General features: G+C 37.8%; 1 protein-coding gene across 1 annotated transcript; it reads right to left on the bottom strand.

Annotated features, from left to right (window-relative positions):
- Window positions 1-611: 611 nt before the first annotated feature.
- LOC106136985 (zinc finger protein 395) lies at window positions 612-57666 on the bottom strand. Its single transcript, XM_013337705.2, has 8 exons — window positions 56902-57666; window positions 38244-38410; window positions 30976-31103; window positions 28984-29135; window positions 9013-9110; window positions 7482-7640; window positions 6937-7024; window positions 612-6845 (listed from the first exon to the last, which is right to left on the bottom strand). The coding sequence occupies exons 1-8, from the start codon at window positions 57274-57276 to the stop codon at window positions 6687-6689; spliced, it is 1326 nt and encodes a 441-aa protein (XP_013193159.1). The 5' UTR covers window positions 57277-57666; the 3' UTR covers window positions 612-6686.
- Between the last annotated feature and the right edge of the window lie 3056 nt (window positions 57667-60722).

Raw genomic sequence — 60722 nt, 5'->3', positions numbered from 1 at the left:
TTCTCAAATTAAATTTGTAAAATAATTATATATATACAACAAAATAAAAGAAAATAATTTAGATCTTTACCAGCAGCGGAGTGGAACTCAAGCTTCCAGTAGTCTAACGATGAGTGCCGTGCCCATCGCAACCGTTGCACGGGAACCAAACTCGTACGGCATTGATCATGGTTAGATATTATGCATCTGCATCCGAATTTGAGGTGGGATTTCATCCCAAAAACTAAATAGAGATACTATTTTCAACCTGTGCCTTCTATGCGCATTTTAACCGGGAACCTTACTGATTCGACCACCGGCGCTCTCTCTCTGCCAAACGGGGTCACTAATTATACGTAAAATAGAATATAAAATACTAATTTAAGTACATGAATTAAAATGCATATCGATACACGGTTGCCATATCAAGTTAGTAATGTCTCTGTCTAGTCTAGCCTTGGGATAAAATCTTAAAATATGTTTTTGTTCTTGTGGGAATTTGTAAGGGGACAGGCACCCTTAAATCTAGATTAAATACATACTACTCTTCAGTAGGTAGGCAAGGATTTAAAATTAGGTAATATGTGGGAAATTTGGTTATGCATTAAAACGAAACAAGTTGTAAAATCTAAAGTTTATATTTGTAAATATATATGTATGTATCAATTAATAACACGATCTGAAATAAATTAATTTAGGTCTAGAGTTGTTCCATAACTTAACACTTCTGAATCTTTTTTACAGATGTACTGCTATTGTATTTACTTTAGTTCCACAATAAACAAAACATTCCTACTACATTAGAATAACAGGGAACAAGAAATATATGAAGACAATAGCAATGTTTTACTAAGTAAGAGTTTAAGTCGGACATGGAATCTTTTGGAGGAGTGGTAAAATAATGCCACGATGATTCTAATAAATTCAAATATATTTTAAAACACACAAAATCCGTACTAAACTTATTGAGGTAAATACATCAGGCAAAAAGTCTACTCGAAGTAGCACGTAATAAAATAATAACATTTTCTCTTAAAAATTTCACATGGTATAACATTTAAGTACCTATTACTTTATAGGTACGTACATAGGTTTCACAGTCAAATTTCGTTCACTATGAAATGCAATAATTATTTAAAATATTATGTACCTATAGAGAGCTTAGATTTCGAAATAAGGCTGTAAAATTTTGTGATGTTTTAAATTTTATGTTGTTTGATTCAATATTTTTTTATTTTACATTCTCAAACATTTCCTTGGCAACATATTAACATAAACATTTAAATATGTAATATATTTGTAATATCTATCTCATAAAATCAATAATTTGGAACACATTCTGGACCTACACATTAGGTACAATATAAAATAACATCGCCTATTCTAAACACGATATCAGTAAAATATAACACGCGCACATTCAACATTTAATTTATAAATAATAATAACCTAGATAAATAAAAATACAATTATGAATATCACAGTAGAATAACTGCCAGCTAGTTCATGACACGGGAAGTTGTTAGGGAAACACCGCTTTCATCTTTAAATAAGTATAGGTAGATACAAAGTTTAAAGATAAATATGTGATGAAAATAAGCTGCTTTATAATTTTAGCTGACAGTTTAAATAAAACTGCTGTGATATTGACAACTAAACAAGAAACCGAACGATTAGCAACATGTCCAAGAACATTTTAGACCGCAATGTTGCTTGCAAACTTACAGCTAGTGGTAACTATTGTATCCGTATCTACGCGTCCAACTCCCGGATAACTGCACGCTATGACACGACATCGTCTATTCGATACTAATGTCCCTTTTATAGAATACAATACACGATGTGAGATTAAAACTTGTGATTATAACACCGTTCCTTTAAGCCTATTGATGGTCACAAAACTGCTTTAAGTTTTTCATCTATTTACGTATTAAATCTTCAGCATTTTCTGAAGATGACAAAAATTGTGATATCACTAAAAATAACTTGATAAATATGGTCTAATTATACCACACAGCGAGTTAGAGCACATCGAGCGATTACTTGATCATGTCATGAAAATCTAAAAAAATATTTCACCATAATAAGATTTTACATAATTGAATAGCAAATATTTATACATATGTTGTAATTGTGACGTGCTCCAAAGCGACGTGAGATGAAGATCTACATAATAAAGCAGGAGACATATTTTCATGAATTAATATTGCCCACTTACATGTTAACGATAGCGATAGGTTCTTTTCAGAATAGTAATAATAACAAAATTTATCTACAGCAGATAACAACTATTATAAGTTAATAAAATAAAATGGACCAAATAGAAACACATGGGTTATTTAATCCTTGCTTTAATTTTCAATTACCATGAAGAATCATCAATATTGATTAATGAACAAATGTAAGTTTAGCCATAAATACCTACTAAATACATACATACATATAGTCACGTCTATATGCCTTGCTGGGTTGACAGAGCCAATAGTCTTGAAAAACAGAAAGGCCACGTTCAGCTACTAACATAGCAAAAAACAGAATACGTACAAAGTGAATAACTTCGAAATCCTTTTTAACATAACATATTGAAGAAAACTTATTACAAACGGTAATGAAATTAATGAAATTATATTATTAGAACAATCTATGTACACGTTTAAGTAAATAGATACGCTAAATAACCTACAACGTCTGATCACCTAAAACTTCTTGTAAATGATCGATCATTAGGTTCTGATTCAAATGTAGGTATTGCTCGAATATCTTAGGTAAAACAAGCAGTACATATTTCCAACTTCGGAAATACCTTATCAATCTATTGTGAATTTACATATTTACACTTATTGTTATTATTTCATAAAAATATATAATAGTGAAGTAGGCACAATTTACATACATTGAAAATATGTCATCTCGACTTTAAGCCAAAGGGCACAAGAAGAAATAGTACTCAAGACGTCTCCATTCATGACAATAATGGGTGTACCAAATTTGGTCCATTGTAATGAGAAGGCATGGCGAACAAAATTTGATAGACTAAAAGAAATAAAAGAAGAGAACATATTATTATACTCTATCTTATGTAATTACTTCTAAGTACAAATTATGGCCTTTGGGCCAGCAATATTTTCAAATTTATAAAGTGTGTTGTCGGCTTTGATTTCGGGTTCAAAGTTCATTTAAGTATAATGCAAAATTATTCCTAGATAAGATTATTAACAGTGTACAGACATTTGGTGCACAGGTGCAGCCGACGAACTTACACGTTATTACGAAAAGTTTCCTTAGTAAAAAATCTAAATAAACATTTAAATGGATCAATACATACACCAGTATGATTATAGTAGATATAACAAACCACATAATGACAAAAGACTTAGAGCTTAGACTAGCGCCCACAGAATCAGATCGGTCCAACTCCCGGTTGTATTGTGGATGTCTGATGTCGCCATCACGATTGCTCAATATAAAGATTCACTATTATATGAGGCAAGCCAAACAGGTCACGTAGAGTTACTATAGAAATGTTTGTACATCTTGAAGAAAATCTTTCAAGTTTGCAAACCATACCTGAACATGCAGAAATTATGCTCCTTTGTACTGATATGTTATATTTTATATTATGACTTTGGTGTTGAGTACATATAAAATTGAGCAAAATTTTGGCTAAATGAATACGTAAATAATATTTACAATTTCTTAATAAAAATAAATTGTCTTTATTCAAATAAAAATTTAACTACGAGTTAACATAAATAACTTAGGTACCTAAATATCGAAGTAAGAAAATATCTATGAATAATTATTTGTAGATAAACAAAAATCTAATAGCTTCGAATAAAATTGAGATCGGTGTATATTTAGCAACTAGCATGCCATTTGCGACGCAGCTTATCTTTTTCTGTAGCTGGTGAGTTATACAGCGATATGTAGCAGTAGCTTATACTTAACTATATATTTATTTGATTAATCACATACAATAGATAAATAATCAAAAACTTAAAACACTGTTTATGTCGAAATAGTGAGTATTGAGGTGACGCAAAATGAAACGTTCTTATCTGATCAAATGTTTATAACAGTTTATAAAAAAAATATTGCTCTAAATGTTATTAGGGTTTAACAAAATATGCTGAATTTGTTGCGTAGCACAAGTTATTTACCTCATTTAATAATAAGTCACTAATCACAATACAATTTGATTGTATTGTACCTATTATTTAAATACTATTATTATGACTCCATCTTAAAATATATCTATTCTTATCTACGTTATAATATAAATTTATAACCTACGCCGCAGTATATCTAGACCTTACAGTATGGCAGTTGTCAAATCGCTAGCTGAGTTGTCGTCGCCTACAACTAACTTGATAATTTGGTTTAAGAGCGTGGTGTTTCGTTGCTTCCAAGAAATCTCGATTGATTTTGTTTAAAAGACAACAATGTTTTATCACAACCATTATTGCAATGAGAAATGTATATTTGGTAATAATCGCAGGTACGTGGCGTAAATTAAATCATACTATAATTTATTGAATGCCAACAAAATCTGTGGTAAATTTGAACACCCTGTTTTAAATAAAATATTTTTGGCAAGACTAAATATATAAATAGATTCTCTTTCAAAATCAACAATCTGAGCTATTTTTCCTTTTACGAAAATTTATTTATTAGGATGTATGAGATTAAAATATATAAAAACTGGAACAGCTAACAGCGAGAATTAACACCTAGCGCGCAGGCATATCGGTGTGCGTTCAGTTAGCCTGTGTCAGCACCATAGTACATTAGTGATAAAGCATACGCACAGTAATCTTAATTAATCTTCCCACAATTGGCACAGGTTAATCTCCAACTTTTTTACGAAACATTGTGTAGGTAGTTGGTGGTTATTAAAGTACTCTATTTATTTTAGTTGATTTATAAACAAATGTTGGTAACTATAGCGGATCAGCAATACCGCGCCACGTGCTTAAACTTTTTCATGTGAAAAGGTGATTCTTGTTTATCACCGTACAAAATCGGATTTAGTAACATTAATTAAGTAACAATACTATATTATATTTTATGTACACATCCATTGCTTTCATGCATAATAGTATAGAATTCAATTAATAATAATATTAGTTAATATTTACAATTTAATTTTTATATAATAATACTTAAAATAATATTGCAGCTCGTATCGCCTCCACTCGTTTTTTTCCGTTTTTCTTCCGATTTCCCTCGTTCCGAATTTCCAACTTTCCATGTAGGTAGTCAGAGTCTAGAAGCAATTTTTTGGGCTACATAAGTACTTCTACTTTTGGTTGCCCATCTTCCAAGCAGTCATTTAAGGAGATGTAAGTAAAGTAGCCCAGTTTGCTGATTATTTGTCCAGCTATAATACATATCATGTACTCATTGTCATACCGATGTATTCCATACTATTCTGAGTTGTAAGCTTTTCTTCTACCTACGTCTGTCAAATCATATCGTTTCTCCACCTCGCAGGCGGCACTCGCGCGGGCCCCGTGCTATGTCGCGCATGCGCAGAGCACTGGCGATGCTGAGTATTGTCTTCTTGTTCCGATAGAACCACCGTTGTATACGACACAGATATGTTCATAAAAATTTTAAGTCTAAACATGTTTTGTAGTCTTTTCGTCGAATCTGAGATAACTTACGAGACTAAATCATATATTATTATTTGTTTCATTATTATCTAGTAATTCAGTCAGAGTTCATATTCCGCAAAATATCACGGAAGAATATTCGACTGGAGTTCCGAGTCGAAGTGATTATTGTATGCCAGTGTGTCAGCATACACTCTCAATTGCTAGTGTGAAAACATTGTTCGTCATAACTTTATAAAGCACATTCGAAAATGTGGACGGAATTTACTGACACTACGGATGTACTTTTTCTGTGAAGCAGTGATCCAAAGGAGTAGAAATATGCCAATATTTAAAAAAATACTATTCGACTCTGTAAAAATATGAATAAGTTAGAAATAATTCATGTCCTGATTATTTTATAGAAAATAAAATACCAGTTTGTACCTACGTCAGATATAATTAGACAAAAGGCTCATGCGTCATAATTGAGAGATTATATGGAGGAAAACTTACTTAAGTCATTATTATAATTATATTTTTTGTGTATACTATGTACATCATGCTCTTAGACTGTAAAGAGTTAAAGCAGAATTAGTATGCAATCCAGTACCTAAATAAAACTCACATAAGTATTATTTACATTCAAAATAACTTTTCAAATCTCTCAATTACGTATCCCGCAGTCTGATATTATTTTTTGACTTCACGACAATAGTTTTCACACTGCGTGATGTCAGTCTAATCTTAAACTAAACTTAAGGCTAATATTCACAGTCTGAGACCGAGAGCGACATACAACACTGCATGCATGTCACAGTAAAGGCGAATCTACTGCTATAAAAATACGTGGGCAATGTCCATATACCTACAGTCAAAATACGAGCCACTTCAAAGAGCAAAAATATGTCTCCTTTGTTTTCATATCGAATATATTAATATTACATCTTTGCTTATATTAAATAAAAACTCTCATAATATAATTTCTTAAGATAATCCGCACACGGAATAAGTTCTCGTCCATCACGAACGGTCAAACCGATATCAGCGAATTCTGAATGTTCATTTGAGAAAGATGAGCGCTCGGGTGGCGGCGAGCGATCGGCGCACGCGCTAGTCGCCGAACCTGGTGCAGGCCTTCTTCCACTTGCACTGAGTGCACCAGAGGTCGCGCTGCTCCATGCCGTACACCTTGCGGCACTTCTTGTTGTCGGAGCGCGGCCGCCGCCCGGGGCTGCTCGGCGACCCGCTCACCGTCAGCCTCATGTGCTTCTGTACGACAAAAGATCCAATTCAACAAAACATTCTTATTTACATCCAAATTTAATGATATTCATGAGTATTAAAAAGAAGAGCAACTTACCGGTGAATGTGAATTCGACAAGGAATGCGTGATAGGAATGCTTATAGGCCTCGCAGACCCATTTTGCATGGTCGACAGAAGCCCTTGCCTGAAAAGATCATAGCCTTATTTAAATAAAAGCTATTAAAAAATAGTGAAATTATTGACGGTAAAACTGTGTGCCTATTCTTCAAATAGAATAAGTGTGGGATAGTTTAGATGAACCTCTTAACTTTTCGTGGGTAAATATATCTGTACCCTTCTAAATTAATCCTTTAAAATTGAGAAAGTGATTAAAGGAACAAACCCAAAACCTTTGCTATACGAAGTGAATCACTGCTCTATCTTTAATAGCGCTCTTTCTCTCTACAGTTTCCTTTTGGTGTTGTAGTTGATTTCTTCTATATCCTGGCGTTAATCCCGATTACATCCTTACCTCCTTGGAGACGAGCTCAGGGTGCTAGTTGACCTGACTTCCCAAGGCTTAAAGGGGAACTAAACCCATCATCATGGTTGGTTTCCTAGTTGATTACTTCATTCTAGAGGAAGAGAAAAGGTGCAAGTACCTGTAAGAGCCAACGAATTGCCGCTGGTACTCCGGGTCTTCATGAGGCGGCCGGCACATGTCGCGATGGGAGAGCGTCGGCGGAGGCGCAGGCGTCGAAATTTCGCGCTCTGTATAGTAGAATTCTTCCTCGTGGTCGCTGTCGCTCTCTTTGTTTTTACTGTAGAATAAAATAACTTTTATTGTAATATAGTTTGACTGGAAGAGATCTCTTCACGGGATAAGTCTAGCTATGCAATATTTTATTTTTCTATGTGTCCTTTTATATTTTGTTTTATGCATTGAAGTTACAACTACAAAAGACATAGAGCCAGGGCGTCTTTAGAGAGGTGAGGCAAGCGGGATTATCGGGTGATTATTTTACAGATCGCGATATGAGCATGGATTTCGACAATTGTAAACAGAATACTGAAAGCTGTTACAGCTGGATTTGTAATTCCGCTAAATCATGCACGTCGTAATAAGAGATGAAGTAATATAGTACTTCATATAATATCAGTAATATAGTAGCGTAGGGTTGGGTTACGTAAGCGACCTTGTGGCGCGGGCGGGACCTACCATGCAACCTTGTCGCGAGGCTTCCGGGTCGGCAAGGGCCGGCCTTTCAATCTCTATGTGCTATGCAAAAATATACCTATGGGCAAAGGTCGATACAGCGGGCTGATTTAAACGTCTAATCGTCTAATTAACATGAATTTCTACATCCAAATAATGCTTGTTAAGGATATTTTCCAGAGCTAGAGGTCGTTATTACAACGATATACATATAATATGCGGATGACAAGGCATGCCTTATTTTCTCTCTCTTTCTATAACTCGGTTTATCTCAAATACAGAGGAGAGTGAGCAGATAAGACAAAGCAAGTTATAAGTTAATCGAAAAATGTCTCCTTTGCATTTCGTTTTTCTTTCTCCAAAATCCAATCGAGATATTTATGTAGGTATGTTAGGATTAGAATCGGGAAGATCTTCTTTTTGTTAGAAAACAAGATGTTGGTTATTTGAGTATTGGAAATTCATAGTTAGAATTGTTCGTAGTACATTTTTGCCAGCTGGCGAGTTGCGCAATACATCACAGTTGCACGTGCCAACAAGGGACACGTGAGTCACGTGCCTGCATTATGATAATTGTATCTTCATCCCGCGGCGACTGCGTCAACATCACTTTGATTATCTCGTGCATTATATGAAAATTCTTTTAAATCTCACTTCTAAGTATACATTTCAGGGCAGTTCATTGAAACTGTTAGCACAGATTTAGTATGTATTATAAAAGTACCTATAGATAGGTACAATTATATTTAATTAACAGTTTATTTAATTGTTTTAAAAATTGTAGAAAACTGTATCTTTGAGGATTGGTAAAAATAATGAATGGATTTTGATATCGCGATACGAAAATTGGAAGATCTTAAACAACGGTTGGTATCTAGATTTTCTTTGGTTTTTGGAGTGGTTGTTTGTAAATTGTACAATCTTGATATTTCCTCGCAAAACATTCTTGATGTCTTTTTTATAAATCTCTGGCTTACCCCAAGTGTGTATTTCTGATGTGAGCTTCAATAGAGGGGCAGGAGTTGGTGCGGTACCCGCAGCCCCGCCAGGTGCACTCGTACACCACACTGTTAATCTGCAACAACGAATATATATTTATATATTTAAATTTATACTTACATTATGGAATTCGGAAGCGGCCCCGGTCCCGAAACCGGTCCGGTTATGATAAGAATGTGAAGGAGTAGGGAGCGAGTGTGATTAGAGTTAAAGAATACTTTATTTTACATCACAAATATTTAGTAGTACATAATAAGACATTAAGACAAGATTGCTCAATTTCCATGATATTATTTATATAATTAAATTTTTATTAAATTAAAGAAAGAGTAAAAGAACAATTAAATTTACAGCAGTTATGTCTAAAAGTTTTGATTTTAATTTGAAAGGTTGCAGCGCTTTCATGCCTTGACCATATCATATTTTTCAGCTTATCACGTTTTAAGCACCAATTCAAATTTTCGTTGTAATGGAAGAACAAGATGTACCTAAAGTTGCATAAAGATGTTTTATGAAACCTAACAATGTTATAAAGACGGAAGCTATTGTAGGTCGCGGCCTTGCCGACGCCGCACCGCCGCGCCGCACGCCACACCCGCATACCGTGCGTGACCATCGTTGCATTTATTGCAATATTCTAATTGCTTACAATGCCGCGATGACATTGCACAGAATAAACTATCTAAACAATACGGTTTGAACTACCTTGAGGTGAAAAGAAGGCGCCTACGCTACGTCACGTTGTGTATATTGATTCATATAAATTATGTACACTATATTTTCGGATAAGTAAAGAAATCAAGGGTAGTTTCTAGGTACTTATACCTAGTGTAAGTATATCGTTCAATGTCCCATTATGAAAAATGTTTTGATTCTTATAAGTATCAATTTTTTTCATTCAACTCATAGTCGATTCCGATTATTGGAGTTCAGAAACATCTTCCACTGACATAATGTGTAGGTAATAGATAAAATATAAGTCGAGGACAGAGCGCGGGGCCGGCGTGGTGGTTGCCAACGATTCTGCATCGACCTTCTGGCCAATGCCACATAATTTTGGCCAGTCCGCCTGGTCGATACAGACAGTTTTGTTGCTACGTCAGTTCTTTTTAATTTTAACACTGTCACCGAAGTGATAGATGACACTAGTCACCGTATATTTTGAAAATAAATAGGTATATTTTATATAACCCTTTAGGGGAAAATTATTCCGCATATAATCGGAGCTATTTCTGGCTTTGAATATAACTACAACATTGGCCGATAGACGTGCTCGTTGCCTGGAAACGGTGGCTATATCAAGTGCATTCAGAAATAGGTCAGGTCACGGGGAAACGAGGCTGCGGGCCAGGGCAGGGCGGGGGATGGCATCTAGGCCGGAGCACCACGGCCAAGGGTGGCTAGCGAAGGTTGCGCGCTCTTTGTCTTCAGGGAATAATACTTTTATAGTAGATGACGTTCTATAATTAAACTGTGATTGCTCAGGGAGTTTTACCGAACAATTTCGTCACAGGAATTTTGCTCTGACGTCATGAAGAATAAACAATAGCGTGCCATATCGCATACTCAAAGTATGCTGATGATATTGCATGATTCATGATGACACAGGCACAATTTTCAGGGTAATACGAGGGCGTTTTGTAGTGACGTCATACAAACAAAATTAATTACAAGAATCGATTGTAACCATACCATAAATTATGATGAAACCTTCATGAGGTTTATTTTTTAATCATCATCACAAGGGCATTAATTCACTGGAACTCTCAAGAAGCTGTGTCCTTCAGATACACCGTGAATATGGATCAATACCGCGCCGAGCCATCATCGCTGTGCCCATGGCCGTGACGCAGCTTACTGTTTTTGGCTTCCTCGTAACTTATCACTTGAAAACTAACTCTCTTTAGTTTCGTGGCTTATTCTCGAGTTCAATTTAATTAAAGTCATTTAGCCTTTTCATCAGTAACTCATAGATTGTTCATGATATTTTTTCAGAAAGTTGAATTTGTGAGTATTGTTAGTGAACAATACTGTTAGTGAACAATTGTTAATGAATAAAATAAAAAAAAATTACACTGTATTTTTACATTGTATCAATACTTAGGTAGGTACTTTAATAATTACATTGAAGTTTAGTTTTAAGAAAATGGCTCTTTGCCACCTTTTTTTTAATTTATTTATTTACGCCAATAATACAACGGTAGTAGTAGGTACCTACGCCTTTTAAGTATTTGGCAAAGAATTCTTATATAACAAAATATAATCTTGATAGTCTTCATTTCAAATACAAAGGACAAAAAACAAGTATAATATGACAAGTATTGCATGAAATGGGGTTCGATGCAATATCAAGGGATTAATTCATTTTGATGTCGGCGGCTATTTCAATATTAGATATTTTCACCTTCCCCTTGTAAACAGGGCGGGGGTCAGGGGGAGCGGGGGACGGGAGAGCCGCCATTTTGCTTCAGGAGGGAGCCTCCCTTTACTGCACCACTGACCTAGTTTCAGCTTTCGATAACTTTCAGCAAAATATAGGTTTGCATCGCACACAACAGCACAGGAAAAGTACAATATTTGAAATAATTTTCTAGCCTACTGCAGTATTTAATATCCAATCCTATTATTTATTGCATTATTTTATACAAGTCAAAGATAGGAGACTTATCTTTGACGTCAAAACGTATAACTCTTTGTTTGATAGTATAATTAGGTTTCTGGGAATATGAGTGCGTTTTGATCGTAAAATGAACAGAAGCGATCCCTATCAGTGTAATAGCTACATACCTACATTCTCTACTCCACACACATTACCCATGAAGACTCACAATTGCGGTTTTGAAGTACTTACTAATGTAAGTACTAAATTAAATAAAATTAATTCAATAGATAAGTTAATATCAAATGTTTTACTACAGTTAATCTAGATAGATAGGTCAAACACTTTATTGCACCATAAGAGTAAAACATACAAAACGGCACAAAACAGACAGAGATGGTACAAAGACTGTGGACTTATCGCTAATGCATTCTCTTCCAGTCAACCTTTGGGTGGAAGAAAACCAAACAGGAGATCAAGATAAATAAATGTTTAAACATGACACCATAATCTAGCTTTAAGCTCCTGTAAAACAACAGTTCATCCCTTTCCCATTTATTACTTTCTAATTTGAAGAAATTGTTTTATAACAGAGCGTTTGAATAATAAAATAGATGAGCATAAACGGAATCAGAATAACAGATCAGTGAATGAAAATAGAACAAAAGAATTTAGTAAGAGCACAGAAGCCAAAGCCGCGTGCATCCACTCGGAATGAAAACGACGTAGTTTCGGTGTCCTGAATAGCTTCATGGACGCGTTTGTTTGTGTGCTGTATGTACAAGTTACACGTGGCGGTTTATATCTATGTGTGTGTGTGCACTCGATTGCAATGTGTGTGTCTGTGTGCAGTTGCATTACTGTGGGATGCGATGGATCTGTTTGTTTGTGAACCAAATCTCCGCCTTGTAGATTTATCGAAATGGTGGGTTTTGACATTATTGCCTTTATTTTAGGCACTTCTTGGGCCAGAAGTTTGTTTTAATTAATACTATTGAGAATTGAAATAATGGTAATATTTTATTTAACCATGAAGCTAAAAGATTAAATTAAATTATGATGGGCATTGTTCTGCCAGCCAGCTATCATGTTATTCAAATTGACAAATATATTATTGCCACAGTATTACAAGCGACCCAACCATTTAGTAAAGATAAATGTAAAATAAAAAACTGTTTTTAATTACATAATTTGAAATGTTTGGTGCAAAAACTTAGATTAAAACAAGGAAGCCGAAGGTTCTCGTTGTTACTACGGTAAACGCGTTAGAGGTGGCCTTATAAATTTTTACAACGGGACCGCCAAGCCAAGAAATTATGATTACGTTCTAGCTCTATGCCGGTAAACAACTGGCTGCCATATAAAACTTGACTCTAGCGCATTGCGGTAAGGCAGATACTGCTGTAACCGTATATAGTATGAATAACGAACCGGCATAAAATGCCGGTTTGTTGTTGTGCTGTCTCACTCTACTGCGAAACGCCGAGATGATATTGATTTGTTTTCATTGCGTCTCTCTTTTACCCACGAGCGCGCATAAGTCGCTCTCATCCGCGTGACCTTCCTTATTTATACTCAAGTACGCGGTCAGATAAGTTGTTTTCGTGTCATCTCATTCTAGCACAAGAAACGAATGAGGAAGACGCCATTTAAAGCCCTATGTGTTGCGTTGGTGCGTTGTGCCGGCCGGTAATTTCCTAGCCCTGTGTGTGTTGGTGAGATTACCACAAAGTTCCGTTGATTCTTTGCTTCAAAAGAACGAGGATAAAATTTTACCAATATGCAAAAGCAATAAAGTAGATAGTGATTAGTCAAACGAACTCTTTGAAATATCTTGGAAACTACCATAAATGAAAATAATAAACTACCAAGGTTTGTCGCATTTAAATAAATACAACATTTACCTAATGCTTTATTTGTTATTGCGATATGTAAATCAGCATTAGAATAGCTATATACTAGCGATATCATACTGTTATACTAGTTGAATCCTGCTATACGCATGTAACCTACATCCGGCCATAAAGTCAACGACTGAGAGCTACGAACGCGGCATCAGCTACGACGCGCGAATGTTTGTAGCCACAAGAACATTAGGTATTTATTTTTGCGCAAATTAAATACTTACATAAAGATGTGTTTAAACGTTATTTACAATTTCATCGACACGTCTTTTTCGTGTAAATGGAGATTTTAACAGCGCCAGATCTTTTGTGAACCAAAGTTTAATTTGGGTTTGTTTTTGTTATACTTAATGTTTACTTTGATTGTACTTATAATACTTATTAGGCACCAACTGCACGTGCCGGTCTAAGAATGACGAAGTAAGTCGCATTTCAAAACATGCTTTGTCTCGATCCATGTTTACAAATAACCTTTCACAACGCACGCGATCAAAGTGCACAAAATCCATGAGTGTTTCCGTAAAAAATAAACCATAACGTGCCCCGGATAACTGCATCCTATGTGTGTATAAATTGACGAAATATACGGATGTGGTTGACTTGTCGCACAAAGGAACTAGATGAGATAGCGTTATAGTCAGGAGTGAGAGGGCGCAAAATGTACCATGCACTACCACGACACCCCATGAAGCAAGGGACTAAAAGCATTGCAGGTCACTGAACTGACGATGGCTTTACCCCTACTCTTTGCCTTTCTTTGTGTGACCCCCTGGTGGGATCATTGTGACATTGCTCAACTAGTTCTAATAAGATTTTTGTTAGATTAAGAAACATTTATTTATATGCGTTTATAAGCCAAATTACAAATAACTATTATCCTAAAGTAGGTATTTAGTAATTACTATCTCATGCAAAAACTACTTAATTAGGTAAGTATGTAAATTTTTCACGAATTAATTAATTTATACAACAAATATTAAGCTCGAATACGGACAATGAATGTTCTACAGGTGGCGTCGGGTTGCATTGAACTCAGGTCCGGAGCACCCCCGCGGCCCGGCGGGTGGCGTACCCTCGTCGCTTCATGTTTTTCACTTCACTCAGCCTACACACATACACAACATGCACGAAACACATGAAAACTGTGATGGCAAGAAACTGCGCCGCGTTCGTTCGCCTCCTATCCGTGTGAGAATAACCAGCGATCATTGTTTGCTCTGTGCATGTATAGGGACCGGGATTAACTGGAACATCTACGTTGTTCAATAATAAGAAAAAGCCCGTTTAACCGGCTCTCTTCATAGACTTGTTAAGTAAACTTCGAGAGAATATTGTGTACTTAATTCGATTAGTATTTAATACAAACGTACTCTATACACGTGCCAGAGTCAAAGGTGAGCATTGACACTTGATACCTACTCGTACGTATGTGTTGGGAGTTGATGCGTGAATATGCGTCATTTTACGTCACGCGAAAGTACGCTCTAGCTCAGCACGGTAGTCATTGCCCGTTAGAGAAATTATTGAGGCGATCCGCCATTAGAACAACCGCAAAGTGTGTACTTACTTGTGGCTATACCAAGGAATCGTGTTATTACGAAGTTGTTGGTTTATTACCGTTTTACAGAGCTCGTCTTTATTTCTTTATTATTCTATAAATTCTTGCACGGGTCTACAACTGCGAATGTTTATAATGGCGATTAATGGAATGCCTATTTTAATAATTAGTTTTGTTATTCAAGAATACACTTTTTTTAAAATATTAATAACGTATTGATGAAGAAATTTAATTAATGAATCTCACTCAATCTCAAATTAACACCAAATCAATCAAAAATTTGATAATACAGCGCTAACTTATGCTTTCGTTCAAACAATATCGAAGTCAATGACAATCATCAGATAATAAGTGCAGCGCATTAATATGATATGAGTCATAGTTCCCAAGTGAGGAATGATGAATCCGAACGACGAGCTCTCGCCAATCGCTCCTAAGCCTCTGGTCACCGACCCCGGCAGGTTCTGACTTGTTACAATTTCACTTTTTCTTCTCAACCTGATGCGCTCTCCAGTTATGTGAAGTAACGGCGTTCACAAGGTTCGCACACGCGTTTTATGATATTTTCCTTTTGGCTATTTTGTCTTCTTCTTCCTGGCTTTAATCCTGGTTACATAACCTAACCCCTCTGGAGCGCAGCCCGATATATTGCCTATTCAGAACAAATTATCTCCCAATGCTAGTCTTTGTAACGTGATAAACTTGAAATTTGAAAAAGCCTTCTGACGACAACAAATTCTATATTTATTCACGATTCAATAATTAACTATGTTCTAGACATTAATGGGTTCGAGGAATAAGTACTCTACAGAAACTGCGACGCGAATTACATTTTATGACATCACGATTGTCGTAGTTTGGCAGCCACTCAACCGTTTAAATGAACATTTTAATGGAGAGCTTGAATTTGTGTTACAGATTTGACAAAGCAATAAACACGATTTTACTTGTAAAATGGGAAGTTTGTTGAACCCGCGGGACTACACATTATCGCGTCTGATGAACTCGGCGTTGCCATTGTTCAACCCGCCGATGCTCGCCGCCGGCCACATACACGGAAAGGCATGTCATTTAGTCATTACGCACCCACTTGCATGCATAGGTAGACAATGCTTTTAAATTTTGGTTGTAAATTAAAACCAAAATTAGAACCGAATAATAAAAATCCAACGGCATATTATGATGGTAGTTGTCGTAGCTCCATTGTTCAGGTTCGGTATTATTACGTCATAAAGTGAAGTGTTTTCTAATTTGGAGTGGTGTGAAGTGATGAGTAAGTGATCCTTCGAGACGTACTATATTGTAAACATTTGAACTGTCAAGAACGGGCAGTGCCCCGGCCGCGGTGTCATTGCCCTGTCGATGCCGGTTAAAAAAACACATAGCTTCCATCATTCTAGATGCCGACGCAGTTGCGAAGCGCGCACTGGATAGATCCAATTATAATTTTTCAGATGTGCAAGGAAATAATTAAAATTACAGTTTAATTATCTTAATTGTTACCAACTAGAAGGTTTTAAATTCTTCTTCAGGAATAACATCGATGATTCAAATGAATTTAAGGACTATTGTTTCATTGTGACATCATTGACTGTGATACAATAGCCGAAGATTGACAAGCCCAAGATTAACGGCCACCCATTGTGTGTCGTGTAACACGCGAGCTGTAACTGTAGCTCTTCCTTTGTTTTAATTAATTGTGCAAGGTAGCAGAAGTAATTGCCTACATGTTTACACCCATAATGGCCGTAACCGCAGTTGGTAAGGCAACCGGACGAAAGGCCGGACTCTGGTCAATGTCTCCTCGAAAGAGGTTTTTGACCGTACCAAGGTCGCCAGGACAGGGTACACGAACCAAATAGAACCTTCATGCTTTTATTCGCGAAATAGAGCGTTTTGAGTGAATACTGAGTTTGTATTAATCAGGCCATGTTGATATTACGCGAAAAGATAAAGTGGTGTATGTACAGGGTTATTAGAACGAGGGGAACCGTGGTGTGGGGCGATGACCCTCAGAGCGAGATGGAACGACAACAACGTTGAAGTTCGCGCGATCCGAACCCGTGTTCTTTGTATGCAGTAGTAACAGATTTTAAATGATTCATTAATATATTGATGAATTGATTTAGTTTTAAGTCAAAATTAAATTTTTAACAACAGAAAATAATCAACTATATTTCTAATTGAAATTATATTGTGAATAGTTAAGTAACTTGGCAACCACAAAACAATGTTCAAAGTTATCAATCACACTTCGTTGTAATACTACCTATCTCTGACTGTACTCGTATTGTTGCTAAAAATAAACCGCTTTTCAGTAAAGAAATTTTATCTTATGAATACTACGTTCTTTGTTGTAAGTTCGTAGTCGCTCTACGCAGCGTCCAAAATGCCCGGATTTTAATGGGCGCGACTACGCCGTAGCCGTAGACCCTCTACGACATGAACTGCGTATTGCGTGATTTATATTCGCCATTAGATTTTACATTTCCCAAGTTGTGATACTGTGTCTCATTTTATCGTGTATTTTTTTAAAGTATTTAACAATATTTTGGTCTTCCTAAATCTACCACTAATATTATAAAGAGGTAAAATTAGTAACTTGTTTTATTTTGTTTGTAAGGGCTTATCTTTATTTTACCGCTTAAAAGATTTATAATATGCTGGTGTTATAGACCACAGGTGAATCGTGGTGGGCCGCTAGTATAATAAAGAAAATAGCGTAGCAGAGAATTCGATAAAGGGCAATAACAAAGAAGAAAATACAAGGAGCTAACGCAATATTGAAATACAAAACGTTTTTATCTGTATTATCTCACAACAAAGGAGCTAGGTACTTAGTGTACTTATCGCTGCAACTAGGTCGTCCGTGGACTATAGGTGTGACCTATTTCGCTCTTGCACAACGATCTCGCACTGTATAAGCCACTACAGCCGTTCTACTTATTCAATCGATTGATAAATTTATTGAATATGTTGACTATTAACTGTTCTGAGAATCGGTAAATTGCATCGGGGGAAAGGGGGTGGTATATGGACTGTTACGTAAATGGTATAAAACATTTATAAAAAAATTTTTCGTAATTGGAATTTTTCAGGATTTCTACATTAAATATTGTTGCCAATTTGTATTTCATTCTGATATTAATTGATGCAGGTAAGTACAAAGTTAAAAAGATACATTGTGACTGACATGTAAATTATGTAATTCTTTGAAATTACAGGTAGAGGATCACTTTAAGTAACTAATTACTCTTGAAATTTTTGTAGAGTTATTGTTTACTGAAAATTTTAATTCACTAATCTGATGCAAAAATATTGCTTATTATGACAAAGAATGTTTTGACACATCGAATTATCAGTAATTCATGTTTTAAAGGATATGATTTAATATTATTGACTTAACAAGTAGTGACAAGTATTATTTCTGAAATAATGCATAAGAAATCTATAACAACTACAGAACATGATAAATGATAATACTATCTTGAATGTATTAAGTAAAAAACCTATTGCGTCATTGTCATTGTTGTGACTTACATTATGGTTATGCGCCTCTGTTTACATTAAGATAAGTAATTATAACAAATTATAAACACATGAGACATATTATCATTAATTTTAATTGACCACTCTTACGTTACTTGACAGTGCAGACACGCAAATGTGCTGACAATTTAAATGATTAATTAACGAAACGAAGCACATTATGGAACAATCGAATGCAAGTGTGTGCTCGGCCTACATTCGCGACCCACTTTGATACTGTAATCGCTGTCAGTGCGCAGCACGAGCCCCAGTTGGGCTCATTTCACTGCCAGATATCTGCTACAAAATATGTTGTAAAAAACGTAAGTGAAACGGTTCTTATCTTTCAGAATACGCGGAAACGATTCTCATTTTCATCAGTTACGCAATCACGCCGTTTGCTGTCAATGTCATAGCAGAGTAAAATGTAACAGTTAATCGCGTGCAGGCACGTTTTGATATCAGATAACGCGCTTGATTATGTAATAGGCCCTGAATGGTTGGGTAATTGGTTGACAAAGGCGAAGTTATGCGTCGTGCGTGCGCGCAGGGCCGGTAGCGGGGCCGAGGGGTCGCCGGGCCACGCCGCCCCCCCGATACGCCGGATGCCCTATACTGGGAATTATCATGTTTTACCGCAGGTTACGCTAGTATTGTATTTAATTTTATGCTGATTATGTGGCTATTGTTACGACACGATGAACTATCGTTTTTGTGTGGTGTTGGGGTGTTACACCTATAAATATTTAACTAAACGTACCGATACGGTCTACTATCTATTTGATTTTTGAACTTTATTATTTTAATTTAGTTAAATATCTCTACCAAACACAACTGGGAATAACTATTTGGTGAACCTACTCTATTTGCAATTTAATAAGTAGATTTTATTATTGCAAAATATTCAAAAATATTAATCTAATTAACGGAAAACATCCTTCACGATAGAACATGGCCAGTGTGTGGAATGGAGGTCACAATACAATATGTAATCAGGCGAATGTTCATGCGAGCGATGCGTGGCTGGCGGACAGCAGCAGTGAACCAACAGTCAACATTGCTATTCAGGGTCGCAGTTAGGGATCTTCATATATAAAAACTAGATCTCGTTAATTTGTGTTCGTTTGGTGATTTTGGGAAATTCTCTCTTAGTACACTTAGACTAGAGAAAGAACATATATTGCCAAATCTTAAATTTAAAGACACTTCGGTTTAGGGTGTGCGTTCAATCTGTCAGTGTCCTCTAACTCAAACTTAACCCTATGTATCTTATTTCAACAGTAACTTATAACAGCAGTAACAGTACAGCTTCTAGTAGCAAAGGGCATCCACAATTTTCGCTCCTATCCCTACATCCATATTGCCATTTAAACTTCTGTAACTGTTAATGGTGTAGAAATGATCAGAGCGGCTGGTGCGGTTTGCTTCCGCGTTGTATATTTAGCGCGCGAAGGCCGAGCCATTATTCGCTCGTGGCAACACCGGTGCTGCGTGTACTACTTGAACCTTGAATGGTTACGTCAAAACTAGTATCTATCTATTCAGTTCGATGTTTAAGTAGATAGCTAACAGTACTTATTCCATGCCTATCTGACGTTTTTTGTGCCGGCTTATATAGGGAAATATATGGTCAAGTTACATTGATATAAGTAAGCACTAACTTTCGGACTGACAGAGTAAAACGATTCCGAAACGAACAATTTAGTGTAAAATGGTGTCGAAAAAGAAAACCAGGCCCGAAGCATAGGAACGTTGGGTGCAATTAGGAACACGTGAATATGAGAGTGAGGTGTTGAAGAGGTTTATTCTTACGTATTTAACGTAAACAAATCAAATTTTTACACTGATTATAGGAAAGAACAATTAATGTTGCACAATTTATCGATTTGTTATAGATACGATCGTTAAACATTTGCTTTGGATACTAATGTATTTCTGCTTATAACTTAAAACCAAAGTGTTTTAGATGTGTGGCTTGAAACCATTCATGCTGTGAAACGCAATATTTAAGAGTTTTAAACTGCAGTTGAAAATATATTTTACACCAAAAGTTTCGACGAGATTGTCGTAAAAATTGTAAAATATAAAAAAGTGGGGAGAGAAAACGTTGTAATACATTTCAGCCTCGCCTCATAATTTGCCAATATCATCATAAACACCTAATTGCCAAGGTCTAGCGGAGGCTACACAAACAGGGTGTTTGTGTTGTGGTCACGTTGTGCACGCGCGCAGCTCCTCCTCTCACGTGACTGTGAAACTTGCGCGTTTTGACACATCGATAGTATTGATACCTTATCGATTGGCCACATCACTAGATACCGCAAGATTCTTCAAACAAAGATAACAACAGTTCAGCAGCTGTAATTATTGCAAAAGCTCAAATCTATGATAAGAGCTTTTTTCGGAGAAGTTTGTGAACTAAATTATAAAATTCAAAATCAATAAAAAATTTACCTATGTTTTTAATAAATTATGGACTGGACTTTATTTCGCTGCTTGGACCTCCGTAATAATTTGGAATATCGCTCTAATGTATTATCTTTTCAACAACTAAGTCAACTTTGACTCCTTAGATCGTCTAGGTAGGATCTACGGAGTAGTACCATAAATATTGTAAAAAATAAACATACTTTTTAGATTACAGCCAATCACGTGTTATTCTTATCGATTTGAGATAAAAGTATGTCACAAAAGATGTAATTTATCATTTTATAAGAAGATCTGAGTGAGTTCACTAACTAATATGAAGTAATTATTGGTACAATTAGAGAAGTTAGAGCGGCCATGAGGAGCACGCGGAAGTCACCTCGTCTCAGCAGATAACAATTGGCGTGTTTTATCAGCCCGATAAAACGACCTTCGCCGTATCTACTATATAACTTACAAAATAATGAAGTTACAGAGAAAGTAAGTACTTGTGCTTTGTAAGTATTTTTATACAGCTTCTAAGTTGAGAACGCCTGCCGCCGAACGTATAAAAGAAAAAATTGCATTAATTTCCTTTTCTGCGGAAATGTCAAGCCAAATTTAAAATCTCTAGACCCAGTTTGGGCTGTATGTCGGTCAGTCAAATAGCGATAGGTCATTCGAGGGTCGTAATATATTCTCACCTTAATTCATCTTATTCTTATTTTTTATTCGAAGGTGAAAATTTATAGGGTAACTTCTATACAATCTTTAGTTTTGTAGTATGTTTGCGGCGTATTTGGAGACGGTGGTCACGTGTAAAATAATCACTACTACACTACCAAAGAGTATGAAATCACTACGTTTTACACTATTACTGGCAGAATACGCGCCATATTTATTTTATTACGCCTTCCTTGCTATTTGGTTTCATCAAGTGTAATTGCAGCTTACGAATTTTCGTTGAAATAAGGAAGATAAAAGGTTTTATTTCATTGGTTACATTAACAACTTGAACATATGTAAGCTTGTAATTTTTAAAGGCATATTTTATAAATTGTAGGTACTTATCAGTAAATTTTTAACAAACAATTTTTTAATCATGCTTCTATATTGGAGACATTAAAATATACGCAAACAGTAATTAACTAGAAGACGATCTGTTATCTAACCGGCCCACTAATTGAAGATACATCGAAATTCATTGTGTGCGTTGATAACCGCAACAAATGACGTTCAAAGATTAATAGGGAGCATATACACGGTACAGTGAAAAGAATATTAAGTTATCATAGTTAGTTAACACTTAGTAATAGATAAATTGCAATGCATTTAGGTAATATGTTGTGTAAATAGAGGCAGGAACGATCGTTCTATCAGCATTAAAGATATGGTAATGATAGAGTTTGCTTCGAGTACTTATTGGGAATATTTAATAAACCAGAGAACAGGCCAGGTGTTTGTTGTGTAGTGCATCAAGGTTATATTATTATGTAAGTTATACATTGGAACAATGGAGGTTAATCTAAGCATACATAATAAACCGATATTACCTGTTATACCTAATGCTCATAATAAAATACCTGCCTTGAATTTATTAAAGAAATTTAATGTGAGAAGCAGAATAACTAAACTCCGATTTTTCTATAAATTATGAAAGTTTTCCTGCTTCATAGAGTTCTGGGATCTTAAAATTTTATTTTCGTATAGTCAAGGGTATCTCATTCTTCCCTTAAAAATATGTGAAAACATTTTGCTCACTTTCTTTTATTACATATGCTTATATTATATATGCTCCGTATGGTGGCAACTGTAATCTTATTCCAAGTGACCTGATAAAGTAATCACAGCTACTTCACTACCGTTACCAATCACCGTGATGTGTTGCCAGCCTCGCGAAACTGGTTTTGACTTCGTATCAACAGCACCAAGACCAAGGGCTGTTTGATTTGGTAGTAATAGCAATTAAGGTTTTAAAATCCGGGTTCATAATATACTTATAATGTTGTTCGTAAGTTTTGATATTTAGATAGTATCAATCTTTTATCGATTGAAAATATTTAATTTGAAATGCTGCTTTTTAAATTTATAACTACATACCATTATTAGTATTTTTATTACTTTTTCTTGTGAAATAATAAACTTAAACAATCTTTGTTAAAAATAAAAAGTATCTAATAGCTTTATCTTGTTAACTCGTGACAAAACTAGCTGCCTAGCATTGGTTTTGTTAGCCACGGCGATTTATTGCACGTCCGAGGTTACACGTGCAGCGCGCGATAATGCCTGCTCGTGCCTCCGTCGTTGTTTCAAGAACATTTCACCACAATCTTTCCGTATCGCCTCGCTTTATTATTTTCCACGACGGCCCTATGCCACGCTCGTGACATTTCCACGTGTCAACTGGTTTACAAGCACAGAGCATAAACTCTTCGCCCGGCGATACTAAATGCTCTGTGTTTACAAGGCTTTGGCCGCGGATGTCAACGCGAGGATATTACCATATACGTAAAAGTTATAGCTATCTCAGACGACATTTCAATTCTGAAAATATCAGATAAGCATTTTAAATAAATTTAAAACTAAATATATAACTACAGGAAAGTAAAACGATATCTTTTAATTCCCGTTTACGTTATTATCGTTTGACAATAATAAAATGACATTATCGGCGTATCTATCTTGGCACGATTGAATGCCAGTGCAATATTTGTATAAGGAGAATAAATTTATCTTCACTTGTTTTAGTGTTCTCTTATATTATTACTATTAATTCAATTTTTTAAAATTGTTGTTTTTTATTTAGCTAATGCAAGAGGAATTCAAAAGATTTTATTCCGACGACTTCAATCTAAGTTTGATTCGTGTAACAAACGTAACCCACGGTATATTATGCAAGTGATTACGCTAGATACGCGATTGCGCGTGGATGGATGCAGCACGTCGGCGCGGCCGGTGCGACGTCAGCGGCGCAGAAATGCGGCGATAAGCGAATTATGCGTTACGAGATTATGCGAACGTGCCAACACCAACAGGTAGCTTTTAGGGATACGGCGAAATGCAATGGCACATGTCGAAGCCTATTTACACTTAAATTGGCACGACATGATGCTTAATACATTTATTTCGGACGCCGACAGCCAAGTGGATAAAGCATATTGCTGAAGCCATTGAAACTGTGAACGTTAATCAATTTCTACCCTTTAAAATCATATGGTTATTTAATAGGTAAACGTTCCAGTTTATTAAGAAGGTTTCCTAAATATCAGTAAGTAAAGTACAACTTTGTGTTGTTTATGTTATGTTGATAGCAACGTCACCTTTGTGGGCGGAAAGTTTTGATATCTATGTAGATAAATAAACAAGATATTAGAATCGCACGTTTTCCTCGGAATAATAATTATTTCATTTGTTCAATCGTAACCGCGCTGTACAAATCGTAGTTAGTACGGCGCGGTAGGCAAAAAAATTATATGAGCGTTATCTTCTAAAATTATGGAGTACTTACATTCCACCGCTGTCATGTGTATGTCTGTCAACATCAAACACACGCCAAACTTGATAGTTTATGTGATACAACAATTGCATTCGCTTAATAAAATGTTTAATTACTTGATATATTTTTACTGTTGTCCTACGTATGATGTCTAATGCATAATTAATTATACCCTGCACCGACCTGTTTGCTCATAGACTCAAGGACCTGGCTATTAGTATAACATTTGCACAAAATATTCCATGAAAGATAGATCCATCATTTAACTTTCTTAAACAGTACCTACATGACAAGGTATTGTGCAAAAAATAAATATATTTCGTCTCGTCACAGTGAACATTTGTTTGTCTTAGCTTTGCCTTTTTCTACTTGGCGTTAACCTCGTTTACATCTTCACCTCTTTGGAGAGTATCTTCGTATCCAATAAGAAATATGTAATTCAGATATTTATAGACTAGTTGCAGTCTATGTGTTGTGCAGTCAACGCAAGTAATAGTTGTTCGCTGCAGCAGTTTCGCAGGGTCTTTCTTGGAAAGGAATAATGAAGCGAGGAGCAAACGGCAGAGGGCGGTTCGCATCACGAACTACACTAACATTACTCGTACTACTGCGCACTTTCCTGCCGAACAAAGCCCCCATGGGAACAGTGGAACCGTACATACTCCACAGTCTATTGTCATTTAATTACTCATTATGCAACTTGTCTATTAAACACGTATGAATATAACGCACGCATATGCAAATTGCGATTATGGTTCGTATACAATGCGGATATAGTATGAGGAGTATGCCCACATTACGATTGAATGGCGTACAGAAAGCTGGGCAGGCCTTGCCTCGCTCTAATAGCTGTGTCCTTGCTCAAGGTCTGCAGGTTGACGTCAGACCTACACTCGGTAACACGAGATTTTGCATTACTAGCGATCGTTGATAACGAACAATGTAATGACAAAGTGCTGTTTCAAGATGCGACTCTTGAGCTAAAATATACTGATATCGACCGAGATTCCGATTTTACTTCGATAAGAATTCAAAGAGATTTAGTTCTTTTTACGTTTTGTGTTTTTCACCTTTTTTTTTGTGATTTGACTTGTTCTTTTAATGGAAGCAATAACAGGAAAGGCAATTCATTTGTCGCGGCGCCACCTTTGTTCTGATGGGGCAGATTGCGTCATGGCGGAAAGTTCTACTGTAGGTATACTATTAATGAGTTATGCTTTTTTTTTCATGGAGAACGTTGGCTACGGTGGGCAGTGGCCGAGTGGTCGCGGGAACAGGTTCCGCACGGATCACATGTGGCCAAGTCAATGACCCCGGCCAGTCCCGTCAACCCGCTCTGACACCACAACGGGAATCTTGTATTAGACGCGAAATAGAAATGGCATCATTTACTAAAATGCTATCAAACTTCTAAATTTATATAAATATATACAGCACAAGTCATATTTCACAGACGCACAATTTTTATCTAATCATCGATATGATGTTCAGTCAGTATCGTTGAGGTAGCTGATTAGTGTGTGTGAAGTAACAAGGCAGAGTTTAAATCTGTCACTTTCACTACTACCTATGCTGCAGCTGAAGCACTAGTCATTTTACAAATAGGAAGAGCGGTTCAATGTCATGATGATTGGATAGGTGATAATTATCATCAATACTTGCTAACTAACAGCAATAGCAACCAATAGGAGTGTTGCCAACATTGGCTGATGATTCAGATCGGCGTCGCTGCGTCTGGGCCGGCTTTTGTGCTGCATTGCATCAATAATAGCATCGAGTTTGCGTAGGACCAGCCTTTCAATGCAATCGCTGGACGCAAAGTTAATCAAATTAAATTATCCATTCAAATAAACAGCGCAATTCTAGAAGGTTCGCAATAGAAATACATAACGGTATTTCTACAGTTTACTTCCTGATTGTGTCAATTTTGACCATAAATGGACAAATCCCTATGAAGTGAGATTACAATATAATTCTATATAAGGACACCGTATCGACTGATGTCATTATCTAGTTTTACAGCAGCTGAGAAAAACAGGAGATTACGTAATTGAAGAATGTAATAGTAACGTCGCGTCTCCACCGCCCACCAGCGCTTGGCTTGCCCGCCAACAATCAGGCAAGGTTACGTGTGGGTCTGAAACGTTTATTTACAAAGTACGTACTTACATTGTAAACCATTGTTATTGGACGATGGACAATACAAATAAGCAGCTGTCCAATCGAATTTTAAATAAGGGAAATAAAACAAAAACTATTAATGTTGCAATGGAATATACTGAAAGGGAAAAATCGTGAAGAGAATGTGAAACTGTAGGCTGCCAAATCGACCTAGCAACTAATCAAAGATCATGGCAAAGTAACGAAGTGACAATGAGAATTAACAAGATTTAAACAATATAGGAACATAAACTTTGACCTCGTAAACGGTAGTTGTATTATTTCACTAAAAACAAGAGGCTATGAAAACAATAAGCATACATACGTTTCGGGGTTATAATTTAGATTTTAACTGCTCGTGACCTATTTTTATTAAAGTAATGAATGGTAGAACAAACGAGCATTAGAAACGTAATATAATAGTTGTGGTTGAGGTCTGCCTGATGCTGAATGTAGAATCAAGGACTCAATTGTTTTCTGCGTGTGGGTTCGCGTGGGCGCTCACGCACTACATGGTTTTCCACTGCGCAGCAACTTTATATACTTAATAGATTTCTGTGAACTGTTGTCCTTTCTGCTGTACCTACACTACAGCTCGTGTAGCTCATCGTAAACAAGTGACTCATGACATAAAACTGTTTACTGCCCAGTGATCTAAACACATAACATTATACTCTAAGAAACTCGGATTGTTCATGTCAAAATTTAATTTTATTGAACATTGTTCTTTTACAAATAATTTCTAGAATGTAAAATACAACATAACATGAATACTCATTGCCAGCTGCGTCTATCAGCGTGCTCATAAACGTATTTATGACAATTTTACAATGCGGTTGCATAACTGTCGACCGCAGAACTACGCCTTGACATTGTACGACACACTGAACCTGCGCACGTGGAGTGTAAATCATACATACATACCACACTACACACACACACGAATTCGATCGGAGCAGTGCAACAGAAAGCGACTCATGTATTGATAAGGACATTTCACCGTGAATCAATCCAATTATATAAACGTATTATGAAATATAGAGATATATTGAGGCCCTTAATATGTAGATTTATGCAAACATTAGTTAAAATCGTAAAAGGTTATTATTTTATTGGTTACTTTACAAGTGTATTAAATGATAGAATGAGGGAAACAGAAACAGTCGTTTCGTAGAAGGTCAGCAAGCTAGAAGTTGTTTTAACGATTTCCTAAAGCGATTTACGATTGGTATATTAAAATGCAGTTTGTGGTTAAGGAACATTTTCAGTGCAACACGACTCGAATTAATATTGTACCCAACGGAATATCAAATAAACAATAAAGGTTCATGTACACAGTTCGCTTTCTTTCACGGCCTTGTTTACTTTGTTATTACTTCAGGGCACGTGTTAACTGGCTTCGCATACATTGTAACGGGAGATAAACAAATGAAAACGCAATTATGTTACAGACTTCTTATCAAAGCGCAATTAAATAAGCAAGCGTCAAGTTACATTTGTGCAATAAAAGAAATCCCGAAATAATTATAAGAGTTCAAAACAGTAATAGTTGGATTAACATCCAACTGAATACACCAATTGTATTAGTATTATATTTATATGAAACTAGTAAGGTGACGGTATCTTTGTTACGTCATACCTCTGTATTCGCAAGACTATGGGCAGTATGTCCGCGCAAGCTTTACGAAACCAGGAACAGAAATGCAGAGACCTACAGCCATGATATATAATGGCATTTTGCGACGGCTAGCAGGTGTCTTGTAGGCGAAAGTGGATTTTGAACTGGCTTTGAACAAAACATTCGTATAGTGACGAATATATATGAACAAAGAATTACGACATTTATGGCACAGGATTGTTGAGAGCAATATATACTCACCTGGGTATGCGCGCAGTGTGACTCATATCCCAAGTGCATATGAATCACAAGCGTTTTATGACTGTTCCCAACATAGTTGGAATTTCAGTAATAATTAGGACAACAAAGAGGCAAGGGATCATTGCCTTTCATAACGATTTCTTTGTGCCATATACTCATGAACCTTTCATATGAAGTTGGACAATATTTAAAAGAAGGTTGATATTTTCCCCTTTTTCCCAATATTCAGTTAGTTGTAGATTGAAACCTGGAGTACCTAGACTGATAGTTTTTAGCAGAAAGCATCTATTATGTAGCATGTCACGGTCTAATTGCTTGCACTAGTGACTGGATACGTTCCACACGACATATCTATGTAATTTTGGCTACGGCATGTTCCGTTGCAATTCTTATAAGCGGTTCCAAACAAGAAGACTTACCCGTTTTTTACGCGGGTGATCATAGTCCATGGCAATGCCTTCATCACTGAATGAGCTGGAAGCCGGAGGTGGAGATGGCGTGCCGGAGCGCCATGAGGAGCCCGAGCTGCTGCTAGCACCCGGTGACACCGAGGACCGTCCTCCCCAAGCACCTAAATTACAACATTCTCGATAATTAAAAGCCAGACCAACCTTAAATATCTTAATTTTATACAAAAGGACAGAAGAATCCTATATCAGTCGTCATCGATATACCCACATTTCCATGTTCGTTTAATGGTGTCGCGATAGATGGCGCGACTATCGCTGATCCGTAGCTTTATCTCATACTCGCCTCATGATTTCTTCCTTGAGATAATGTTAATCGGGTCACCGTTGTATGAACCGTATTTTTTGAACGTAATTTCCGAAAAGTCGGAAACAGTAGGTACGACGAGTAGGCATAATGCATGCCGCACCTGGAATTAAAGGCGAAGTCACTCAGCTGTCCTAACACTACTTGTTTAAGACTTTTGATGATATCGATGAGTTGGTAGTAGATTGGTATGGTCGAAGATATACAAGAAGTTTTGAAAATATGCTTAAGTTTTCTAATTTAAGCAGAATACCAAGCAGAAACTAACTGTATACATATTAAATACTATAAATTACGAAACGGAACTGTGGCCGGCCACTTTCACTGGCAAGAACGACTATTTACTCGCAGCACACTCACACACGCATAGTGTTGTGCTGAAGACGAATCGTAAAGTTTTATGATTTGTGTGAACCAGCACATGATGCACAAAGATTGCATAATGCTCACTTTAAGTTAGTGCAGGCATCTGTGTGCCTTCAGATGCAAGGAGCAATGGGGATAAATCACGACTGGGATAGGATCGCAACGATTGCCACAACATTCAGATGTATAAGCTGAATTGTACGGGTCAATTTACTTCACATACAAAACAGTCTTCAACTTTCAAGTTGTGACTGTAATTAAAAAGCAGAAGTTTCACTCACTTGCGTAATGAGTTTAAGTTTTTTTAACATTTGAAAGTTTATACATTTGTTGTTGTATTATTAGACTGTACCATTTTATTTTTCATGAATTCAAGCGAACTGTCGAGACGCGATGGTTGGCTAATTATGAATTACTTGCAAGCATGTTCTAGTTTCAAAAGAAAACCGCATTTGGTTGAAGCTCATCAAACGGTGAAGCACCAAATACCTGTCTAGACGTAGTCTAGACTTCTGTCTAGACGATTTTCACAATTCCCATCTTTTGCACTGAACATAACCTGGGCAAATGGTTATCCCTACCCTTTATTTTCCCTCAGCATTTGGTCCAAATTTTATGAAATTTTATAAATTCGGAGACCAAATTTTATTAATTGCATAACTAAAAGATCAAGGGACTAAAACTTACAACATACTTAGTTTTTAGAGACCTCATGAGTTTATCACGTGTTAGTGAACAGAAAGTAGCGTTATGTAAATAGTCATTACTCGACGTTGTTTGATGTGTAAAATGATATGTGTGACGTAGCCTGAGATAGTAATAAAGCAGTCAGCACGTCATGGTCAGTACTGTATTTGTTTAAGATAGCTTGTAGATATGATGCACTTAGTAAATAGTTGCGCAAAGCTGATCTGCCCTATTTTTTATTAGTGATAAAACCTATATGTGATTTGGAAAATTTAGAGGATTGCAAGACTTGCAAATATTAACACAAATAAGAATAAAAAAACATAATGACTTTATTCAGAGACAAGGTCTGCATAGGACCTTTCTTATAAATTCGAAATCTATTATCAATTTTACTTTGTAATAATGTATTTTGGCTTAACTATTTAAAAGAAACTGACTTAAAAGTGCTAATAATATCATTAACATTAGTTTTAACTTCACGAAAAACATTATTTAATTCATCGAAAACAAATATGTATTAGGTTGTCCTTTATAGAGTGTGTGTGTAACTTCAACAAGTTGTGTCTTCTGGAGAGACTTACTTGGGCGTGGCGAGTTCGGCGAGCAACTGAGGGACATGAGGACCAGCGCGGCGTTGCACTCGTTCATCTGCTCATCTCGCTCGCCATATCCCATGTCGCATGAGCTGCTTGGCCCACGCTTGCGTGATCTGCAAAGATGATAAAGCATGAGAAAAGCTTTTATTTAAATTTTAGGATCATAATTTTAAACTTATTTTTTGCAATGTTTGAAATATCGTCTATATCAAACAATCGCCGGAAGAAATTAGACCACCTACTGAAAGAAAATATCGAGAAAGTTTGTTCTAGTTGTCGAATCAGACCTAGTGACCGGTTGTTTCTGTGCGTCTACAGTTAAGCAAATAATTTCAAAGGAACGACAGAAATCATTACCTAACCACCCACAATTTGTGGCATAGTCAAGCGAGGAATCAATATTTCTACAAGCGATTTGGTTTCCCTTGAAAAATCAATAAAGCGACTATATTTGTCATGAATAAGTAGCTTTAAAATGAAATTAACTATCGCTTGGTTAGTTAAACACACACAGGTGCACAGATTGCATGCACCATTCGACCTATAACTGATTCGAAAAACGAAAAAGTTTCAGCACAGTTTGATACTGATCAACAAGTCTAGACCGGTTTGTTGACCTTTGCACCAAGTTCGGGAGATGAATTTGGAGGCTCAGGGGTGAAGGGTGAGTCGGGGGTGTTACGCAACCGGCGGCGACCCACAAACGCAGACATTCATGAGTTGCTAGGACGAGGCAACGATCTTGCGTAGGCTGATCACCCCGTACCACCTTCAGAAGGAGAGGCGTTCACCTTCGTCATGACCGCCTATAGAACTACCACCGAGGTCGCTACGTGTCACAAATGTCAATGGCAGATATTGATGACGCAAGGTGCCATTGAGTATACACAATACAAAAGAAAGAGACGTGGATGATAGGTATTCGTAAGACATTATTCAATGTCACAGTACGGAGCAGAACTTGCTTTACGAGCCAATGACTGCAATGACGTGTGCATTCGTACAACTATCCAAAATTAAATTTTTGTAGAAACAAAAGAAATATGGTCCTCCGGTCACATTGTTTAAATTGTTTTTACGTAATACATTTAATGAAGTTTGTACAGTTGATTTGTTTGGGTAGAAATCTTTCGTTCTTTCAAATAATATTATTTGATTTATTTATATATAAAATGGGGTACCTAGGTTACTTTAGTTTCCTCATCGTTTAAAGAATTTAGACTACCTTTACAATTACCACAAATTCTAATTAACGGTGTGTGTCAAGAATTTAATTTAATTTTTATTTACAGTTCCTACGGTTCCATTTCTTTACGCAAGGTATCGTGTGTAACATCCATTGATGCCTAAGTAAATTAAAAACCTAGTCTTTGACATGACTAGAAATAGTTGTATAGATACTATTAGTACCGCTTCAGGCGGTATTCAAATTTAGGTGTGTAATTACGAAGGGAGGCAAAAATCCGTGGAAGAGGCTGGAAATTTCTGGATTCTGCCAGGCTAGGCGTCCTTGCCGGGGGGCGGCTTGGGTCGCGCAGAACATTGACTTCGCAAGGATCGCCGACCGGGCGAATAGGTTGACGACACCGACGCATTTCGTTTGTGCAACAACGATCGATTTATAGCCACTCTAGATATATGATATCAGTTTTATGGCTGTTTCATTTTCACGGACCAAATGAAGATTTGAAACTTTTCCCGGGCGTACCGTACACCTCACATTTTCTGTATATGAATGCTAATTCTCATGTCTATCGAATGATTCTGAATGAATGAAATTGAAGTGATTCATAAATATTTCTTTACATTTTCACGAAGATGCATTTTAAGGCGCCTTTTGTGTGATGTACGCCCACTTTATAACGTGTCATGACTATTGAAAACAGTAATTTTTTGCACTATGTCACACTTTATCTTTTATATAAAATTCTTGTGTCACAATGTTCGTTCCCGTACTCTTCCGAAACGACTTGACCGATTCTCATGAAATTTTGTGAGCATATTGAGTAGGTCAGAGAATCAGCCGTCATCTATTTTTCATACTCCTTAGTGATAAAGATTGTCCACCCTTAACATTTTTTTTAACTAGAAATTACTTAAAAATTATTAATATGGCAAAACAACGTTTGCCGGGATGGCTAGTCGTTCATATAGGTAATTCTTAAAACACCAAGTGTTTATCACGAGTTTATCGCCCGCTGTTGACTTACGACTGACGTCATTGTATGAACGAAATTGCACCGACCAGCCAGGAAATCCGAATTGAAGATATGCGCCGTCGCATCATCACACACGTAAAATAAACCAAGTGACGTAACATCCTCAATCAGTTGACGTAACTGCAACGAAAACATCGCTACATTAGTCACGTTAGAAACACTTAGTTATTTTTTTGCAATGATCAAACTAATCCAGATGTTTTAGAGATTGCTCTGTAGTCAAGCGCAATTTCAATGGTCTTCAAGAAAGGTTATTTACGCATTTGTGGCTCTGGATGATTTTTACTACGGTAGCCAGCATCACAGCTGTGCATATTTGCTAGAACAGATGGTAGTGTATTAAAAATTCTACACGTGGACGTTAATGTTGCGATAATAGTTGCTAAATTGCAATGGTTCCAACTTGGTATGCCATTGTCTGTACTAGTGTAACATTGAGAACGACCTTGTCGACTGTTGCCGATTGCCGCACCAACACTGATAACTGCGATATTGTTTATAATATGTATGATATTGTGAAATCAAGGACATTGTCTTGCAGAATTTTCACTTCTTTAGCCAAATTTCTGATTTGACAAATTGAAATCATAACCCGTTACTAGCCACAGTGAACATGAAGTTATGTCACCATTCATCACAACAAACAAGTTACAAGACATCTGTTCCATATTTGGAAGATGGGTGAGTATCTCACAAAAGAGTTCGAGGCCAATAAACACGTTTGTCGGTAAACATATCACTTACACAACAATTGCTTCCTTCTTCTGACCGGCTACTACAGTTTCTTGAGGCTCCTGTTGTAGAGATATAATTATTTTACGAAAAATTCATTGGTACTCTTTCCTGATAATTTGCGTAAATATCATAAGCGTCACAACCAACATTTACAGTAGTATCAGTGGACGGAATTTTTTGCCCAAATGTTAATGTAGGTCGCGGTCTCACTGTGCAATTTTAGGTGCTATAAAAACGAGGTCCGGTATGACTGAGCCAACGCGCTGGCCTCCTCCCGCGCTCCTATACCCGGAGCATTGATGAGGTCACCGCTGTAAATATCAACTGCTTCAACAGAAACTGTGAATCTAATATTGGGATATCTCCATAATTACCACACGTATCAATTTAAGCTGGAGTTACCAACTTAATTTCATTGGTTAACTACAGAATAAAAACATGTGTGGTTGATAAAACTTGCAACCTTCAATTCTTTACAATAGCGAGCTATTATATTTGACTGGGTTGAGGTGACCTACAACGGCGGAGCGTCTAACATTAGTACTTGTCACGACGGCAAACCGATTCAGCTCACCACGATCAAACCGTCATTAGTTTACCACGAGTGGTTTTATTCTAAGAATCACGAAGTATTAACAGTTTTTGCGCCCTTGTCCGGGGGAATAACCTGTGGTGCAGGTAGGGCGAACCAAAGTCAGATGTCCGGTGAATGCAGCGAGTGAATAATTGCCCATTTGAAACACCAGGATGATATTTAGGAGGACTTTGTGAAGTTTAGTTTTGAGTAAATGATGACGATGGGTTATCCTCTTCAAGACTTTTAGTTTGAAGTGTTAATTATGATGATACTATCTAAATAGGTATAGAAACGATGGTGTAATGAATTAAACATAAAAACTAAGCATAAAGATCAAGAGAGTTGTGGAGGGAAAGGTCGGAGTGGGAAGACCTAGACGAACGTATCTTGATCAAATTAAGGACGTCCTGGTAAAGGGTCTGGTCAACAGTACCCGAAACCGCCGAGCTTGCATGAAGAGAGTTATGAATGTGGATGAAGCGAAGGAAATATGCAAAGATCGTGGCAAGTGGAAAGAGGTAGTCTCTGCCTACCCCTCCGGGAAAGAGGCGTGAGTTTATGTATGTGTGTATAAACATCAAGACTTTAATTCAACTCTTTTTAACTTTTATCTGTTCACTCGAAAATAAATAATTCATTTCAGAAAATGAATGACCTAAAAGCTGGTGAAACTGATTAGCCATTTTCGGAATCAGTTTTGATATTCATTACATTGCAATGCTGCTAAATAGTTTGCATAATATTGAATACAATAATTGTCGTAACACTTTCTCTGGAAGGCGGCATACCTGCACCTGCCAAATGAGATAACGGGCCACCGCCAACGAAAGCAAATGTACGTGGACGTGAAAGTGCCTCCACGCCCCACCACCGGTGCCTGAGCGCGCCTTCTCTTTGCATGTTGCGCAAATCAATGCGGAATGAACGCTAATGTAGTTCATCAAGAGTCTTAACTCTCAACAAATCAGAATTTTGTATATTTTTTTTACTTGACCGTCATTATTGTTGCAACATCAAAATGCAGCACAAGAGATAGACCCAAAATGAGGCTATTTCAATCAACTTCAAACAGCTAATTAACAAAAACATAAGCTCACAAAAACATAAGTGACGTCTTTTGTAAATTTTTTGTTGATACTTTCATAAAACCAGTGATTTTCAACTCGGCAATCACACGATTTTCAAAAAGCGAGTTTAGTGAAATTTTGACATTGGGTCGTGATCGACCGGCAAGGCAACACGACACGTCAAAGTCGCCCAAGCGGCGTTCATGTCTTCGATTGCGACATCAGAATGCGGGACATATAATTGTCCTACTGCCCGACTAAGAATTTGGGTACTTCATCAGTAACATCGACCGCAGACAATCTAGATTAATTTTTCCAGCAACTAACACATCACACGACCGTACAAAATTTAATAGAGAAACAAATTGTTGCAAATTCTTATTATTTAACTGTTTAATAGGACTAAGCATCAGTTTGCAGACAGTACGTTGCTATCACTATATGTGGTATTTCTCTAGTGTGTTGTTCCATTTCGAAACTGGGTTAGTATGTCACGTAGCGCCCGCGCCAAGTGCTAGCCAAATGCGAAGACATCTTGCCTTGCATTGAGTCGATTTGTACTATACCATGTACAAGTTGGACGCGTCTTGACGATCAAATTGGGAAAATGAAGCTGTTTTATATTTTTTTATAAACAAAATATTTTGTGAAAAACAGAAACGGTTCTTTAGGCTGTTGAAGTCCGTCAAATCTAAGAAAACGAGCGTTGGCAAACTTTCACTTTGGTGGCTGAGGTCCATGTTGGGTTACGAAATTTACTTCAATCATGATCCGATTTTCTGACTTCTATGTAGGTTGATATTATTTCAACAATTTGCTGATATAATTACTATGATACAATTATACATTCATGTCCTGGTTCTGGTTGCGTGACCCATCCCTGACCGCAGCGTGATTTTATACATGAAAACAAGTTTTCTGCAACATTTAAATACCAACCAGAACAGGCTACAATAATATTACTATATTAACGGCATTGTGGACATTCTGTTTTAAAAGTCTTACTTATCAAAATTGTCTATCATTACTATGTACGGATATTTTTACACCTTCAATAAAGAATTAGATCAAAAGACAGCGTCATTGAGTGTTGTTAGATAAATTGCTTATGGCGATTTGTGAAAAGCTCCTCCCTTCACTCGTTTTGGTGCTTATTGTGAAATTTTGTGTGTAGAGGTCTCGCCTCTCACCGTGATCACGATGAAAAGTGAAACCGGCGAGTCGCACGTCACGTCGCAGCAGGCGTTGATGCCGTTTGTTCCGGTTTCATTGCAGTACATTATCGTGTTCTTTATTGACCACCGCATTAATTTACAACTTTAAAGTTGCAATTTCATGATTTGGCGTTTATTAATGTCTGTAGTTTTCCACCTTGAGACATCTAGCTAGCCTTTTGAAATGGCTATTATATTAACGTAAAACTATTATTGTTCCACCTATATACCGTTTGTTGCTTGTTACGATATCAATATAAATCTGGTGGATTTTTTTAATCGCTCTCACAGTGTTGCATTGTCTGTCCCTGTCAGGGCGAGGGGCCCGCGGCGCGGGCGGCGGGATCCGGCCGTAGAATGTAGGCAAGTGTGACAAGGACACGCCCGTACCTCGCTAACACTTCCATCCAGTTTCTAACGTGTTCGCTGCGCATTTCGCAACGCTCGCCCGCGCCCGGCCCCACTTCGCCGATGCACGCTCGTGAGCGATTACACCTACAAGGCAACACAACAATACGCGATACGCTGCACACGATCATAAACTGATCTCGGAGTTCCCAGAGCTGAGATTCTGCCTTTAGCGTCTAAACTACGTATTGAATCCATTTCATAAACTGTATTCAGGTGGCAGCCTAGCAGTTGAGCTTATGGAGATAAAGATGACTTTTTAAATATTTGACGAATTGAGCACTGCAAATATATACCGGAAATATCTATATAAGTCCTAAATCCTCAGACAATTATCTTCAAAGATATTGTCTGCACCTCACAAACCCACATCACCCATCAAGTTGCAAACAGGGATTAGAAATGCGCGGCCTTCCTCGTCGCTCACGGCGACTGCACGAGGTGAGCCACTATCTCAAGGCAGCACGGCATCGAGATTTGATAATTAAATAGCTATTCCATAAAATTGACAACTAATAGAATCGTGACTGCAATGTTCTACATTGAGAAGACTTCTCCTTTCGATTTCTATTGTATATGATAATTATGATTTAACATGTTGTATAACTTCTACATATAAATGTTTTCAATGCAGCGTGCCGGTTGCAACGGCAGGTAAATCACTCGGTTCGCAATTGCAAACGGTTATTTCTGAACGTATTATTATGCGTGTTTCATGAGCTCGCTTTCAGTTAAAATTCCGATCGTTCGCGCATTTGGTCCGTAAACTGTGTAATTGATTCATACTTTCTGAACACAGTACGTGACGATTTAAATATTATTCTTAGTTGCACAAAACTGTTACATATCTTGATGACATTTTAAAGATTGGTCAGATTATATTATTAATTATTATTATATATTTTATTTTACATTTGTATAAGCAAGTCTAAGCACAGTAGTATACGGTATACTTAAAATTTTATTCTCGTCTTCTTATGTAATTTGTAAAATAAAACCGGCTGTTTAATAATATTTCTCAGTTTAATCTTACCCTTGCATGTGATGTGATGGTACTTCAATGGTGGCGGAGATTCGGCGGCGGTCGCCAGCCATGTCTGCCAGCCTGGCGAAGTCGGTGTCCACATCCGCTAACCTCGCGGATTTACGTGACTCTAGCAATCTCACTTCATCCAACCTCTTCTTCAGCTCTATCCGGGCCTGGAGACAAAGAAACATACTTAAGTATAATACATACAGATAAAATGTACCTAAGTGATATATCATACATACATATAATAAGCCTCGAAACGGCTAAAAGGCCAAGTTGAATGACGGAATTGAGATTTATATAGTGACAGGTTGCTAGCTCATCGTCTACAAATAGAATACGAAGTTTATTAGCTTTTCCCGTAGTCTCCTTTAACACGACATCCATGGGTAAGATAGGGAGTGGTCCTATTCTAAAGGGCCGGCACAGCAATGACTGTCGGTAAAAACTGCTGAGGTGAATCATAACACATTAATGCGATCAGTAAATTGTAATTACGATAATATTCCATGTTGACTGATATTATGACACAAACAGAAACAATGATAGCAATTGCGATTTGATATTTTGTAAGAAACTGGTTATTGACTAGAGCTATTCCAGGAATGTGTAATTCTCTAACGCAAGCCTTAGCTTAAACGATTATCAACATTATAACACTTTATTTTGAGAAATTTTTAAATAAACCACCCAGATATAAGTTGACATATTTATTTCTATAATAACTGAAACAGTGATTAATATTCCTTGATTTCCATAATCGCGATTCACTGTAATGCGGGTATGTCATATGCATTCAGCTAATGGGTGTGTAAGAGATCAATATGTCGACCTTCGAGCGGACCGCGGTTGGGTGGTCATGACGTCACGACCGGGTGGCGACTGCAACTGGAGCGAGATCAGACGACGCGTTCCATTCCATGTTACCAAGTGCCAACTGTGCATGCTAGGTACCGACATACTCGTTGTTACTAGCTTACCCGGTTAGGAAATGGTTTATTGCTAACAGTTAAATAAATATCAATAATATGTTAGTCTATGTAACGTATACTGCAGAGCATGTACTTTTCTACATGTCTTTCTTCTTTGCTTTTAAATGCAATATGATCCTGTTTTTATTGATTTCCAAATGTCTATTATTATGGGGAAAAGATATTTTCTACCCTTGTCAAGTAGTTTTTTTTAAATTACGGTGAGACCGTTTAAATTATAGTGGCAACCATATAACTGAATATTTTGTCCCAACTTTGTACTCGTTTGAAAAAGAGAGCTTAAAGCAGTTAAACTCAAAGCCCCAAAGGCCACCGTTAGATCGTAATGAGCTTTAGATTTATAGTACCCGTGTGAATACGAGGCGATGGGATTATAGTTGAATGTCGACAATTTTTATAGCCAATAAAATTCTGATGATTTTCACACCATGATCACCTTGCTCAGTTTTATGTTTTAGAACAGGAAGTAGAACTAAATGGTCTTGTAGAGGCAATCGAGTCCATACTTACAAGTGTGGTGCTATAACTGCATCGTCGCGGATGTTTATTGCCTCGAAGCGACATTGTGTTTCCTCATTATATCATTCTAAAGGTCAGAGTTACATTTATGCCACTTTTCTACCAGTTTTCTTCCTACAGTCTCTGTGTTTATTATAGGCGACAAGGCATGACAATCTTCATGAAGACCTCGATGAGGTCATTCTAAAAAGGTAGCACGTAATGTTTTCACAGGTTTAACTAATTCAACTCGCACGCCAAATAGCTCGAGCAGACAGTAGTCATTCATATAACTGAAACCTATATAGACTTGAAACAAGAGTTAAAAACTCGATTCTACACAATATCATGCTATTGACATTAAATATAATACGGGAACAGAACATGGCTGAAAGGTCTTCATTAGCGAATCAGGGTCGAGTCACAAATGGCAGGCAGAGCCGACATTGACAATTATATGGACTTCCATTATCGTGATTGAAGATTAATGGAGAACTGTACATAATATTAGACATTAACAAGTATAGAACAATCATTAGAGGCTAACCCAGCCTACTTAGCCCTTTATTTAATTATTATGAAACAAGGTGTGACGCTGATTTATGACGATATATAGCAATATTTGGTGTGATCGAATTAATTAAATTCCAAATAACATATATCCGATTAGAATTTAGAACTTAAGAAGTAACGGACAAATTCGATAACAATATTCTGAGATAAGTAGCAGAAAAGGTATGAACAGGAACTACAGTAATGGTAGATAACGCTTAACCTCGTTAGCTAAACGTGTTCGTTGACCCATTCGAAAACTCATTAACCCGAATGCTATATTTGTTCAAAAGTTTAGTCAAAATCAAATACTTAATTTATTGCATTGAGTTATGAGAGACTTATTTTCAAAATTAAGACTAAAAACTAAAAATATCATAAAAACAGAACATAAATTTAATGTAACTCATAGCATAGATTGCTCGTTTTATTTAGCCCGACTCTTGAAATATTTTTTAAACCGAGACAGCAACATTTACTGTCGAGGTTAGAAGTTTGATAGATACAATTCCTAATGGCTTGTCGGTATGCAACTTGAAAGGTATAACTACAAATGGAAGTACTTACAAACTTCCTAAGTAATGTTTTGTCGGAGACAGGTAGCGGTGCGGGGCGACAAGGTAACCGCTTTGCGCAGAGGCTGATCGCATCATACTTTCACTTTTAAGCGATTTCGTGCGAGTGTGGACTGACGACGCACCGAGCACCGGAACAATGAAAGTTGTTGTAATTAGTATCACTAAATTCACTTTAACATACTTATGGAAAGTACAAAGAACAGTTAAAGTTTTCTCCAAAAGTTTTTAAATACATGATGATAATATGATCTTTAACATCTGGCAGTTATTGCTGAATACTAATACGGCAACCTCGTAATATGCACGACAGTTTAAGGACACGGAGATGATATGTCTACATCGTAAGGCTTTTGTTATTTACATGTGCATGTTTTGCAAATATAGTGATTAGTATTCATACGAGTGCCTTGAGGAAGTATGCGGAAATAATTTACACCTGAATCTTATGTTACTATTGCAGTACCAAGCACCTACATCAATACCATTCGTTACAAAATCTTAAGAAGTAAAAAGCCTGGAAGTAAAAACCCTAACAGAGGATGATGACGAAAATACACTGTAATTATACATACATACATACATAAAATCACGCCTCTTTCCCGGAGGGGTAGGCAGAGACTACCTCTTTCCACTTGCCACGATCTCTGCATACTTCTTTCGCTTCGTCCACATTCATAACTCTCTTCATACAAGCTCGGCGGTTTCGGGTACTTTTGACCTGACCCTTTACCAGGACGTCCTTAATTTGATCAAGATACGTTCGTCTAGGTCTTCCCACTCCGACCTTTCCCTCCACACTCTCCTTGTATATCTGCTTAGTCAACCTGCTTTCATTCATCCTCTCCACATGACCGAACCATCTTAACATACCCTTTTCTATTCCTGTAACTACATCTTCTTTCACATCACAACATTCCCTTATCACGCTGTTCCTTATCCTGTCACTCAATTTCACACCCATCATACTCCTTAACGCTCTCATTTCCACTGCATTTATTCTGCTTTCATGCTTCTTTTGCCATACCCAACTTTCACTCCCATACATTAATGTCGGGACCAACACGCCCCTGTGCACAGCCAGTCGAGCCTTTTTGGATAGTTTCTGACTGCTCATAAAGGCATGCAAAGCTCCATTCACCATGTTCCCCGCGTTCACTCTCCTTTCAATATCACTATCATACTTGCCATCTGATGTAAACTTTGATCCTAGATATACAAACTCTTTCACTTGCTCCACTTTTTCTCCTCCAATCAAAATATTACATGCTGTCATTTCTTTCTCCATTTCAAAAACCAGTGTTTTAGTTTTACTTACGTTCACTTTCATTCCTTTCTCTTTTAAAGCTTCATGCATACAGTTTACCATCTCCTGTAACTCCTCCGCTGATGACGCCAGTATAACCTGATCGTCGGCATAGAGCAGACATTTGACGAGTAACTCATTCATCCTTAATCCACTTTTAGACTCTTTCAAATCTGTCAAACAGCTATCCATAAATAGGTTGAACAGCCACGGTGACGCAACACATCCTTGCCTAACGCCTATCTCAATCTTAAACCACTCAGTGTGCGCTCCGTTTATCCTGACACAAGCACTCGAATCCTCATATAAGGATTTCAGTGCTCGTATTAAGAGACTGCTCACCCCATGCATAGAAAGTGCTGACCACAATTCATTCCTCTCAACTCTGTCATAGGCCTTTTCCAGATCTACGAATGTGCAATAGACTTTTTGACTCTTGGCCAAAAACTTTTCGGCTATGCACCGCAAGGAAAAGACCTGATCAGTACATCCCATTCCCTTTCGAAATCCCGCTTGAGCATCCCATATTTTGTCATCAGTTTCATTCCTGACTCTATTAATCAATACCTTAGCATACAATTTGCCGACGACGCTAAGCAGGCTTATACCACGATAATTTTTGCAGTCCAGCTGTGACCCTTTTCCTTTGTAAAGTGGCACGATAACAGCCTTACACCAATCTTTTGGTACTCGGCCGCTTCTCCAACACAAATTGAAAAGGCAGTACAACTGACTAGCTACTACGCCTTTTCCTGCTTTAAGCATCTCGACCGACACTCTATCACACCCAGCAGCCTTTCCCGCTTTCATACTCTTAAGTGCTTCCACAATTTCGAACATTTCAATTTCGCCTTCCATCTCATTCTCTTTTTCTTCGCTATAGCAGAAATCTTTCTTATTTCCTTCCTTTTTTTCAAATAAACTTTCAAAATAGTCCTTCCATATCTTTAGTACACATTCTTCTCCTTTCACAACGCTACCATCCTGGCATCTGATCCTAGTCAGCTCTCTGGTTATAGTATTTCCTCGGGCTGACCTTACGGATTTCCAGAATACTTTCAGATTTGACTGAAAGTCTTCTGATAGCCTTTTATCAAAATCCTCTTTATACTCTTCTTTCTTTCTAATCACAGCTTTCTTAACCAAATCTTTCATTTTCTTATATTCCTTACGTGCTTCATTCACATCTTCATCTATAACTTCTTGCATTCTTAAGTTAGCTTTTGCTGCTAACAAATCCAGCCATGCTTTCTTCTTTAATCGCACAAGTTCTTGCACATCTTTACTCATCCACGCATTTTTGTGATTTTTTCCTTTCCTTCTTCTACTTACACCACACACTTCAACAGCTACTTTCACAATTCTTTCTTTAAATTCCTTCCATCCATCTTCAATATCGCTCATTTCCTCTAAATCTTCAAATTCATCCTTCAGTCTATTAATATACTTCTTACCTACATCCATATCTTGCAAATTTTCTACTTTTACTCTTTCCAAAGCGCTGGTTTGCTCCCTTACCCTGTGCCGCCAGCGATTGAAGATACCCCTTATCCGGGATATCACCAGTAAATGGTCCGAGTCAATGCCAGCACCGCGATATGCACGGGTATCCAGCACTTTGTTCTTCAATCTTTCATCTACAATCACAAAGTCTATCATACTTTTTAAAATACCTTCCACTCTTGTGTAGGTGTGGATCTCTTTATGTTGAAACATTGAGTTCGACACAAAAAGATCCCACTCTAGACAAATTTCTAATACACTTCTTCCATTATCATTCACCTTTTCGTCACCAAACGCACCAAGCACCTTTTCATATCCATCACGCTTTACACCCACCCATCCATTAAAATCACCTAACATAATAATCTTCTCATTTGGCTTGGTAACTTTCAATACTTCTCTTACACTATTCCAGAACTCCTCGTTTTCGCTTTTTGCTGATGTTGTACCCCTCGAACCCACATCCCAAGGTGCATAAACACCTAGAACGAAGATCCGAGTGATTCCAACTTTCAGCCTAATCCATAGAAGACGAGGGCTGACACACTCATACTCATTCACGCACTCAGCCATTCGTGCAGAAAGAATTAGACCGACCCCTTGACAGCCTCGGCTGGTACTGGAAATTCCAGACCAATACGCCGTGTAAGGGCCGTGCTGCGTCGCGTCGCATCCTTTCCGCTTCGTTTCATTCACGCACAACACATCCAAACGTCTTTCATCCATCATCTGGCATACTTCCTCAATCTTATCCTTCATTCCTCCTCTTACATTCATCGTCGCAAAGCGGCTTTCAGCAGACCGCATACCGCTCCCGCCGGGAACGAGACGTGATGGGGTGCGGACACCATCGCCGCCATCTAGGTGCTCTTTCAAAAGATTTGCATCCATGCGATTCCCACGAGACGCTAGGGAAAAATTTTGTCCGCCCCAGCAGAGCCCCGCATGCCAGGGTAAGGCTAGCCATTACCTGGGGGTCGCCCAACCCCATGGCGGAAGTGGCACGCTCGAGACTAGGCTCGCCCCTAGCCATGCATCCATCGGCGCGGCAGACCTTAGATTGGCAGGGATTTACATTAAAGAGGAATCTGTAATTATAAGTACTAGAATAACAGAGAAGAAAAATAGAATAACAGATAAATGAGTTCACCCGATCTAGTTAGATCGGGTGAACTCATTTATCTGTTTCTAGAAATAGCCCGAAGGATCTCCCGCGGAGGTAACTCTTACTAGTTCCGCTATGCAACTCATTTGCAGCCAGATTATATAAAATGCTCAAACGTTGCACAATTTGTTGTATTCGATGGCGAAAGAGCAGTTTAAATGCCGGTGAAAGTCACCCAGTGACTTTGACATGCTAACACTGCGTAATTATTATGCGTTAGATATATTGATTGAATGTATGCTACATACATAAGTACTCATATATCAGTAATAATAGAAGTATTAACTGGTTATATGCGTATATTTTGTCATAATTATCCGATTAGATGTAGTCTCTACCTACCCTATATGCCCTATATGTATGTATGTAAATATGATTCTGTTGAAGAGACAAATGACGATCAAAATTTTAAAGCAATACATTTTATAACATGACGAAAATTACTTTAATATGAAAACGAGGTTCACCGTCATTACGGATGATTGTCGCATTGTTGTCGCTCGAAAGTCATTATGGTATCTACATAAACAGAAATATTCTAATGATACTTGGTCTATTTGACGAGCAACGGCACAGGAATTTGACGATAGATTAGTAAAATTAAACAATATTTCCTCGAGAGACAATTTTTGGTGTTCCACTTCATTCTATTATGATTTGAGTGTCTTTTAAAGTATTGGAGAGACTGGTAATAAGGAAGAGTTATAAATTTCTTGTTCATACAAAAGTCAAATAATTGACTGATAGTGAAAACAAGTAATCAAGTGATGTTAGAACGCGTTTGCTTAGATTTAGACCGAAAACCGAAGGAGGCTCCTTAGGTGGCGGCAGTCGGATGGGTTGCGAAAGCTTGCTCGCTCTGCTGCGCATCGATGTTGCCGCACCAAACTGATTATCCATGCTCGTAATGTGTTGAAATGCTACATTACCAATGATTTGTAGCAATGAACAATACTATCAAGACCATCAAAACGATCTCTTCGTGACAAAGCCTCTGCTGTAAAAAGAATACTACTGAGATAGCTTTTATATTCATGAAATAAAAAAATAAATTTTTGTTGAGTCGAACAAATATTCATTAGAATTAAGTATTAAAGATATAATAGCTGACTCTACAGTACATGTAGCTGGTGAGATTAAGGATGGAAATGGTAACATGCAAAGAAAGAAAAGGATGTCAATAAGAACAATAACTTAGTTATTTAGTAACGAAACTACCTACCTTAATGATTAGAAAATTTAGATAATACATTTTTATAGAAAAGGCAATGAACGGCAACATGACGGTGCAAAATTGAAAAAGAAATTGCATAAAAAATCGTGACGTTCCCTCAATCAACCCTTTGTGTCAACATTATAAACTAAGATCCGCTAATGACATGGGTGAGGAGGGTCCAGAAAATAAATGATTCAGCTTTCATCCAATTCAATTCAGGTACTTAGCCTTGTTGCTTTGGGCCAGGTCATTGTATGAAACTGATACGTATATTGCTCTTTTATCGGTCGTTCAGGACAATCTCGTAGGACAATGCACTCAGGATTCTATTTACAATGAAGTTAGAAAACAATAGACGACTTCGGCTGTCATAACGACGTACTTACCAAAAAGCGTGATTCGTTTGCTTTGTATTGAAATTTGATGCCCAAAATAATTCAGGTAAAATTATATTCAGGATACTGAAGGGTAGAATTTTTGGAAATAAAATCAACATCCAACAAATAATTGCTGAGAACAGATTATGCAATGCGATCCAGGAATCCTAATAAGCCTGTGCGATATTCGATTCGTCCCCCGGTTCCTAGAATGTCGTATCGAATGTCTTTGATATATAGCTCGATAGACAGCGATTACTCCTCTATTAGATATTCAGCGAGGCTACATCGGAGTCACGTAGACACGCATGCATAAGCAATTCGGCGGTCGAGCATTCGTGCACTAGTAAATAGGTCAATAGCTAAAGCGCAAGAGTCGGCAGGCGGCCCATTGTTCGCTGTGGCTTATTTAGGGCTCGCTCAATCATTCTATTAGTTGAAACAAATGAATAACGAAAGTAAATCGCAGTAATTGACTAGAATCCTTTATCTGCAACTCCTTGAAAAGGATTCCCTGGATTGCTTTCATTGGTAAGTTTTGTGGCAGATTTCTTCGTCTCTAGTCATCATTGTTTTTACCAATGCTCTAAACGTATTCATCCTCATATTTTAAGTTGAAAATAATTTGAATTCTCTATTCAGCTATCTTTAAGTGATATTACGAACCTCTGAATGTCAGTATGAAGTGGGTACGCGCGTGGGCGGGCCAGCTTTAAGTGCACTGCACGTGTTCGCAAATTATGCCGGCTATAACTACTACGTCCCTGAGCTTAGCAGAAAGCCGCCTGACATTTAAACAATTGACTACTAAAAATAAACAATGCTTGTCGACTAGTTTATGGCATGGCGTGAGCTTTGGATGCAAATGAAAAACAGTTGCGGTTTCAATAACTAATCTAACTATAGTGTCCTAGGATACTTGATATTTGTGTCAAGACTAAAATTTCCTTGGTGATGTAGCAAAGAAATTGTTCAGTTCTGATCCGCTTTCAATGGTGAAAAAATAAAAAGAGAAGCGAAGCACGAGTTGTTGCGATTTGAACGCTTAACTATCGTAACATTTAGCAATTATTATTTCATAACCGACAATAAGTAGATCAAAATGAGACGGAGTTTGCAGTGAACTGTCTAAATGCGATATATAATTAAATTAATGACGTAAAATAGATGTCTTGACTCGTTTAGCGTGGTCACTTGTAATATAGTCGGATATTGGCGGTTATATCGACTAGTGAATCGGCACGAAGGCCTTGTATTGTCGGTGAATTCTAAGTAAGATTTGCTAAGCGGATGTAGCTGAAGCAGAGCACGCGAACCTTCGCCGTCCAAGCAGTGCTGCGCCGGCGCGCCCCCCTCTGCATACGCCAACCTTGCCCCAAAAAATCCGTGACCTACATTTCACACGTCAAAATGCAGCTAGCGTTTTTATTACTGCCATTCTCCTTGAAACCGACCATTTCATTAGGCGGCTTGGAACACTCAATATTTAGTGTTCGTATCTGTCGGCACTGACCTCCGCGAGTATCACCCAAGTATGGCTATATTAACGAGGAAAGAAATGCGTTGTTGTCACAGATTGACTCATAGTTAATTTCAATTTATGCACAGAAGTGGTAAAGTGGAAATGTAAAGTGGGTCTGGTAGGTCATCGCAGCGCCATCGATTAAACAGGACGAAGTAGTCGGCGGCCTAGTTGGCGCGCAGTGACGGCCTCGGGTCGCGATGCCAGGATCTAGGCGCCCTGCATTCGGAGCCCGGCTAACCTCTCCGTGCTCTATTTCGGGATGTTTGTACGGTCGCCGGGTGCTATATTTGTAGCGGACAAACTTCACGGTTTATTTGCTATTCGTCTACTGAACTGTGACTTTCAGACTGAGATAGTTTTTCGAATATGAAAGAGAAGAGAATAAGTTAATTTAGAAGAAAGATAACTCTTTCTGTGAATGGTTTTGAAGTTTTCTAAACCATGCCTGCGATTTTTGGCAATGACTTTGATGTCGCAATTTAAGACCAATTTTTTTAATTGGTCTTAAATTACGACATCAAAGTCACAATAAATTAAGTCAACCATGTAGGTCAACATCAGTCGTAGTCAGGAAATTAATATTGCGTCCTACACCGATGATGGTGCAAGCGATAATGCTCATTTTATCTTAGGTTCATGTAGGTGTTTAGAGGTTTCAGTTTGAATTAGATGACGTCACAGAACGCTTGGCGAAATTATTTAGCGATCGACGTCACTTTGCGTCGGCGAGAGCTATTTCGCGTAGGCGCGACGCGGTGATGACGTCACGGGGAAAATGCTACGAACTGGGAGCAAGCGCGGGCGGCGTGTAGGCGGCGCGTAGCATTCGTCGTAGCTCTGTTGCACGTAAATAAAATTGCCGGCGTTGGTATTACGTAATTGAACGTGAAATCTGCACAAGGACGCGTGCTCGACGTTTCGACACTACACCCGCCGTGATGCCATAATCGCATCGTTTACGTGCGACGCTTAGAAAAGTGAGCGTTTCACCTTGAGATGTTTGCTGGCGTAGTCGCCTCTCTATTCTTAGATATCGAAATAATAGTAAATGTGTCAGAGGGCGCGAGAGAACAGCACGCAGGCGTCATGACCCAGCCTGACCCAAAAACAGAATCCGACCCGCCGCACCCCGGCTTGCCGGTTGATAACGGATACGGGAACCTGTTCACATTGCCCCACACATCGTATCGTGTGATATACGCACACACCATGCTCGATGATACAAAACATACACTTTGTCCATCGGTAGGTAGTAAGGTAATTTCTCGAAAGCTTATTAAATTTCTTATTCATTCCCAAAATTACCCAATAAAATAAATCAGATTGAAATTGGGTTGGCAGTAAAGCAGGATTAACCAAACATCCTCGATTCAAACTTAACAAAACGTAATAAATGTTTTCCTGGAAAACGAATGAAAGGTTTAATCCGCGAATTGAGTCTGTTAATTACGGATAAAGAGAACACAAGGAAAACACAAGTGGAGGTCGAGTTTCGAATACGGGCTATGCGTCGTCGCTGGTTCAATATCAGCGATTCTGGGTCAGTGGGTCACCGGGCCGGGGCGGCCGCGGCCCGCGCCCCTCTGGTCGCTACGCTTGCAATTATACGACTCGCTCTTCACACACACATCACACATCTTAACTAGGCGCATTTGCATGTGAGACATTTACTGAATGAGCTAGATGTGGTAATTTGCACTGTAGTCTTTGGACCATATGTCGTCTTCATGTTTTATACCATTGTCATCTCGACTACTTCTACAGAATAGAACGACCTTCGCTTTCGAACAAAGTTAATAGTTACACGTAACCATCATTGTTCTGAAGCGTCAATGTTTTGTTGAATGCCGTCTACGATTTAAACAGGAAGGATGTTTTGGCGTAGCGAGTGTTGTAATGTGTGACAGCGGCCCACGCGTGGTAACGGTCGTCTTTGTTACTGTTAGCTTGGACTCAAACCGTACGAGTAATTTTATCGTGCTGACTCAGAGACGAAGCGTTATGCCAAGAACCAAAGCAGTTATCTCATTTCCACACTAACATTCAAATTTCAAAACAATTTCGATATTCAATTTAAGGGATGATTGTTAAGTTCAGAGATTTCGATTATTATTTCTTATTCGAATAAGAATACATATTCATACTTTGTTCCACCAACTGTTAAAATAAGAGGTATTCAATCGTTTAACTATTTCAAGGCGAGAGCAATGAGGTCACCCACAAAGGGCCGACCTTGCCTTCGCCGGCTTGTGGGAGGACTACTGCTATGCTCTCGGCAAAAATATATCAAGGTCTATCTAGAGAGCTTCACAATCTAACACAATTATAGTTAAACTAGCCTTTTTCCATGATTTCTTATGTTCAATTACCAGTTTTGGTCTCCTCAATAATTCTACTGCCAATATTCAGTTTTTATGCCCAGTAATTTTGGTTATATGTATCAATTGCAGTTACGGAAGAGTTCATTGATTAACAAAATGCATTATGTGCACCTATATAGATCAGAGGTAATTTGAATTTGAACAAGTCGAGCGGGTACTATACACAACCTAATAGAATTTGATAATCAAAACCTAAACAATCTTATCTATGCTCTAAACCACGGAAATCCAAATAATATTAAACAACTTCTAACGGTTTTTTGACACCATTACATTAAATGGTCAGTCATCTCGTAGCGTCGTGCAATTTAGGTCAAACTCGAATACATTAGACGGACTATTTTAAATGGGCATTATACAAGCTATATTTAATTTATTATAAATGCTTTAGTATTGGGCATTTTTGAATTATTGAAATTATATAAAAATCAAAAAAATCGAAACAACTGAATAAATACTGCATTATTTTCAAGTTCCAAGTGTTAGAAATGTTCCGTTACAAAATTTTTATTTTAGCTAACGTATTATTATTATCTTTAACTAGGTGTGTTATCAATTAATATTTTTTAATTAAACCCACAATAATTTGATATCAATTTAAACATACAGAATAAATAACGAGGCATCATTATCCGTAATTTTAGACGATTTGAAGTGCTCTCCTTGACTGCCGACATGCAACTTTAGTCAATATTTTGCATGAATTATTCATATTTTGTGTAACGTATTCGTTATTAATTTTCATAATAGCTCTGGGTGCGTTTGGATTCCGTTCACGGCATGATCGAATGCCATTCCTCGGTCTCGGAGCGCCCTTATGTTGCCTTGTACCAACAAATCTCGAGGTTTATCTTATCAACCTTGGTTCATTTAGAATCCGTGTCACTAGGCGATGTGTCACGAATACTTCTAATATCTCGTTACTAAAATGCTTTTAATTTCTATTTTAAAACGGAGAATTGTGTTTTTAAACACTATTAGTTATCTAGGACACTGGAAATAATTTAATTACGTTGTCATATCTGGAGCCGGTACATATTCAGCTAATTGTATAGCGACGATGAGAGTGCAAATTGCGTCTGCGCAAGCGAGTGCGTGCATTTTCTCTTCCCATGACTGGAGCGCCAATGGCAATCGCTAGCCTGCCAGTTCCGTCCGCCATCGCTGCTCGCATTCACAAAAAAAATCACGTACTTATGAGTGGAAATTGTAGAAGGAGAAACTTGTAAATTGTATGATCAGTGGCACACTTGTAACGTAGTAACGGCTATTACTACTCGGACAGGGTAATCTCTGCCTAATATATTTTTATGACTTTCTTATAAACCGTAAAGAATGCTAGTCGATGCCGCTATAAAACATAATTACTATTGGTTTTTAACATGGAGCGTGAAAAAAAATTTAATAGTTTTATTTTCGGTGTTAAATTTTGTTAAACATGCTTCCAATTGTTAGTGAGTCATAATTATGTACCATAAACTTTAATTAAGGATAAGGAAATTTTGTCATTTTCTAGCAATTTAAGCTAACTTGGTAGAGTACATTAAGTGAAATTTGCGTCTGGCACGCAACAACTCCACGCAACGATAGCCGCCATGAGCGTAAGTGTCTTCGTTCCATCGAAAAAAATACCGATTGGACTGGAAAATCTGGAAAACGCAATTTGCTTTAGTATCGTAACTGCTTTCGCCTGCTATTTAACTAATGCGATATTAATCACTACGTGTAAATTACGAGTGCTTATGCTTGTAGCTCCGTGATACAGGTATCGTGCGCCAGCGATACTTTTCTTTCAGTGTCAAGGAAATATTCGCATGCAAATAGGTACTGCGATTAAAAAAAGATTTCAGTCAAAACATGTTTGTTGGCTTCTACTATTAATGTTAAAACCAACGCAAATGATAAAAGTTATTTTCGTACTGATTGACATATAAGATCTACGAATCAAATGACATTTTTTCACAAGGTGAAATATGTTTACATTTACAAATAACGGCAACTAGTAACTAATGTAATGTAAATTAAGACTGTATTATGGTAATAAACATTCGTTAGTTTTTAAATGAAAAGAGACATTGTTAATATTATTTTTGAAATAATGACGTCGCATTGTTTAAAGTATCATTGTTCAGGTGTAACAAATGTAGTGTTGTGGTGAAACAAGTGAATCTGTTACTGCAATGGACAACAGGTGCGAGTGGCACTTTCACACTCAACTCGCGTTCTCTGCGTCCGCGTCGAATTGAGTCGTTCCGTTTACGAGCTGCGCCCGCGCCTCTGATAGTCACCGGCAACCGGTGTAGGGGAAATCACTGCTTGCGTAACACTCAAGTACACTCAAGTATTAGTTTATATACCTGCGATTTTAATCGTGGTTTGAGCATCTCATTGTATTATTCGCTGGCTGTGTCGTCACGGACATAACAGTGATCGTCTTCTCGTGGCCCACTTCCGAGCCGGTCGGGTTAGTCGCTGTTAGCCGCGCTAACGGTCCACCGACGCCGCGCACGTGAAAATAATTCTTGACGCGATTTTGTAACGAATACCGTTACTCGGTTCCGGGCCTGTCGGTGACCTTATTTCTCGGCCGAGCACTCTTTATTTTTATATCTTTTTGCCTGACATATTTTAGCCGCTGACTCGTTTACTGAGAGATGCATTTAAAATTGAGTGTGTAGCAATATTAATTCCATTTTCGAAATTAAATTTGCATCGCCGCTAAAGTGCTAGCAATATTTTATTAAGTAGGTTGCTAAACAGATAATGTCGATCTTTCATATTACTGCGCGCTAATGTAAACTTTTTTAAATATTACGTAATACGTGATGATTTAGCTTGGAGTGTCAGAAAATGTATGTTGTTTACGATCGTCCGCCGGCCGGCTCGCGCTCGCCGCACAAGTGTGACTCAGCGCTGGTTTGATTGATTCCGCGTAGCGTCAGCATGGCATGCGCTGCTCGACGCTCGCCGTAAATTACATGACGATATGTGAGCAGGGAAATACCGCGTCATTTTGATACTTGCTTGAAATGGGCCTTTCCGAGCACAGGATTTACCCTGTACTAGTATTATCCTGAAGTCTGACATCATTTTGTTGTTGTAGTAGCCGCGTTGACAAAAAACCTTACACCGAAGCGTGCTATTTGTTTGCTTGTTATCATTAAACTTGTTTTGATGGCGCGCTCTATCAGCGTATGACGCAAATAGTAGAGACTACGCACATTATAACTGGTTTTATTTTGTATCACTGTAAAGTATATTAGTCGCCTGAAAATGTAAACAAGTGCGCAGCGGTGCCGTTTCGATTTCTGTCGTCAGATTGTTACAATGAAGAAACAGCTTTATGTATGACGTGTTTTAAAAACATGTTATTTTGAATCACAATTAAATAATTTAATACGCACCTCTTATATGATAAGAAAAACCTTTGAGAACACGACATGCAAGTTATTGGGTTATATAAAATACTTATATAGGTAATAGCTACTTTAAATGACTATAAAAGTTTATAGACCATGTCAACACTAGTAGGTATTCACGATTAGAAAAGCGGCGGGTGTCATGAAATGTCGTGCGGCGCGTGTTCGCTGCGCAGGCGCACCGCGTCATGCATGTATCGCCTTCGTCACTGCACACGCAGCGCGCGCGCCTCTTCCTCATTGTGTCATCGAGCGATTCCAATACTATATTTAGTATAATATAAAAAAAAACATAAAATCACTTCTTTTCTCGAAGTGGTCGGCAGAGATCAGATCATTATATATGTTATATCCAAACGAGATCAAGAATCAAATAGTTGTCTGCGAAAAGAATCCCTCATTCCATCTTATTTTAAAGTTAGATTTGTCATAATAAGTTATTTTTACACAATGTTAATGCTTATATATTTAAGTTCAAAACAGGTTATTAAAAATCAATAAACTACTACTTCTGTGTCTTTTAAATTACAATTGCGTATCACGCGAGTGCATTGTTCTATAATATCGTTATAACAAGATAAGTGAACAACTTGTACAAATGAAGGTTAATCCTTGGAAAATTTATTGCTCCCCGTACAAAATGAGGCAAGTCTACTTATTGGTTACTAGTCAAACTAATTTAACAAATAGAAAGAGAATATGATAAAACAATATGAGCCGCGCTCTTTTATTTTAATTTACAGAAGATTTCATTTAATTTTAACTCTTTCTACAGGTATGTAGGTATCTATTTTGATTTTGACTGAGACGCAGAACAATTTTTTTGTAATATATAAAAGAGTAATCAGGGCAATAAGGTTTATTAAATGATCATTCCATGGGCTAGCTAGCTAGCAGTGGCTAGCTGTTATTATTTAAGTTCAGATCATTAAGCCATCTATTAGACTTTAGCTCTTGAAAAACGTTATTATTTGCTCTGTCTACCATCCATTAAGAATAAAGGCGGGATATATGAGAGAGTAGGTAAGTCTATAGTTTCTTTATCTTGTGACAAGGTGCGCGGATGACGCATTAGTTGGCACGCCGCGCGCCGGCCGGCACTCTTACTGCGATCGCTCTACTTGTTTACGAGGCCGATTTATTGCCAGATACAGCTAATTACAAACCTAGTTAAGGGAACTTTGTATCTTGCACTTTTTATTGTTAACGCTCAGATACAAGACTGGTTTTGAGCTACTTGCTATACGAGTTTTTATTACTTTGATGCCGCAGAGTGCGTGAACACTAATTATCTTTGAATCATATTTGAGTTACACAATAGACAAACTCGTCTTTTGATGTAATAGGTTTTGTTTTCTTTTTTCTGTGTTAGAATGTGCCACCTTATGTGATAATAAATAACATATGAATGAGGTATCTTAACTACCTAGCTGTTATTTAGCTGGTTTTGTATGCGTATACTTATAACGGTTCGTCCGAATTCGGCGATTTAGCGCATGCATGTCGTAGCGGGAGGCGCAGTCGTGCGTAGCATATTATAACCTCCGAAAGTAGGTTTTAATTTGATGTGCCTAAAGTATCCAGAAATGAACAAAAATAGAAAAATTTTCAGGAATTTTTATACAAAATAATTAATATTTTATCGTCTACGACTCATGCTACGAGTGTATCGTAGCTTGCTACGTTTAACGACGTCAAAGTTGGGATAACTTTCCCAGTTTGACTGTTTACTTTGTTCTGGGCAAAGGAATTATTACGTACTGAAAAGTTTTACAATACAAATCTCTGAAGGGCTTCTGTTAGCATTTTTTGTAGAATGAAAATTTTGTTGTTCGCAAATATTGTGAAATGTAAATTTTCCAAAGAGTAGACCTTGAATATTTTAAATTAGTAATATTTTTCAAATAAGAAAGTTTTTGGATTGCGAGTAAATAAAGTCAAATCTCTAAAATGGAGCGTAAAGTTATTAATAATTTTGAATGCGTGGTAAACATGTCGCTGATTAAATAATTTATCAAGTCACTGGCTGAATGATTTGCTTCAAAAATATTACGCATTTTCGCGCAGGTAGCGCTTATTTTATAATATCGCAATACAAAAATATATTGAGTATGATATCCAATTCAGTGTTGTGGATAGAATTAAGATTGGCTTATTATCAACGCGATAACATCGTCCTTCACATTAACATTCGTACTGGGATCGATTCGCATTATCATATAATTTAAAACAAGATTAGGAGCAAACCAAGTCATACTAGTTCGTTGATTGGTAACTATGATATATACACTTACACGGAGAATCATTTAACTGGCAAACGATGTAAGACGATAACTTATAAGTCCGCAGGCACAATAAACAAAAATATTTATCAAATTATAGTAAGTGTTAATTATGTTGTTATTGACTTGCAGTTTACTGGAAAAAACAACTGAAACATCATTTCTTTATTCGGTTATTTTTTTTTTATTATTGAGTGTGAATACATTCATTGACGATGCCCCGGCTGGTCTACCTGTTCCACCCAATTCTTTGTTGCAAGGAAGAAAGCATTTAAACAGATTTTTTCGGTGTTATCTCCGGTCTTTGTGTTTGACATAGAAACAACATTATTTCAAACTCAGAAGCTTTTTTTTCATTTTTAAATCTGTTGTATACAGGAGGTTTGCAAGAGATAAGATTAAAGATGCACTCGGTATCGGGAGCCGGCGCGCGTTGCACGTGGAGGCGGGGTCAATAGCTCGGTGCACGCGCATGTCACCCTCTCCCCGCACCGCACCGCATCCCCGTATGCACCATAAACCTTTGTCTACGCAGGCCTCCGACTACATATGCCACTGCCCATTATATTCCGTGGTAATCAACCGAACCGGATTCTAACGTCTTCGCAGCTACCGTACCGTTGATGTCTTTTCTAAGGGCGCTCTATTTCTTTTTCGATAATGTAGATAAAATATTTTCCTAACGACGATGTCCATGATTCTCATTTATGTTGATGATGTTAAGGCAAAGGCAAATTCATAACATTTTTGGGACATTATTATTTTATTCCAGTTAAATAATATTGTAGAGACCTTTGCAATGAAAATTGCATTTTTCATATCTCTATGGTAGAGACAAACTTCTAAACATGTATTGATGTGAGTACCAACCTCAGTGGCGGGTGTGTGAACCTGCACCTTCAGCTCATCAGAGTGGTGGTCGTGGCTGAGCACGTCGGCGCGCACCTCGCGGCCGTTGTGGGTGAGGTAGACGCGCTGGCCCGGCCGCAGCCGCACGCCCGCCATGCCGCGGAAGCCCGGCCCGATCAGCTCCGCGTCCCGGTACTCCCGCGTACTCTTCACACCATCAAAACGCACTGTGTACCGCGTATTCGGGGTCAAGTTTATACAGTTATTGTTCTCCGGAAACGAGGACGGCGTCTTCACCTCCTGGATCATCCCCGAATAGTACAGCCCGTCGTCACCAAGCGCGGCGACGCGCGTCCCTATGATGGACCTCTTCGCTAGCCGCTTCCCCGTCGACATGATGCTCACAGTCCGTACTCTTACTTGTCACACTCTCGGGCCGGTGTCCGGTGGCCCGCTCTACTTTCTCACACGTTCACAAAAAAAAACTTCAAATTGCCCGGCGTACGCGTTTCGCGGGATAGCCGTCACAGAATTTGGGAAAACTGCGGAAATTTCGACGTGATTGAATGCGCTGCACGCGGTCCGGCTCCTCAGTAGGCCGGGGCTGGTTGCAGCTCTCACGCGGAAACATAATACGAGGGCAGGGTCCTCGAGGTTCGGGACAAAGGAAAATCCTTTCGCGATAGTAAACTTCGCACGGCAGCTCGCTGCGAACGACCTTAACAGACGCGGTTCAAACGAGAACTGGAGTGCGTGAGCGACCGGCGGCACCGGCCGGCCGGCGAGCGGGACCGGCGACAGCCCGTCTCATTTCTTTGTTTTGATATACTCAGCTGTTCGCGCGAGCGAGAGGTGTCTTGAATGATTGGAGAGTGGAAGCGAGAGAGGTGCGTTCGGGCGCGCTCGCCGATTAGTGGAAGTTCGGGCGTACTCGCTATTTTGAGCGAGCGAGCGTTTCTGGTGGTGTGGGGCGGGCGGGCACGGGCGGGCCGCCCACGGGCGACATTGAGGCGCGGCGGAGCGCACGTGGAGCACTAACGGGATTGCACAACGCACCTCGCGACACCGGCCGGCGCCGGTACCCGCTCGCGTTCATTCGTGACACAGTTTCTATTCGGATTCGGGGTCGATTCAAATGTCAAGCAGATGCACCCACTTATGCAACACTGGTGTGACCCCGCCACACGACTACGCACGAATTAAACAATTGGGACAAAAGCACTAATAGCTCTTCTCGGACAATAGGTTTATTTTTTTTTTCTTAATGAAAGATATAACAAGAATGTTATGTGATCATTGGCTGCAGTTGTGATCAAATTACTAAGCAATGCATAAAGAAATTACAGAAAAACCATATTACTGTATTGGTATAATTTAAATGACGTCACCGCTAGAGCTAAAACCCGTGACTCGTCGTGACCTATAAAATTTACTACATAGCATACTCTATAGAATGTCAACAAGTGGGAATAAATGTGTAGGCGTGATTTGTGAACTTCTGTAAAGGTTTCGCTTAGATAAGGTCATGTAGAGATGTATAATCGTTTTACAAAACCTTAGGTACCTTAGCTAGTTACGTAGGTAGGTAGGTATTTTTAGAAGAAGAAATGATTTGTTTTTTGTTTGTAACGAATAACCTTAATTGACATCTAAGTAGATCGATTTTAATGATTTCTGGCACAGGAACTGACAAAAACTACTGTATGCATTTTTTATGGAGTAATGCTTAGTGAAATACTAGTGTTTTATACAAGCTGTACCTTGTATTAAACACTAGTACTTCTCTAGTAGTAGTCTTCTCTCTCCGATCAATCTACCGAGCTCTTCAAGCAACCTGACGACCTCTCCATTATTTTGGCTTGTATGAACAGGGGGCCATATTTCCACAATGGCGATTGCAATGTACAGCCTAATGCTGTGTAAATATAAAAAAATGTAGATGCCTAATTCAATTACATAAACTAACAGCGCTCATTGATCTCAAGCGTGCTGAGTGGGTCATACAAATATTAAAAACTCTAATATTTGCGTTTTCAAGTTGACGGTCAGTTTTCTCACTGCTAACTACTCACATACCTACTCCCACGTAATGGGCGATGGAAAGAGGCCAGCGAGTTAACAATAGTGTGAGAAGATGATCTTTATGTTTATATACTTGAGAACTTGTTAGATGGTGAATGTTTCAACTATAGTATGTTACCGCCATAGAAATCAGTCATTATCACTCACCATTCTTCTACCTTCTTTTTTATACTAACCCAATTTTAATCTAAGGACCACCTTATTATTAAAGTGTTGAGATTAAAATTACCAAATTTTAATCTCAACACTTTAAAATAGGACAACTTCATCTCTTTCCTATGGATGTCGTAAAAGGTGACTAAGGGATAAGCTAATAAACTTGAGAATCTTCTTTTAATCGATGGGCTAGCAATCTGTCTCTATTTCAATCTCAATTCTACCATTAAGCCATATTGCAAAAAGCTGATCGTGGCCTTTCAGTCTTTGCAAGTCTCTGTAAGAGTACAGACATGACGAGGGTAAATAAAAATGTTGTAAGTACATATATGAATGTATAACAATCTCCGTGAAATCCACGAAAAAACTACCAACAAATAACATTTGCCTAATAACGATAATTTAAGGTTCAATTTTTCGTTAACTATAAATACATAAGCCCTTTATCTATTTGTGAAAATTATAATTAGATAGGACCTTGAAAGGTATTGGGAAGTTATCTGTATAATATACCGACACAAAATAAGGAATACATAGAAAATATAATAACAATTTTAATGTCACGTCCATTTTCTCCGTCAGACCCAATGGTTGACTGGTAGATAATGCTTTTAGCAGTCCGTCAATTGTGCTCTACATTTGTACATAAAAAGACGCCTTTTTCCCGGAAGGGTAGACATAGGAGGGTAAACATTTGTATTCTGTACGTAAGTTTAAATAAATAAATAAAAAAATTACGACGAGACAGCAACAAATAACGTAGCACAATTTTCGTCAAAAATGAATAAATAAATAAATATATACGGGACAAATTACACTGATTAAGTTAGCCTCGAAGTAAGTTCGAAACTTGTGTTACGAGATACTAACTCAACGATACTATATTTTATAATAAATACTTATATAGATAAACATCCAAGACCCAGGCCAATCAGAAAAAGTTCTTTTCTCATCATGCCCTGACAGGGATTCGAACCCGGGACCTCCGGTGTCACAGACAAGCGTACTACCGCTGAGCCACAGAGGCCGTCAAACACACATTATCCATGCTCTCCGCAAACTGTTATTTTCAATTAAGGAAATATCAGTTCTGAGCTTTTATTATTTTACATATCTTGTCTCGTAGGGCAACCTCCGAGATGACAGATTGATAGAGCGATCGAGAAATACGAATTACGTCATATGGTCACAGTACACATTGGACAAGCCGCTAGCCGAATGTTGGCTTGCGTATTGGTCTATTGGCCCAACATATACTTGTTACTTGATGTAATTAAGTTGGGAGCAAAATAAAAGTAGCCAACACAAAAGCGAGTTTATCCTTAAATGGAATCCATTCTAGCAATTTCAATTCTCTTCAATTCAAAGAAAAGTTTATATTTTGAAAGACAATTGTCAAATATTTAGTTAAATATTAGAAAACAATGCCGCTTGCAAAAAATAGGGCCCTAAAACATAACAGAAATCAGTCAAACTACTCTGCGGAAACGTTAGCAACCAATGACACCGGATGCTTTAATTAAATACCTTAAGTATTTTTCGCAAACAAGAGTACTCCATTCCAAACAATATATAAAATCATTTGTTGGGATCCAACAACAGCC

The sequence above is a fragment of the Amyelois transitella genome, chromosome 4, assembly GCF_032362555.1.
Source record: "Amyelois transitella isolate CPQ chromosome 4, ilAmyTran1.1, whole genome shotgun sequence".
NCBI classification, from domain to species: Eukaryota; Metazoa; Arthropoda; class Insecta; order Lepidoptera; family Pyralidae; genus Amyelois; species Amyelois transitella.
Note: the sequence above shows the minus strand (reverse complement) of the source record. Positions and strands in the feature narration are given on the sequence as shown.

What these genes read in the sequence shown, in the direction of transcription:
- LOC106136985 (XM_013337705.2), bottom strand. Translation starts at nt 57,276, where the DNA reads ATGTCGACGGGGAAGCGGCTAGCGAAGAGGTCCATCATAGGGACGCGC. An exon ending in ATCACCCGCGTAAAAAACGG is followed by an intron (nt 9,111 to 28,983) that starts GTAAGTCTTCTT and finishes TCGTTGTTGCAG; the next exon opens with ATTAACAGTGTGGTGTACGA. An exon ending in TGTCGAATTCACATTCACCG is followed by an intron (nt 6,846 to 6,936) that starts GTAAGTTGCTCT and finishes TTTGTCGTACAG; the next exon opens with AAGCACATGAGGCTGACGGT.